Consider the following 70557-nt stretch of genomic DNA (forward strand, 5'->3'; position numbering starts at 1 on the left):
CAGGCAGGCCCGGGCTGGGACCCCAGTAGTTACCCCTGAGTCGGCTCAATCTCCCCACACTCACTTTTTCATCTGTAAGCTGGGGGGGTTGGGAAGATTACATGAGGTGATCCATGCAGAGTACTTAACCTTCTGTGTGGCCCTCAGTGAGAGCTACAGATGATCTCCTCCTAGTTTTGGAAGCTCCATAACTTGCCAAACAGGTCCTGGCAAGGTCTGTTTCAAAGGCTCATGTGGTCAATACCAGAAACCCTCTCAGCAGCTGCCAATCTCTTTCCCCACTGCCCATTTCTGCCACCTCTGGGCCAGACACAAAGCTTGAACACTCCCACTGGGCTTGACCCAGATCAAACCCTCCTTGCTACTTAGGGCAAAGGAGGTCAGGCTGACCAGGCTTTAAATTTTAAATCGTCATTCCACCACTGACCGGCTATGATTCCAGCCAGGCTAACTTCTTTCAACCTGTTTCTTCGTCTGTCAGATGCATACGCAATAACTACCTCACAGGCCAGCTGGTCGCCAAATGAGGAATGCGTGAAAATGTAGCAGTACTTGGCACAAATGGCAGCCAATGGGTTCCTCAACCTCACTGGGCCTGTTTCTTCTAGTGTGAAATGGGGCTAATAGGATTAGAAATGGTTTTACACTATGGTTGTGTAAATGGTTCATTTAATCAACACTGCAGGAGTAAATGGCGATAAAGGCAGAGTGACCTTGACTCTGTCTGGAGGCCTTAACCAGACAGATAACACAGGAGCTGGGGCTATCTCCTGATACTCAAAAGGTCATTAAGAGAAGGGAGAAGGGATGTCATCTGGTGACTCTCACAACACGTATGCACACATACGCAGACACACTCAACCTCTAACATTTGTTATTTTATTTTTTTAAAAAGGTTCCAATACAAGGCCCCAGAGTAGTGCATGCAAATCAATGACCCTTAAACTGTCCATCACTGTCAGATGACCAGCACAATCTACTACCACAGTCTGTGACCTGGTAAAGAGACCAGCTTCTCACTTTGAGTCCCATCACCTAACTATGCCAATGTCCAACCTATCACGTGGCTCATGAAGACTCAGGTACATTTTAGTATATGAACAGCAAAGACACATTGAGCTGCAAGTACAATGAGTAAAAGTCTTTAGTGTGTTAGGGAAAAATAAAAACAAAGCATAAAAAGGAAAAGCCAACTTCATTTGATGCCTGAATCCTTAAAGTCTCTTCCATATATGATCTGTATGTAGGGAGATTTGCCAACGCCCTATCAAGAACTTGCTCATTTTCCAACGAAGGGTACCATCTGCCTGGAGGAGTGCAAGAAAGGTGAAATATTCCCATGAGGTAAGAACGTGAATTTGCGGTTGCAATTCACAGGCCACCTTTTCCCTGACGTTAACCCATTTCTGAAATCCATCTTTGTGCCTGTGTGAATTCTGGGAAATGGTACTGTTGAGGAGACTATAGCCACGGAAGAATTCATGGAAGAGTACAGCCATGGAAGAATTCAGTGACATCAGAGGGTTTTAGTTTGGTTTAGGATATTTGAATTTTTTTTTTTTTTTTCAGTTTTAAAAATGTTTCTTACCTGTCTTTCTCAATGCTCTTAGTTGCTTACACATTGCTACCTGTGATTGATTTCAGGGGAAGGGTATGTTTAGTAAACCAGTCTTAACTGAAACCATCAGCTAATTAAAAGAGAGATATTCTCATAAGAAAATGATGATGAAAAGCAGCATTTAGCTTCTGGAACTACCTGCGTTTTGGTGCAGACAGCTTCCTCCTCTTCAGTCAGAGAGAAATGACAGACTGAGCGAGAGAAGCATGTAGCCATCGATAAAACCCTCCAGAATTCCAGCAGGAAGGGCATGGACACCTATAGCAGGCAACATTTTAGATGCCTGATTGCCAACTTCCCAAAACTACTACAATCAGCGAGGTTGGTACCTGGCTGACGTGAGTATCCCACTCACATTCCTTTGTGAACAGAACCCAAATGCAAAGGGACCATCACAAACCTTCCACCAACTCCCCATTCCCACACCCCTATCCAGGACCTTTTCATTCAGCCCAAAGATCCAACGGGTGCTAACGAACTGTGAATAGTGTCAACACAAATACAGATTATTTTAATACCACAATGTTTTTCAAACATTCCCAAGATCAACCGGGGTCTTCCCAACACGTAACAAAATGAATTGTAGCCCTCACACCAGTAACCAGTGAGAGTCTGACCCAGTCAGTTAAGGGGAATAAAGTGACTAGTGGTCAATTATTGTTCATTAATTAACAAGTGTAACTGCAGGAACTCTACCCCCAGCTGAGCACACTTGGGTATCATGATGTCAGATGTCAGTTAAGGGTTATGTTCCTGTAACCAAAGCACCAAAGCTAAATTAATAATTTCCCTTTTTGTCCTTAATTGATGAGGAGTTCAAGTACTACAGTGGTAGCAGAATGGTTCTGGGTTGTGCCTCTTCCAACACTTTAGTTTCTTAGTGCTAAGCATTGGGAAGAAAGTACCTCACCAGTGCCCCAAGTCAGGACAGGATGAACCAGAAGGGAAGAAGGTTGATCGGCTAGCCTTGGAAATTACGTTTATCTTCTGACTTAGAGCAGCTTCCTGACAACATTCCTGACAATGTTCCACAAAAGCTTCGTGATCACCAATTCCTAAGTGATAGACTGGGCCCTCTGAAAAATTCCAGGTCCATGTAATTTTGCCAAAGCTCTAGAGGTTTCTCCAAGGACGGACAATTGTTCCAGCAGTCATTCAGTTTCAACAGAGCAACATTTGGGTGGAGACTCTTCTCCCAAATATTACTACCTCTATCAACCACAAAGTGAACCACCTCTGTTTTCTAAAAAGCTCATGGTCAGACTCACAGAGCTACCCAGCACTGGGAGTCACTTCCTAAAAGAGACAAACAACTTCAACAGAGGGAAACAGACCCTGGTGAAACCTCATTCCCCGTTACCCCCTCTTACAGAGGTGCTGGGCTCTCCTGGGTGTAAACCAGTGCCTTCCCAGTGATACCTCACCCTTCCATTGCACAGGCAGGATGTACCCAGCAGGGCAGAGGAAGCCCCAAACGAAAGGAACCCACAGCCTAATGGGGACAGACTTCTGCCAGAGCAGAGTAAGGTTTAAAGAAATCCACCTCGTCCGTCCGTCTTGGCTAAAGGAGGGCCCTAGAGAAGGCTGCCCTGTAATACTGCATAATGACCAAAGACTAGGTAGGAGCAAATGGACCAGTAGCCAGCTCTGGACTGGGCCCAACAGAATTGCATTTAGTTTTATCTCAGTAGTGAAAATTTTAAGTCCCCTAAAGGGAAAACACAATTAAAAAAAACAAAAACAAAACAAAAAACAGGAAAAAAACCCAGCAAATGAATGCTGATTCCTCCTGTTCTAGCTCCCATTTTATTACTCAGCTATAGTGAGAAAACCTCCAGATGCACAGCATGAAATAGATTTCCTCCCCTAACCTGTGTGCATCTTAATCTTTACCCTTCCTCCTTCCCATCAACCCCACCAACCCTCTCTCCTGCTCCACTGGCTCCTGCCAGGCCCTGGACACACAGGTGCCCTGCCCACCCGCTGGTCAGTCCGCACCCCCCTTCTGTTTGGCCAGGGTGCGCTTCAGCTCCCGCAGGTTCTCCGTCAGCACCTCCACCTCGTCCAGGCGGCCGCACTGCTTGGCGTCAAAGATGTACGCCTTGATGTTATCGATCTGCTGCAGGAGGAGCTCCTCTTCTATGGGCTCCTCGCCCTCAGGCGCGCCGTCACTGTCCGCCTCGAAGGGGTTGGGACCGGCGGCTTCCTCGAAGGGGTTGCCAGGAACAGGAGGCCTTGCGTGCCTCTGGTGAGGATGCTCGTCTTCCTCCTCGAAAGGGGTGGGTGCTGGGCTGTCTGAGTTAGTGAAGGGATTCCCTTCCACTGCCTCCTCTTCCTCCTCTTCCTCAAAAGGATTGTAATCTTTGAGGACGCGGGATGAAGAGCTGAAAGAAGGCTCTGCAGCAGGAGGGCTGCTAGAGCCCTCTGCAGCCGGGCTGGAGAGGCCCTCCTCCTCAAAGGGGTTTAGGGAGGGGACCCCATGTGACTGCAATAAGGTGCTCTGGGGGAGCAATTCCGGGCTAAGCGCTGGGGGCCCAGACCACACTCGGAGGGGCTCGAGAGCTGAGCTGGGTGAAGGGGTCTTGGGAGCCGCACTGCTCTGAACTGGGGAGGAGCCCAGATCCAAGGCATGAGCAAGGTGGGTGCGAGGCTGTCTGCTGGGCTCCAGCTGAAAAGGCCTGACTTCTTGGAAGTCCAGGGACCGGGTGCGTGTGTGCAGGGATGCTGCCTGGAACTGCTCCCTTTCTCGTTCCCACTCACGTTCACATAGCATCTGCAGCTGCTCCCGCTGCAGGTCCTCCTCCTCAGCCTGCTTCCGGGACAGCTCGATGGCCTTCTCTGTCTGCTGCTGGTCGTACTCGTCCTGCAGCTGCCGCAGGTTCTCCTGCAGTGTGCGCACTTCGTCTGTCCGGCCTGCGGCCTTGGCCTGCCTGATAAACGACGTGATGTTGTGGATCTGCTGCAGGAGGGGGTCCGAGTGCTCGCTCTCCCCTTGGCCTCCTGACAGGGGGAGCCAGCCCTCAGCCTTCCTCAAGGGCACATGGCCCCTGCGAAGGGATGCCACCTCCCCATTGGCACGAGATGGCATGTCCCTCCGCCTTTCCTCAAGCCTTCGCTGGGATTCCAGGGCAGCCTGGGGAGACACCAAAGCCAGAGAAGAAACACAGTTACAAGCCAACAGCAACCACACCGTCAGCTGCCCACTGCCCTCCCTCTAGTCCTGTGCCCGCGAGGCTCCAACTGCCCACCTCAACACTAAAATAACCAACTGCTAAAATCAAGCTATGCTTTTGTTTCAGAGGGAGAGAAGGGGACAAACCCTGATTTTCAACAATGAAATAACGAATAACAGTAAGTTTTTATTTTAAAGTTCTTTTTTTGGGGGGAGGGGAACAGGACTTTATTGGGGAACAGTGTGTATTTCCAGGACTTTTTCCAAGTCGAGTTGTTGTCCTTTCAATCTTAGTTATGGAGGGCGCCGTTCAGCTCCAGGTCCAGTTGCCATTGTTAGTTGCAGGGGGCACAGCCCTCCATCCCTTGGTGGAGAGCCCACGCTCCAACCAACTGAGCCATCCGGGAGCTCAGCGGCAGCTCAGCTCAAGGTGCCATGTTCAATCTTAGTTGCAGGGGGCAGAGTCAAGAAATTGAACCGGCAACCTTGTGGTTGAGAGCCCACTGGCCCATGTGGGAATCGAACTGGCAGCCTTTGGCACTAGGAGCACGGAGCTCCAACCACCTGAGCCACCGGGCCGGCTCAACAGTAAGTTAAAGATAAAATTTTCTCAATCTTAGTTTCACTGACTGTATACTAGTCTTAAACCTCTGAGGCATTTATATTAGAATCTCACACAGTATTAAATACACATATTATTTTCTGTTTAATAATGCATATTCCAAAGCATTCTACAAAGAACTCCCTGGCGTCTGGGTCATCTGCAACCTGTACTAGAGAGAGAGAACTGCCAGTCTCTGTGGAATCCTGGACAGGAGAAAACCAGTAGACCCTCTGAAAGAAAACTAGGACTTGCAGAGAAAACCAAACAATTTTGAGTTCTATAGATGAGGGCGAGGCCAGAACAGAACAGAAGAAAAAGGGAAACTAGAATGAGAGGTTCTGATTTACAACCTTGTAGGAACCCTTGGCATTTGTGGCGGCCTCCGTGCTCAGGAGCGCCGCAGGAGGAAGCCAGATACCAGCGTCCCTACGCTCCACTCACCTGTTTCTCCAGGATCCTCTTCTTCTCCACCTCCTGCTTCAGTGCCTCAAACTGTTCTTTCGTTGGCAGTGACATCAAACCAAGCAACTTTTCCTATAGGGAGTCACAGACAATTTTACACTTAAATCCCTTTAGGAAAAAGTGAACCTTAAGCCATGTGTTGAGAGTCCACTTAAGCTAAGTCACTCCACCCTCGGACAGTCACATTAATGAGCAGTAGCAGGAAAGGCCCTAACCCTTAAATCAGGCCAGAAAGTCACCTTCCAAATGAGCCTGGCTTTTCCTTCTGACATGACCAACACCGGGCAGTCCAGTTCTGCACATTCACAATGAGGCCTTTTCCCTGCCTGCCCCATCCGAGCCCCCTACCACCTTTCCCTGCTTTACGTCTGTCCACAGCACTTTTCAACATACGCTATATGGTTTAGGTGTTTCTTGTTTGTACCCCTCTCTAGCATAGAAGCTTTGTGAGAACAGGGATGTTTGCCTTTTTGCTCATGGCAGGCTACCCACCACCTAGCACACACTGCCTGCTACACATAAGCACTCAGCACATGACTGTGGAATATAGTTGCTCATCAAAAGGAGAAAGGGCTTGATTCTCTGCAATATGGCATTGGAAAACTAACCCAATAGGACTCTATTAGAGCTGTCATGGAGCCCCCGAGGTGGCTAACTGTGACGCTCACAAGGGGCTTTCTAAGGTAGAGACAATTCAGAGCTAACCACCTAACTCTAGTCTGCCCTTGAACAAGGAGCTGTTTCCTCCCAATCAATGGTCTAGGCAGAGTTCCTTAGGAGTAATCCTAAGGAAGAAATGGTACATACACGTATGTCCATCAGGCAATACTCCTAACAGCAAAAAAAGATGGGAATCTATCAAGTGCCCAACGAAAGGGGAATGGTTAAATAAAGGACGGTGTATACGTCAAAGCAGTACTCTGTAGCCATTCAAATGAGAGCTATTTGAGGACTATGCAAAAAAGTACTTATGATATAAAATTCAGTGATAAAAAGAGAAGACATAAATTTGCAAATATACACTAATTATAACTACTTTATATAACAAATGCAAATGGAAAAAAAAGAAGAAAATATACCAGAATGATGCACGACGGTACTGAGGACATAGGATTAAAAGGAGTTTTTACTGTTCTTTGAAATTCATATTTTTCTCTAAATGTGGCACAATGCATTTATAATCTTAAAAAATAGTAAATGTACAAATAAAAACTAAACAAGCCATTCGCTTGGTCTGCCTGCTGAGTGGTAGAAGAGCAGGGGTGGCAATGCGATGTTTCTGCCACACCAGGATGGCGTTACCTGCACAAAAAGTGTCGCTGAGTATCTGATCATCCTCTGCAGCCGCAAAGTGTTTGTATGTGGTGGAGGGTCCTGGTTCAAGCCTAAGGTTAAGATCTTCTTACTGAATTGAAACAAACACATCAATGTAACAAGCACCGAGCACCGACCGCCTCAGAAACAAGGCTGAAAAGTCTCTGAGTTGCCAGGCTTGCATGCTGGGAAGATTTGTGGAGGAGACGGGTTAGAGACTCCACTAAAGTGTCCTTGAAGGCAAAGCCTCTTTCTTACACTTTGGCTGTCCCCAAGGCCTCTAACACAGCACAGGGTGCATGACAAACACTTGGCCATAGAGGGATTGACCACACGTGTAGGGCCAGCTTCATGCATGAGTGACCTGCGCAGCCACACAGAGTCTGGTGCTTAGAAGAGCCCTGGGCTGGGTTTAATATTCTGCTGTCACTGTCTTAAAATCCTTAATAATTTTGAATAAGGGACTTGCATTTTCATCTTGCACCCACAAATTACAAAGCCAGTCCTGCATGTACAGACAGACAAGGATTTCTCATCTCGTCAGTTCTTTCTCTGAGTCGCTGTTCTTCCTACACTGCAAAGGGCTGATTTAACCCCAACAGCCAGTCCACAGTTAAAAAGCAGTTGTCCACTTGAAGAAAGAGTCTGAGTTTCATCCTGGCTTGAGTCTGAGTTTCCACCCTGGCTCCACCACTTTCCCTCGCTATGGTGCATTATTTTCTCACCTATACAATGGGAATGTTAATCCCTACCTCACAGGGTAATTTTGGTAGAATAAATGAGCTATACACTATATGGAAGCATCCAGTGATATCTCCTGGCACACAGCTGGTGTCAGTAAGCTCCTATTCCTTTAATAATAATGAACATTCGAAATCTTTAACCAAAAGTTACTGAGATGAGTGCCGGAGCTGACAGTTTCCTCAACCTCCTCCTCACATGTACCGCTAACAGCAGGACTCTGGGTAAGCCCTGGTTTGCTAGCCCCCCACCAACGCACTCAAACAGCACCTTCTCCAGTCAAGGCAGCAAAGGAGACATCATGGAACAGACCTTACCTTAAAGCATCTATTAGCTCGTACATTTTTTGCACTTCTACTCGAAGGTCATTGGCATGTTCCAGACTGTAGGTTGTTTCTCCAGCACTAAGGAGGAATCACGGAAATGTTTGATTTAAGTTTCATCACACTGACTGGGGAGTATAGTGTAACAGGACTCTAACTAAGGTTTAAGGCCTCACAAAGGGAGACACAACTGGGATTTCCGACTCTTGTATATAATGTAGCGCTCACTCCTTTTCAAAACATAAGTGTTAATCAACTAGAAGCCACTTTTCAGTTTGCAAACACCATAGGGACAGACTCATGCCTGGGTCTCTGAGGCGCAGCTCTTAAGCTCAAGGCCAAAATAAATGCAACTTAATCTGCTTTGGCCTACTTTCCCTAAACAATTTCATTGTATCTAGTAAGATGTATGAAGTAATTTACTAAATGAGTTTTTGTACTACATCAGAGCAGAAAGTCCTTGGCTTTTCTCAAATACTCCCCAGGGACCACAGGAACAACTGGAAAGCTGACCCGGGGTCCGCAGTGGGGCAGCACGGCACCACATCTATTGCCCCATGCTTATGGAGCTCACGAACAACCGCTCCCGACATGAGAAAAGCATGTTGACTCCGGATCAAGAAGGGAGGAGAGGGAGGCACTGCGCCGAGGGTGGAGCAGGGGACATCGGGAAGGCCAGAGGCGGCTTAACGCCAGTCTCAGAGAAACAACAGCAGTTATTGTGTGGTCTTAGAACTGTTCCTTTACAAGTCTGTCATTCCCACCAGACTGCTGAAGTCCAAGTGCAGTGATTGTGGCTTCTCATTTTCATATTCTCAGCAACTAGCACATGGGCCAAGGTTCCTCAGTGTTTACTGAGAAGAGAAACATTTCAGAAGATCTTGCAGCAATTAATCTAGCCTCGGCAATGGCCACTCAACTCCTTTTCTGAGACAGCAGCAATTTAAGTGAAATAAGTACACAGGACTGTTGCATTTACCTATTTTACCATCTATGTAACAGTCCTAGCTGGAAAAATATTGGTGTGTGCTGTAATTTGAGGATTCAGTAAAGTTGTTTCATCTTTCACTGAACAGTTTGCAAAAAGAACATCGGACCAGAATTGAGAAGACTTGTGCTTTGTCTCAAGCTCTCCAAGTCACATGGAAAATAACAAGGTTGGCCCAAATCTGAAATCACTTCCCCTGGTCTCAATCATGTCAACAAATTGCATTTCCCTCAGAGCAACTGTCACATCTGAAGTTACCTTGTTCATTATTTGTTCACTTGCATATGGCCTGTGCCAGACTTGGCCCGTGGGCTCAGGTGTGCCCACCCCTGCTATAAAAGAAATGCCTGCTCTAAGCCCTGACAGCTGTGTCCCCTGAGGTGGCACTGCCCTTGCTCACCTCCAGATGCTGCACTCGGCAGTGATGCCTATTGCCCAAGGCCCTTTCCAAACCTGCTCAATCTGGGGTCACCTGAACATGGCTACAGAGGATAGTAATGTGTGCCACGAAAATACAGACATGACAAAGCTTCTCTGCAGTCAGTCACAGAAGAAAAGCACGGCCAGAGTTAAGATTTTCATTTTCAGCTACTGAAGATTTGAACTAAAATACCTGAAAAGTGTCATTGAATTAGAAAAACAGAAAACAGCTTACTTTAATGATGCTGCCATCTTGATGTATTCAGGAGCTTTTTGGTCAACTTTCTCCATGCAAAGGCGTAATTTCTAAGAAGGAAAAAGAAGGTGAGTGATGCTCTCAAGGTACAGAAGAGCCTGCCCAGAAGTTATGCTGCATCAACAGAAATATATTTTAAATGTGCAGTTTTCTGAAATGTAAAAATGCAGAGAGTAGTTTTTTGTTTTGTTTTTGCTGTTATCAATTTCCTGAGTTACAGACCTACTTTACAAGCAGAAAATTTTGCAGGAAGGAAAGAGAGAACAAAATTTTTGACTGGATGTTTTTGACAGGAGCAAGGCCTTCCAGGACACACGCCAGAGTTTATCAAGGCAAAGAAAAGGAACTAGTTGCTACACTCTTTCTCGGCCAGGTGATGCAAGACACCAGCGTAAGGCATCTGCAGGGCTCACTTCAAAAAAGAAGGAAGCAAAAAGCACAGTTGCTATTTATAAAAATGAGTTATCAGGTCATAGACTCCACATAAAGGACGGACAATGCCTACATCTGCAGCTCAGCACAGGGTTGAATTAACACCATTTCTATAGCCTGAGTTGTTTCACCGTGATTCCAGAAACACAGCCATTATGACCTGCAGAGTGGTTAACAGTCACCATTCAGTGATCAAATATACACTCTTCTACTCAGTTTTGCCTGAGTTGCTTCCTCTGCCAGGGCTCATCTCCTCCTCCCCGTCTCCTACAGCCTCCCTGCCCCACCTCCACCTGGCGAATCCTTCTCAGCTTGCAGGTCTCACCTGGCCATTAGGAGGCCCGGCCAGTCTGACCCTAAATCCCATGTTTTTGTACTACACTATGTTCCTCTCAAAGTAGCGTCTATTAAAGGTGTTCTGGGGTCACTGGTGGTAGAGAGCTGAGGCATGGGAGTGGACTTAAAAGGGAGAAGCCCTGAGCCTATGGGCAGTTATGCAAACTTGTAAAGACCAAAGCTGAAGCTCCCAGGTGAGTGTCACAGGACTCTTCTGGCCCACTGTTCACCACCAGCTCCAGCTGCTGCCCTCACCCCCAGGACCTGTCCACACCATCTGGCAGCCATCCTTTCTCCTCTTATCTCTGGGCCACCAAAGCCTCCAAACTCTGCTTTTAAGAGGGCAAGGAGAAGCGAAGGAACAAGTTTGTGGCAACACACCCAGGATGGCTCTGAGACTCACCCAGGGCACTAGCTAGGAAATCATACCACGGCCCTTTAGCAGAAACTAACAATGATTCAAAGGAACAACTTCCCAAAGCATTCTCCAAAATCTGCAGGCATGTATGTAATGAAGAGCCAAATCTGCCTCTTGAATCAGACCCAGGACCACACACAGTGAGTCACCTCATAGAGTTTCACAATGTCCGGGGTGTGCTCCTTCTCATCCATCTGTTGCTCTCTCTTGAGCAGCGTGTCCTTGCAATGTGTGCAGCAGCGGATCCTGTCGTCATCCTTCTCGTCCAAGACGGAGCTCACGCTGCTCATGCTGCTAATGCTGCCCCGGCGGGAGCCATGCACACTGTTGGGTGACTGGCTGGGGCTGGTGTGGGTGCTCAGGGAATCCTTGCTGGCACTGGTGAGCTTGTCTGGAAAGCACAACACAGGACAGGCAGCAGTGAGCCCACAGCCTCCAATCACCCCACTGGCCTCAACAGGAGGGGAGTCCACGGGTGCTGATGGGGTAAGAGCAGGATCTGCCTATGGGTAAGGAGCACCCACACTTCTGCTTTCCTGGAGTCAGGGTCTGCAGTGGGAAGGACTCCCACTGTCAGCCAGGAAAGAGCCAGAAGCCTAGGACAGTCTGTCTTTGAGGGCGTGAGGCCCACCCCCAATCTGGCCTTACCACCTACTGCCCCCCTCCATTTGCCATGCCTCAGACCCAACCCATGTCCTCCCTAGACTGTGCTGACAGCATTCCCCACTCCCAAACACCTGCCTCCTACCCTTTCCAAAGCTCAGCTTAAATGGCACGTCCTCCAGGAAGCCCTCCCTTATTCCTTAAGGCAAAAATGATCTGCCCTTTCTATCAGCGCTCCCTACCACGTCACCCCTCTTAGAGAACTTTCCACTCTATGTACACCCCAGAGCTGCCAAGGAATCTGTGACTCTTTGAGGGCAGAAACTGTTCATACTTATTCATACTTGTACCCCTACATATGTCACAGGGCCACCCCATAGCAGCTTCCCAGTAAATGTTGGTTAATTAGCCCAAGAGAAGAAAGATCAATAGTGTCCCAAAAACATAGCTTATGAAGTCTCGGACGAGACGGAAAGCTGGTCTCGGGGAGAAAGGGAAAGTATCTGGGTAATGTGTGCCCAGGGGAGTCCGAGCTGGACAGAGGAAGCATCTGCTTCTGCCCCACATTGTCCAGACGCCCCGCGGCCAACAGCACATGCACAGTCAGCGGATCTCTCCAGAGTCGTAAAACCACCCCAAAGGTCCCAGCAGTGACCAAAAGCCCATTAGTTCACCTTTAGCAACTTTTAAGCAGCTGAGATTCAAAGTTCCGGACATCTGGTTCCACCCAACCTTTGCAGCCTCATCCCCTAATTCTCACACACGTCCCCCACATTCCCCCAACTATTCTGTTGGCTCATCCACTAACCTTCCCCAGGACCTTTCCAAATTCCACGCCTTTGGTCCTGCTCTTTACCCAGGATGCCCTCCTGCCCTACCTCTGCATCATCTTGCAAGGCTCTTCTCGAGCATCACCTCCTGATCCTGAGCACCCATGCTTTTCTCTCCCCCGCCGCCACAGCACTCGCTGTCTCTCCTATTATGACATGAGTCTGGTCTATATGATGATGACTGACTTTCATCTCAAAGGAAAGGGTTAGCCTGCAGCTCATTTTTCAAGACCCTCTCCTATAGTCTCCTCTCAAAGCCTCCCGGCCACTTCCAAGCAGAGCTGATGAAGATTTGGTCAGCTCTCCTAGATGCCTGCTGCGCCTTCTCTCATACTTATTTCTTTATAAAGCAATTATTTGTGTGTGAGTCTGTCCCCTGCTAGATGCTAGACCCCTTGGGAGAATGGACGATGCCTTATAGACCAGAGGCGGGCAAACATGACCTGTAATCCAAGTTCAGCCTGTTTTTGTATGGCCCTTGCGCTAAGTATGGTTATTATATTTTTAAAAGGTTGTTTTAAAAAAGAAGAAATGTCACAGAGACCATATGTAGCTCACTAAGCTAAAACACTTACCATCTGATCTTTTACGAAAAAAAAGTTTGCCAACCCGTTACAGACCATTTTATCCCTGGCCCTCTGGCACAGTGCCTAGGCTGTAGAGGGCTTCAGGGACTCAACAGGTAAATGAATGAAGAGCCCATGGCCATTAATTTAAACAAAAAAGTTCAAAAAATCACCCAGTGGTGATTAGTAAACAGACAGTCTCAGGAGGAGATCAGCGTCCAGGGCCCCGCCTCCATGTTACCTACTTGCCAAGGGAAGGCTGATGAGCTCCATACACTTCTTGCACATAATAGACCCGCAGAGGCGGCAGTGGTGACGGCGGTTACGGATGCTAAACTTATTCCCACAGTCTGGGCAAAAAGGGACATCCTGGTCATTGACCCAAGGCACCACGGACTTTTCTATTGCTTTGAGAAGAACAAAACAAAAACCAAACAAACAAAAAAGCAAGCCATTTAAAAAGAGATTTGGTCAGGGAGAAGGATAAATAGAATGAATGTGAGCAAAGTTCTAGAGTTACCTCGGATCTTAGCCGACTCAGTATTCGTTCTGTCAAATGCAGTGAGCTGACAGGGAGATAACAGTGCCAAATGCAATTAGTCAGGTGATGGATACACTTTCCACAAGTAAGAGGCAAGCGGAAATGACCACATTTGCATTTCTCAAGTCTCATCTGTCACCCCAACCCACAAAGTCCCAAAAGCAATTTCACATGGGATAATCTAGAAGGTCCCTCCCTTTGCATGACCTACTTCCAATCTCTTTATTGTCAGTTAGCGCTTCAAGCAATAACCAGGGGTGGGTCAAGATGGGGGCGGGGGAAGGACTGAAAGCGGTGAGGAACTCTTGATTCCCCACAGTGCTCCTGGACGATGCAAGTGGCCACCCATTTCTGCCCTGCAAAGTCCGCATATAGAACTGTACCAGTCGCTGCTATCATGCCCACCACATAATCTAGCTTATACACGACGAGCATTTCTAGGGTCAAAGTCAAACAGAGTGACCATATTATGAAAGACACACTCTCATACTACAGAACGAGAAGGCCCAACTAAGATGTCCCCACACTGCATGCTGGACCCAGCTGAGTTCTCCTCACAGACACCAGCTTCTCTGCCGACACGTGGTGTCACACACCAGGCTCCATTGTGTGATCGTGCCTGGGACACCAGGAGAGGAATCTGAAGGCGGAAAGGCCTTCCAGCAACCAAGTGGGCTTCATAGGGAGGAAAAGGGAAGCTGCAAATGTGACAAGTCTGTCGACCTGGGCCATTCCCTCCAGTAAGGGCGTTTCTCTGCCAGCATCAGATATATACAATATACAGCATACAGCATGCTGCAGAAATGTCATTTCCCCCCCTAGAAACTTTATACTTGTTGAAAAAATGTTTTAAAACAACAAAATTTACCTTCTCTAACCTGATTATTAATTTATTGACTTCAACAACATAGTGGTCAATCCTGGCAGCCCGGTGTTTTTTGAAGTCAGAAAGATGGCTTCTCACAGCACCTAGGAAAGTAGGTGGGGAAATAAATGACTTGTCATTTCTCTATGGAAGCCTCTCCGTCTCGCTGCTTATCCTCAATACATTTCAAAAGCAAGTAAAAATTCTAGGATTTTAGAGTCTTACTAAAAATTTAACAAACTAGGAAAGCATCCAAGTATCTTTTCTTCTCTAACCATACTCTTCACATCTAAATTTTAGTTTCAAGTTCTTAGGGATGACCATAAATATTAACTTCTAAACTCTGCCGTTCTCTTGACCTTTTCATAATTTGTGACTTCTGTCAGTTGTTTAAACAGGCTAGTTAGTCTAAAAATCACCCAGCTAATTTAACGTTGGCAATCATGAAATAAGCTATCCAAGCACTAATAAGAATTCACATGCTTGAAATTTCTCCTTCGTTTCTGGTTGGCTTTCAGGTGTAACTCATAATTACATGTGTATAGTATTATTTTTAAAGTAATTTTCTCCTGACTTTATGAAAATGTTTTTACTCTCCAATATGGTAGCCACTAGCCACATACGGAGACTGAGCACTTGAAATGTGGCTAGTGTGAGGGTGAAGAACTCACTTTTAATTTTAAGTTTAAATGGCCACATATAGTTAGTGGCTATCATATTGAACAGTGCAGTTCTAGGACTTTCCTCATCCAAAAAAAAACATATTCTGTAGTGGCACTCTAAGAATACGGTAAGATGACCCTGGGTAAATAACATTTCACCTTCTTAGAGCCTGTTTCCTCATCTACAAATGGGAATGAACGCCACTACCCATTCTACCTCACAAGGCTATGGTGAAAGGCGAACAGGATAACAAGTATGAAAGTATAATAAAGCACTATGCAGGGATCATTCTTTATCCATTGCAGGGACAGAAAATATTATATTCATCATTGTTATCATTCAACAGTTAAAGGACATGTAAGATTAGTGAGTTCAGCTCTGTGCGGCATGATCTTTTTGGTAATAGGTTTATTGGGATATTATTCACATACATACAATTCACTATTTAAAGCATATAAATTCAATAGTTTTCAGTATACTCAGAGTTGTGCAACCGTCACCAAAATATATTTTAGAATATTTTCATCACCCCCCAAAAGGTGATTATTTTGAAAATAAGTATATGATACTATAATTATGTGTTTCAGAAAATAAAGTTGTACAAACCAGTGCCTCTCACTAGGCAGGTAATATCCTGCGTGAGAGGAGACAGCCCAGTCAATGGAAACGCGTGCCTGGGCTGATGGCACAGACCTGGATTTCTACCTCAGTTCTGCAGTTTCCTGGATGTCTGACCCTGGGCAGGTCCGCAAGGGGTGCAGTGAGGATCAAATGAGAGCACACCTGGAAAGCATTTAATGTGCTACCTAACACAAGGCAGATGCTCGGCTCATTCTCGTCCATTTTCTCCCCCACCACTAGGACATAAGGTCCGCAAGAAACGTAGACCATTCTGGTTTACTGATGCCGCCTCAGCCAACTCTTAAAACATCATCTAGAGGTCTCAACAAACATTTGGTGAGTAAAGAAATTGAATTTCTTACCAAGCTCCTGGGGTTCCCACATGTAAGGATCAACCCCTCCATAACTGAAAGACTCATATCCTTGGGTCCCTGATTCGGCTCGGTCCTCTCCTTCTCGTTTCAGCAGCCTATTCTTTGCTTTCTTAGCCTTCTGGACAAGACCTCAAAAAATGGAACAAACATCACAAATGACTCTATGAAGAACACCCTGTAAAGAGTCAAGGGAAATCGCCAAACCCAAGAGTTGAAGAAATAATTACGCTTTATATAAAAAGGCTCAAGAAATTTTTGGATCCCAAATAAAATGCAATAATAATCATATAACCACTGTATTACAAATACCACAGAGCAATCCATTCGCTTGTCCGTATTACCAGTAAGTTGGTTTATGTGGTCAGTATATAGCTAACTGACTGCTCACTGCCAAATGTAAGAACCCAATTAAATAGAAGTATTAAAATCAAATTCAGTGAGAGGACCACAGTGATAGAAGTGTGTTTTTCTGTATCTTAATTGGGGAGGTAGTTAAATAGGTATATATGTTTTTCAAAACTCACTGAATTGTACACTTAAAAACTTGTATGTAACCTATACCTGAATTAAAATACAGTTTTTTAAAAATAAAATTCTACAGTACTAATTTATTTACTCTAGGGACTCATGAGGAAACACTTCTTATTTACCTCCAGGATGAGATTCAGCCAAACCAACCTCCCTGGGCTGCTGTTCCCATAATGCTTAACTGTACGTAAAGTTCTTCCTTCCCTACACACTTACTGAATGCATGTATGAGAATATTGGCAAAGAGCTTCAAGAAACAGATGTAACACCTACAACATAACACAAAGGGAACTAGACTTGGTAAGAAGAGCAAATGAAGGTTCCCTGAATTGGTTCATTGTATGTACCAGGCACAAAGCAAAGTGCTTTCAAATACATTATACCAGTTCATGCACACTTTACGAAGCAGGTGGTATTCCTACTCACAAATAAGGACGTGACATCAAAGAGAGGGAAAAACTTGCTTCACCCAAGATCACAGAGCTAATAAGCAGCAGGGCTGGAACTGGAAACCTTGTAAGTCTAAAACAAGCGCCCCAGCTCTCCCCACCCAGCACTGATTTGAATACTATGCCTCTGCAAAACAGGGCTTCCACCACCTTTGCTGAGGTGAGAGGACTGTTAATGGAACAACAGTCAACTGGTGGGAGAAAAAGAATTCTCAATCCTGTTGCTCTCATCAGTGTCCTTAAATCTTAGCTGACTGCTATCCCTTCTGCCAGTAGAAAATACCAGATTTAATAAAAAATGATATATGCATAGTTTTTTTTACATTTAATAGATCAATACTTCACGGAGTTCCCATGATTCTGAAGTGCTCTGTCACTTGAATAACACTAAAAACACTCCCACTGCTTTTCAAAAATCTAGGTAAATGCAGATACGGAGGGGCTGGTAGGTAGGAGGTGAAATTGATAAGGTTATATAGACATGTCTTTGTTAGACAGTCAGGCTAATAAGCAAATTCCTTGATTAGCAGTCACTGTGGGATAGCTTTCTCCAACTGGAAAAATAAGGTCCACCAGAACTAAAGGACATCCTCTAAAATACGAGGTCTGACAATTCAGTTTGCGAACTCATCCTAGAAAAAGTGCTACATACCTCATGGGTGAGTATCACTATGGTCACCTTCGAAGTACTCCCCTTGGGAAGCTATGCACCAACGCGAGTGCCTAGTTCACCCTTCAAGGCAATTTTGGAACTCTTTTTCTGGAATGGCCATCAGAGCTATTGTTGTATTACCCTTGATGTCCTGAATGTCATCAAAATGTCTTCCTTCCAATAGTTTATCTTCACGTAAAGAAAGAAGTCTGGGGGCCAGATCAGGTGAGTAGGGAGGGTGTCCCAATACAGTTATTTGTTTACTGGCTAAAAACTCCCTCACAGACAGTGTCGTGTGAGCTGGTGCATTGTCCTGATGCAAGAGCCATGAATTGTTGGTGAAAAGTTCAGGCTGTCTAAATTTTTCACGCAGCCTTTTCAGCACTTCTAAATACTAGGTTAACTGTTTGTCCAGTTGGTACAAATTCATAATGAATAATCCTTCTGATATCAAAAAAGGTTAGCAACATCGTTGCAATAAGTTCGCGAACTTAATTGTGAGACCTTATACATTAGTCTTTCTTAACAACAGTGAAGAGGACAGTATCTGATGTAAATAAAGAGTCTAACAGACAGGAAATTGGAATTAGCAAACACCAATTCATTTCTGCAAACAAGACTAAACTATGTCAAGTTAAACAGGCAATCCATGCCATTTTACCACTGTAAGAAGCATAGAAAAACTGCCTGGCAACCTTCCCAGGGTGGGTGTAGCCCTTTAAGAGGTGCAATTAAGAACAATCCCATATGTTTTTTAAAACACAAAGCAGAAGCAAAAGCAAATTCTCAACCACTTTTTCTTCTACTGACTGTAGATGTGCTAAACTGAAGCTGAACCATGGCTAGGACCCAAACCCACTAACTGCTTTTTAGTAATGTCAAGTTTAAATTTTCTTTTTTAAACTGCCTCCAAAACCTGAAACCATTTCACTTTCACTTTAGGCAAGTGAAATGTTAAAACCAAGGTTCGCTCTTTTGGGTTTAACATTTCACTTGCCTAAACTAGCAATGTCATAAAATTTCTAAGAATCAAAAGACCAAATGGAGAGGTGATCTGCTTTTCAAACGACTTTCTCAAAAATCTTTGATGTCAAACTTTAAAACTTTACTTTCCTGATTCTGAAACACATAATCCACAATTCCTTCCCTACTAAAGAATGCTTAACTCAATTTAGTTCTTCTGAGGTAGAGATGGGGGAAACATGGAGGGAGAAAAATAAGTGAATACTTGCAAGTTTCTTTTACAAGGAACAAAATTTCTACTCTATTTAGTATTCTCTAAATAGATTCCCATGTCTATTATTCCCTAAATAACCTTAAACATTTTTCTCCTAATAAGAGGGTTATCATAGGAATCTGAGGACATTCTACCACCTCTCCACCCACTGGCATCAAAGTCTTAGTGGTATCAGAGTACATGACGCAGTTCAGCTAAGACTGGACACTCATTGAAAATCATGGAGGCCCTTCAATTGTCCAAAGGAACTTAGATAATCAGTTTGTTTGTTTGTTTTCCAGCTGCAGTACATGCTACAATTGGAATACAGGGCCTTACATCATCTGTGATCTCATGTGGAAAGAGCAGCAGTAGTCTCAGAGGTGATAGAAGACATGGGTTCAAGGCTTAGCTCTTGAACTCAATTCCTCTGTGACCTTGGGTAAGTTATGCAACTTCTCTGAGTCTCACTTTTTCTCTGTAAGATGAGCCCAACCACACTACTGCAGGGTGAATCAAATGAAATTGTATGTGAAACAACTCTGAAAACTATAAAGCGCAAAACGCATTTTTGGGGGGAGAGGGCGGAGAGCTCCTAACAGTTATGGTTCTGCTCCAGCCAGAACCCACCTGGTCATCACCGTCTTCAGGATTTTGAAACTGTTTTACTTTGTCATGCTTTTGAAAGAAGTTATAAATGTTAATGCTTTCAGCAACTCTTTTTTTCTGAACTGAAAAATATGACATAGAGTGTGACTATTTGATTACCGGGTGCATATGACTCACGTGTGCAGAGGCCAAAGTACACGTACCGCGTTTCCCAGAAAATAGGACCGGGTCTTACATTAATTTTTGCTCCAAAAGACGCATTAGGGCTTATGTTCAGGGGATGTCATCCTGAAAAATCAGGCTAGGGCTTAGGTCTTATTTTCGGGGAAACACGGTAGGAATAAATGATCAATCATTCCTTTCTCTCCCACCCAACAAAGATTTGTGAATACAGCATCCAGATCTTTTCAGTCTCACTGCCTTCAGAAATGCGACCAGATGTAAGGTTAGCCGAAAGCGAAAAAGTGAGTTCCAGAGCAGTGGCATCATAGTTAGGGGTTAGAATCTGAAGTCCAGGAAATGAACACTGTTTAGTCAAAATTTCTGCAACTCTCCAACACCTGAGCCCTTGAAAGCTCAAATACTAAGTTCTAATTTTTTGGGTTGTTTTTCTTTGCTTTTCAACTATGACCTTCCTTTTCCTGAGCTGCAGAGGACAAGGTCTAGTGGAGAAAAGAAGGATGGCAGGAAGGCATGAATTTGTGACAAGTAAATGAGTCAACAATGTGCCTCTACTTGCATAGCAAAGGAAAAAAATTCCACTCCAAAACGCTCGGAGGCTGGCAATGAGACAATTCAGTCAGCAGAGCACAGTAACTACATTTATTAGGTTCAAAGCCTGTCTCTGCCTCATTGTGTGACTTTAGGCAGGTTATCTAATCTCTCTGTGTCTGATACCCTCATCAGTAAAATGGGGCTCATCGCCGCATAGCTATTGTGAGGATTAAATGAAGTGAATACATGGGAAGACTGTGAACGAAGCCTGGCACGTGGTAAGTACTAGATAAATGTTTGTGGCTATTGTTACCCATTTATGATTGTTAATATCATGTTCCAGAGGCAACATGGAAGCTGATGAAAACCACCCCAGGAGTTCAAGCTCCCACTGACAGAATGGGATAAGCAAACTCCTCGCCTCTTACTTTTAATTTGCCCTTTGACATCATGGTCTTCCCCGGAGTGCTCTTCCTCATAATGGGACTGAAGCTGATAGAAAGACTGTAGGTCCTTCAGGCACAAAGGGCAGAGGAAGCCCTCCCTCACTTCTCCTGGGTCATCCAGAGAGGCCATGGCAGTGTCCCTCTCAACCCGCACGAGGCAGGGGCCTCATGCCAACCTTCAGCTGGATTCCTCCACAAAGGACCAGGGCTCCCGCAGCATTAAGTTAACCAGGCAGCACACAGATGATGTGGAAGTGGTACCATGGCCCTGGGTGAGCTTTCCTCACTGGAGTACGAGAAGCCTTGAGAAAAGAAAGAAGAAGGGGGGGAAAGCCAGTCAGGCAAATTAGCAGCAATTCAGAATTCTCTTTGTTCTTTCCATCATTCACCAAGGATACTTACTGTTTGTTCTGTACATGTTTGAGAACACAAACTGCTTTCTCAAATCCTTAGACCAAAACATAAAACTATCTAAGATAGGGGAACATCACAGGACAATGGCAGCTCAATAAAGTGGGAAGCACAGATGCTTGAAGATACGAAAGGAAAATTCAACTTCAACAGCAAACACAATGCCCAGGCAATTCTCTAACATTCATTCCAAATGATCCGACTTCATAATTTGTAGATCATAGGAGTAATGTCTGAAGTACTTATCAACAAATAGGAGTTTTTCTCGAACTCTCTGTACTTTGATCATTGATTCAACCATATCTATTGAGCTCTTGCACCTGTGTCAAAAATACAACAATAAAAAAGAGATAGTGCCTGCCCTAATAAACAAAACAAAAATCCCTACCTCAGTCTAAGGAGGAGCATTAGAAACCTAGTGGTCAAAAAGAAAAATCTATTTTGTGTTTTATACTTGTAAAGCACTTTCTCTCCAGTGAACTTACTAGATTTTATACACCAGTAAGTGACAGTTGAGCAGGAAGCCAAATGTTCTCACTGCTTTAAAAATCAAAGGATTTCATGCTTAAATAATTCAGGGCTTAGTAAGTTACATTTTCAGTTTTCTTGGGCCATGGCAAAGTCACTTCCAATGTCACCTCAGAAAGACTCCCGGTCATAAGGAGAACCCAGACCACAAAACCACTCCACAGAAGCAGAGAAATTTCTCCCCAAGAGCTTGAGGTCACCAACCACAGTAGAGAGTAAGGGGGACTGTATGACCCTCAACTTTAGACGGAAGTGCCTAGAGGGCCACTGAGGCAGGACCGCCTGCTCCTCAAAGCTGAAGGGGGGCAGTGACCCAGGAAATAAACGAAGTCTGTTTCTTTCCTCTAGCTAAGAAACCCGATGACTATATATAAGCAAATCTCACCGCGTTTCCAGATAGTCACTGAAATAGCAGCTCCAGTTCTCTTCCCACCCAGCGGTTCATCTGACACCCTGACTCTGACAGCCCCCTTCCGTTCTGTGCATTCACCCCTAATACCGCAAATCAAACACGCACACACCCTTCACATCTCCATCCAACCTCACTTCCTCAAGGAAATGCCTCTGACTTGAGGCCTCCTCCCATCTGACGGCCCCTGCACTTCTCCTACACAGCACTGATCTCAATCTATAGTCACACGTGTATAAAGTAACTGAATACATGAGACTGGAAGCGCGGTGAGGGCAGACTCCATGTCTGGTTTTCCACCACCATATCCCCAAGGTCTGGCACAATGTTTGGCACAAACTACAAGAAACACAATGAATGAACTGTAAGATCAGACAACCACATACACACCACAAACCAAAGAAATCTACCACAAACCACCAGGCCAGACCCCACAACCATAACGTATGCAAGCCCACACTGTACACCATGCAAAACATAAAAACAAAACCTACGTATTCTGCACCTATACGTTCAGCCGATGCCGCAGGGACAGCCGCACTCATCACAGCCTCACGACCGCACACAACCCGCCTCCACCTCACGCAACGCGATTAGACACACGTCGCAATACTACACACAACATGAAAGACTCACCCCCGCAGGGCAGACATGACAACTTCACACATCGCACAGACGCCACTCCAAACGTTACAAACAACACAGAAACTCAGACCCCAAACGCCTCAACCTCACACAATCAGAGAACCAAATACAACCACCCGGGAGACGACCACCCACCCACCCCTCAGCCACACAACCACGCACAACTGTACACGCCCCGCGAAACCACACACCCAAACAGAGCCCACTCAACGCAAGCACACACGAGCGAACCGCAAGACCCGCAAGCCACCTCATCCACTACGCATGTCACACCCACCCCAACCTCACCGTCCCACACCCGCTCGGCCGCCCGTCTCGGTGCCTGAAGAGAGCAGCGCCCCGGCCCCTTAGGCCCGGTCCAACCCTCGGTAACCGGCCGGTCTCCCGCGGGCTCGCAGGCCTTTCCAGACCTTGGCACGGGCTCTGGGCCTCCACGGTTCATCACACCGTCGCGGCCGCCATCTCCATCGGTTACTTGGCGCTCGGCAGGCGCTCCTGTGGCAGCACCGAAACCGGAAGACAGGCTGACAGACGCCCGTGGAGCGCCGAATCTTCCAGCGCGCGAAAGGGGCCGCGACGGATTCCAAAAGCGCTGGGCGACCGGCGGCTTCTGCGCAGGCGCTGTAAGAACCAGCAGGGTGAGCTCTGTAATTTTGCAACGTTTTGACGTCCCAGGGACTTACGTATAATGCATTAAAGCCAGCCCCTTGCTCTCCACCACGTGGTACAGGTGGGAAAACTGAAGCTTGTATATGATGTAATTCTTTAGCTTTCGACCAAGGTGTGCAATGAATGAGGCAGCAGGGTTGGGGGTGGGGTCTTTAACACCTCCTACCCTACCCCCAGCTACAGTTCTAAATTAATTTGAGTCAAAGTTCTTGAGAGCTAGAGATAAAAGGAATATTTTGGAGACTTGAAGGATGTGGAAAGATCCGGAATAGAACCACATGAGAGTGGAGACTTGTAATGAGAGGAAGTATCCATTCAGAGGATGGACAGCGTGGTCAAATCTGTGGGAAATCTGACATTTTCAAATGTAAATCAAAACTGCAATGAAGGGGTGGAGGAAGGGGCATTGGAGGAGGGTGGTCAAAAGTTACAAGATAAATAAGTACTAGGGATGTAATAATGTTCAATATGATGACTATAGCTAACACTGCTGTATAATATACAGGAAAGTTGTTAACAGAGTAAATCCTAAGAGTTCTCCTCCTCAGGAGAAAAAAAAAATTTTTTTTTGCTTTATTCTTTTTTCTTTTCTTTTTATTGTCATCTATATGAAAAGATGGATGTTAGCTGAATCTATTGTGATAATCATTTCACAACATGTAAATCAAACCATGCTGTATGTCTTATACAGTGATGTATGTCAACTGTTTTTCAGTAAAACTGGAAGAAAACACAGCGTACAGTATAATTCCCACGTGGACAAAAACCAAACCAAACAACAACCAAAAAACCCACAATGAGGTACCACCTCACACCTGTTAGAATGGCTATTATCAAAAAGACAAAAAGTAACAAGTATTGGCAAGGATGTGGAGAGAAGGGAACTCTTGTACACTGTTGGTGGAAATGTAAATTGATGCAGCCACTATCAAAAACCAGTATGGAGGTTCCTCAAAAAAATAAAATGAGAACTAGCAAATGATCCAGCAATTACACTTCTGGACATTTAGCCGATGAAAATGAAAACACCAAACTCAAAAAGATGTATGCCCCCCCTCCCCCCGCCCCATGTTCATTGCAGTATTATTTATAATGGCCAAGATGGAAACAACCTGAGTGTCCATTGATTGATAAATGGATAAAGATGTTATCTATCTATCTATATCTATATCTATAATTCTGCCATAAAAAAGAATGAAAGTTTGCCATTTGCAACAACATGGATGGACCTAAGGACATTGAAGGCATTCATGCTAAGTGAAATAAGTAGATAGAGAGACAAACACTGTATGATCTCACTTACATGAGTATGTGGAATCTTAAAAAAACAAAACAAAACAAAAACAGCTCATAGATACAAAGAACATATTGGTGGTTGCCAGGGGCAGAGGAAGGTTGGGGGTGGGGGCTGGGGAGTGGCTCCACCTCTAAATTGGAGCACTGATTCTGCAACTAGTGCTGGGCCTCCATCACCTTCTATTTAAGGACGTGGGCTTCCAGCGTGGGGAGCATGGAGATTTTGGAAAGCAAAGCGCTAGTGGAAGGGCAGTGAGGTAGGGAGTCCAGAGACCTTACTGTGTGACTTTCAACTGTTCCCTTTCCCTCTCCTGGCCTCAGTTGTCCCATCTAAACAGATAAAATGGGTTCTAAAGACTTTCAAGCTCTTTTATTTTTTTCAATCTAATAGCCTAAAAAATATGTATTTTTTTTAACTTTACAGGGTTGGTAGGAGTAGACAGTGACTCCCCTTTGTGTATTGGCACAGACAAGAGACTTGCCAACCTGTCAGAAGCAAAGCATCAGTCCCAGCTTTACCTACCCACCGCCAGCTCCTGCCTTGTCTCCGAGTAACCAAAAGAGTGAAAACACCTTCTTGAATGTATGGAGCCAAATAAGTCCCAGAACTGGCCACACTTGTCAGCAGGACTATGTGGAGTCAGGTGATGAACCTTTTATTAAACCATCATGATTTTGCCTGTTATTCTATCATTTACAAAAGCCAATGTCACATTCACCATTTCATTTGCTCAAAAAAGTAGCAATGTGGCCAGCAGCTTGTGAATTTACTCCAGAAATCACGCTGGATCAGCCACTGCTATTCTGTTGATATTTTTAAGAATGATGGTGGCAAAGATCTTCCTGTATGCTTTACAGTTTGTAAAAGTGCTTTCATTATTTAAATCCTTTGGGCAACTCTATTATTAATTCTATTTTAATATTAGTAATAATGACTAATATTCACTGAGTGATTTACACGTGCCAGTCACTGTTCTATGTGCTTTACATGTTTTAACTCATTTAATCCTCATATAACCCTATATGGTGCAAACTAATATTATTCTCATTTTGTAAGTGAGGAATCTGAGGCACAGAGAGATTAAGTAATTTACCCAAGATCACACAGCTGTTAAGTACTGATCCCAGAGTCATCTTGTCTTGAGACTTTCACAACCCCCACTTTTCCTTCCTTTGTGAAGGCCTGATCTCTGAGCTTTTCTGCATCTCTCAGCATTTTCCGGGGACCAACCATGTACCAGGCATAGAGATAGAGGAAGTGAAGAGAATCATGCATGACAGTCTCAGTCTTCAAGGAGGCCTCAGGGAGCTGGCAGGGAACATAATCCAATTAGTTAAAAAAGAAGAAGAAGAAGGAGAATGAGAAGGAGAAAGGAAGAAAAGAGAGAGAAAGAGAAGTGTGCGCATGTGTGCAGAGGTTCTGCCTGATGAAACCCCCTGTGGGAATTCAGGGAAAGTTTCCCAGAGGCAGCAACACATGAACAGAGCCCTCAAGTAGAGACAATCAAGAAGCACTTGCCAGGCCTGGGGAACAGCATATGCAAAAGCATGGTCATGGGAAAGAACATGTGTCCTTTGAGAAACAGAAAAATTCATTCACACCTAGAGTGATGCTATTAAGGCACCACGTCTTCCCAGCACTACAGTGATCCCCATCTAATGGAAGAGTCTCAGACAATGGCTTCTTCACCTTTGCCTTCTGTCCTAGAGTTCTGTCTCCATTTCTGTCTCTCTCTGTCTCTCTCTCTCTTTCTGACCCCTTATTGTTTAAGTTCATCTCAACCAGCACAAGATGTCTTGGCATGACATTAAAATCCCCGTGCAGGAGAGGGAAATCATAATGTCGGTAAGCATATGTCAGGGGAAGGTGTGCAGGACGGCATGTAACTCCCCCAAGATCCAGCTTCCCTCCAGGCTGGCCCAGGCCTCTGCCAACTGCTGCTGTGGTCATGAGCGGGTAGGTTGAGGGGACAGAGGTTGGCACACCCCATCTGCTGGCGCAGGGAAAACAGAGTAATGACCAAAGGACTGACAGGGTCACAGGAGGGCAGGGCCTGGTTTGGAGAATTGGCAAAGGGTGTGCCAGGCTGGGTGGTGACCAGGGGAAGCAGGTGGCAGCTGCTCAGGGTCAGGAAGGAAGCAGAGAACGGACGAAAGAAAAGAGAGAAAGAGAGAAGGAAAGGGAAGAGAGGGAAAGAAGCAAGTAGGGAAAGAGGGAGAAAAGGAGGACAAGAAAACGTTAAGCGGTAGCCAGTCTTAACTGTTATAAGCACCGATTCCAGAGCCAGTCAACTTGGGTCTGTATCCCAGCCCCATAGCTGTGAGGTCCCAGTTGAGTCACTGAAATTCTCTGAGCTTTAGTTTCCTCATCTGTAAAATGGGAGAATAATAGCATCTACCTCCTAGGCTGGAGGATTCAATCAGTTAATACAGTGCTGGAACAGGGCCTGGCACATAGGAGGGACTATGTGAATGTTTGTTAAAGAAAAAGGAAGGGAGGTGTCATTTAAATGCTTTGGCAGTGGTGTCATGCTGAGTCAGACACTGCCATTGGAGATGCGAGGATCCTATCTGGTATCATGGAAATATCTTTGAGAGTCATGGCCCTGCCAGATGGGAAGTCAGAATAGAATCAAATAATAACTACTCGCACATTCATTGAATTTCGTGGGGGAGGTTGGTGGGAAGTAGCAGTCTCAACAGACTTGTCAAGTAGAAAATATGGTATTAACATGTGAACTGCAAGGACACCCAATTTTCAGGTTATGGGATGGCATCTCCTTTGACAAAACAGGGCCACTGCCGGCCTATTGGGGCCTTTGTGAATGGGAAAGAGGCCCCTCTTGCTTCCACGGATGTAGCCCTGTGCCAGAACTCAAGGCCTGTGCCTAGTGAGTGGGTCACAAACTGGATTTCTGCTCCCACTCACCCCCTCGACTGACTGTGCTGTACATACCTCCAAGAGGGTCCCAGGGCCAGGGACGAGAGTAAAGGGCTCAGCATGGTCCTCAGGTTGTGAGAAGAAAATCACACTGGTTGTCTGCAGCTTCAGAACTCATTCCTCTGAGCTAAATCTCTGGAGATATGTACGCCCAGTCAGTTGAGAAGTTAACCCCAATTCAAACACAGATTTGAAATAATCTGTATACATGTGGTATTTTAAGTATTTAAGATATTGAAGAGTTTGATGTGTATAGCATCTAACACCTTAGTCTTGTGACTCCAGTTTAACTCAGAAATTGACTTAGGCCTGTGATTTTTTTTCATTCAACAACCTATGTATTGAGCACCTTGCTACATGCGTGCCTGAGCTAAACCAGACAGCAGCTCTTGACCTCATGAAGCTGATAGTCTAGTGGAGAGACACAGCCACTAAACAATAACTATACCCAAGAAGTATATTTTATAGTACATTAGAAAGTGATAAGTGGATAGAAAAAAGAAAAAAATTGAGTAAAGGGGATGGGAAGTGCCAGGTCGCAGTATTTAATAGGGGGGTCACTGAGAAGGCATCATTTGAACAAAGACCTGAAGGCAGTGAGGAATGAGCCATGTGGATCTCTTGGGGGAAGAACTTCCATGCAGAGGGAACAGCCAGTGCAAAGTCCCTAAGGCAGGGCGTGCCTGGCAGGTTAAAGTAAAAGTCATGAGGTCAACACGCATGCTCATAGCGACATTATTCACAATAGCCAAAATGTAGGAACAACCCAAGTGCCTATTAATGGATGAATGGATAAACAAAATGTGATCTATCCGTATAATAAAATATTATTCGGCCGTAAAAGGGAATGACGTGATATATGCTACAGTATGGTTTGACCTTTTTCATTCTGCTTAGCAAAATAAGCCAGACACAGAAGGACAACTACTGTATGAATCCACTTACATGAAGTATCTAGAAGAGGCAAGTTCATAGGGACAGAAAGTTGAGTAAAGATTACCAGGGTCTGGGGGGAGGGGAGGAGTGGGAGTTGGTGTTGAATAGACGCAGATTTGTGGGGGGCCGAGGGAAGAGTTTTGGGTATAGATAGTGGTGCCGGTTACATTACATTGTGAATGTATTTAATGCCACTGAACTGTACACTTGTGAATGGTTAAAATGGTAAATATTATATTGTGTCCATTTTACTACAATAAAAAAAGGTAATGTGGCTGGAACAGAGGGAGCAAGGGAGGGAGTTATAGGAAGGTCTGAGAGCTCAAGGGGAGAGGGCAGGTCATGGCTATTGTAGGGACTTTGGCCTTTACTCTGAGTTGGCGGGATCCTCAAGGGAGAGTTGGGAGTAGAGAAGGAACCGGATCTGACCTCTGGCTTCTGTGTTGAGAAGAGGTACAGAAGGCAAAAATACTGTGTGCTTGGCATACATAGTAAACCCTTAGTAAGAATCAGTTGAAAGGATGTTTGTTGAATGTCTGGAAGGAAACACAGACTCAGTCGTTGCCTCTGGGGAGTGGAGCTGGCCTTGGAAGGAGATCTCATTGTCACAATGGACTGTTTTCTCTGTGGAGTAGGTACACAGGGTGAGCAGAGGGCTGCGAAAAGCCTACCCAGCCACCAGGGGGCGCCATTTGGTCATGTAAGATCCCAGGTTTTCAAAGCCAACTTGGTTTTCCTGGTTCTTGTTTGATGCCTTCTGAGACTCCCTCCTGCTGTCCAGCAGAGGAAGGTGAGCACCCCAGCTGCCTGGAGTGAGAGTCAGTTCCCCCTACGAAGCCCCTGCACTGATGAGTTGAGCGCCCCCTTCTCTTGCAGGGGCTCAACTGAGAGGCCAATGAGGTCCGGAGCTCAGATGGCATGGCACATGGCCGTGTTCCCACCTGGCCTTGTGCCTTCAACAGAGCTCATGGGTTCTTTTCTCTGGGGGACTCGACTCCCAAACCTGCTTTTCTCACAGCCCTTCCATTGGAGTAAAGGGCTCCTCCATTCAGCCAGGTGCACCAATCAAACACTTTGAGGTCGTCTTTGACCCCTCTCTTTCTCTCACACCTTACTTCTAATCCATCAGCAAGTCTTGTCGGCTTTTGCTTTGAAATGGATCTAAAATATGCCCACTTCTCCTCACCTCGCTGTTACCCCACCATCTCTCACGTGGATGACTGCAGTCGCCCCCTCCCTGCTCTCGCTGCCGCTTCTCTTGCCCCCACCCCACTCTCACAGCCTCTGCCTCCCATGCAGATAGAGGAGTCCTACTGGATCAAAGTCAGGCCACGTCCCTCCTCTGCTCAGCACCCTCCTGTGGCTCCCACCAAAGTCCTCATATTAGCCCACAGGGACCTTCCTGACCTGGCCCGGGTACCCCTCAGACTTATCTCTCACAACCTTCCCAAGGGGCCCTGGTACGCAGGCACAATGGCTTCCTGCTCCTGCTGTCGCAGGCAGAGCATGGTCCACCTCCATCATCTGCTGGTCCCGTGCCCAGAACACTCTTCTCCCAGATTCCTAAATGCCTCTCTCCCTCACCTCCTCAGGCCTCTGCGCAAACATCACCTCATCCTGACCACGCTATCAAAATAGCACATCCCCGGCCAGAGCTGGAACCAGGAGAGGTAAGCGAGGCACCTGGGGTGCAAAATTTAAAGAGGTGCTCACCCTTAGGACTGTGCAAGCACCGGCTCCGTTTTGTACTCTCAGAGCCCCATTTGCCTCACCTTGTTCCTAGCTGTTCACCGGCACCCCACCCCTTTACCTCTGTGCCTGGGCCCTGCATTCATGTTCCTCATTCCTTCTGCACATGTGCACATGTTTGTTGATTGCCTCCCTTCCACTGGGATGCCAGCTGCACGAAGGTGGAAACTTTTCACGTTTGCTGCTGTATCCTCAGCCTCAAATGGTGCTGATACATAATAGGCCCTCAATAAATGTTTTTGAAGGACTCCCTGAAGGAATGTGTGATTTTGGGCAAGCTTCTCAGCCTCCATATAGAATGGGGACGATAATAGTCCATACCTCGCAGAGTTGTAGTGAAGTTTGAGATTGTGCATCTAACACAAGTCACATGGTTTCTGATGTACAGTAGGCAATCAGTCAAGGTCAGCTGTTGTTGTTATCCTTATTAAGCCACGGATATGATATTAAATAAGATAATGCTACTTGCTGTAACAAACCAACCCCAAGATTTTGGTGCCATAACATAACACGTAATGGCTAGGCAGGTGTCCCTGGTCGATGGGTGGAGGGGGAGCTGGAGCCCTCTCTGTGCAGTCATTCATTCCCTTGGCGATTGCAGAACAATAAAGCCACTGTCATCTTCAGCGCACCGCCTCCAAGGTCGTTCAGGAGTTGATGTCCAGCCAGGAAATGGAAGGAAAGAGAATAGAGAGAGTCCGTTTCCTTTCAACCGCCTGAGCCTGGACCTCACTTTCTCACACCTTCATTGGCAAGAAGCCGTCACACAGCCTCTCCCAGAAGCAGGGAGGGCTGGGAACTGTTGTCCCTGGCTGGGCAGCTATATCCCACAACATCTCCACACCACACAGGAGAAGCACATGTCTCCGGTGCACAGCTGGCCGTCTCTGCCTCAGATCGTTTCTCAGACAATGTCGACACTCTGTGCAAAAACACCTCAGGCTGAGCCTCTGCCAGGCTGTCAAGTCCCCAACTTTAGCAGGCTGGTGTAAGAAGGGGCGGATACTTCCACCCCAGGTAGTCACCGTGTGTACCTCAGCCCACGGAGGTGCTCCCCTGCATTGGAAAAGATAGTGGTGGAAATCTCATGGCCTCAGCTTCTCTGCTTTCTCTCTCTCTCTCTCTCTCTCTCTCTCTCTCTCTCTCATCTCTCTGTCTCACTCTCTCACATGTTTGGTAGTTGACTGGTCTAGAATGGCTTTGACTAGGATAAATGAGCTCCTCCATGTGGTCTCTCATCTTCCAGCAGGCCAACCCAGGTTTGTTCACAAAAAGAAAGCAAGCAGAAGCATTCATGATCTTTTGACTCCTAAGGACAACAGTTCCCAGCCCTCCCTGCATCTGGGAGAGGCTGTGTGACGGCTTCTTGCCAATGAAGGTGTAGCCTCCTATCAGCCAAAGCAAGTCACAAGACCAGCGTAAATCCAAGGGTGGAGAACTAGAACCACCACCTCTTTCTAGGAGAAACCACAAAGGGGGAGGTATCAGCTTGCAGGCTTCCGTAACAAAGTACCACAGACTGACTGACTTAAACAATAGAAATTTATTTCCTCACAGTTCTGGAGGCTGAAAATCCAAGATCAAGGTGTCTGCAGGGTTGGTTTCTTCTGAGGCCTCTCTTCTTGGCTTGCAGATGGCCGTCTTCTCCCTGTGTCTTCACATGGTCTTCCCTCTGTGCATATCTATGTCCAAATTTTCTCTTCTCAGAAAGATATAATATTGGGTTAGGGCCCACCCTAATGATCTCATTTTAATTTACTTACCTCTTTAAAGACTCTCTCTCCAAATACAGTCACATTCTGAGGTCCCAGGGCTTAGAATTTCAACATGAATTTTGGGAGAACAAAATTCAGCCTATAGCAGATAGAGACTATGGCCATTTTTGTGCTCAATCTACCACTAAATATCCTGCTACATCCTGAATAAGATGATGACCCTGCAAGATGGGTGTCAGTCACCGATTTGCACATCAGGGAGCTGAGGCTCTGAGAAGGTTAAGTGACTTGTGGAGCCAGCACAGGAAGCCTCAGTCCTTCGAATGAAAGGCTTTCTCACATTCTCACTAAGGGAGTGGCTGGGACAGGGCCCAGGCTGGGCACAGGTCACCTGGAAAACCAGCTGTTCCTCTTGAACAAGCTGATGTGAGGACCAGGGCAGGGGCCAAACACAGGTGCCTTCAGTCCTCTGCCGGCCTCCCTCCACCCTCCTCGTGGTGGGGCAAACACAGAGAACACGCAGGACTCCTTCCCTTGCCCGGAAAACACACTGATTATTTCTTGGAACTGTGAACCCTAAATTCAGGACCCCAAGTGCGCTATCTGTCCTCCCTTGCCCCTCCCGGACAGAAGGGGCACTTCCTCCCTTGTGAGTCCCCAATTATATGTATATGTATATGTATACATATGTTTCCCAGCTCTGTCGTCCCACTAGACTATGAGCTTCTCGAAGGAAGGAGTACTGTCTTAGTCATGTACCAGCCATGTCCTAACTATGAGAACTTGAGCAAGTTATTTAACCTCTCTGTGCATCAGTTTCCTCACCTGTCAAGTGGGAGTAATAAATAAGGACACTTCTCAAAGGACAGTGTGATGATTAAATAAGTTAATATATGCAAAGCGCATAGAACAGTACCTGACACAGGGTCAGCGCTCATTAAATGTGAGCTGTTATTATTTTTGGTATTATCCCCCAGTGCCCTACATAGGTCCTGGCCCAGGATTATTTGCTGAATGAAAACACTGACGAATTACGAATGACCATCAACTTCATGAGCAGAAGACCAACGCACGGGGGTGAGTAAAACATTAGCTGGGAGAAAAATAGGAATATCACCAAGTGCATTAAGCATTTTAATTAGAGTCTCCTCCACGCCCCCCTGTTGTTTGGCCGCTGCCTTCCGCTCCTAATTTGGTTTGGCCTGGATGGCACTTTAAGGATCAGGCATGGTCTTCTGCCTGCGTCCTGAGCCCTTGCGCCACAACTAGTGGCCTCCCACGTGCCCCTCAGCCGCCTGCTTTAAATAGCTTCCTCTTGCTAACAGTTAATATGAAGCCTGAGTGGACCAGAGCTTATATAAACGGCCAACCTCTTCCCCCGTTTAGCTGAGACCCTGAGTCCCACAGCAAATCCCACCAGAGTGGGAGCATGCGGCTCCTCCTGCCAGCAGGGGGCGCCCAACGTTTGTCTAGGGAGAGGCTCAGGGGAGCTCTGGGAGCACTTACCTGTCCCTGGTGGGACTTACGCGGGTCGCATACCCTTAGATTGATGTGGAACGCAGCCTAGACAGGATTTTTAACGCTGCCCATGTGATCCTGATGTTCAGCCAAGATTGAGAATCACAGCCCCAGAGCCTCTGCCTTCCTCTACCAGCCGCTGGTGGGCTCATTCCAGGCGCCAAGCACCAGTCTCCCATTCTCGATTCACCTCTTACAGGCGGCAGCAGCATTTCCAAGCTTCTGAGTTGTCCCTGTACCTCCTGTACAATTTCGCCTTAGCTACAAACTGCCTATTATTTACCTTGAACACAACTCACTTTTAAATATTAACCCTATTCTAGGCACATATGAAATTATAGTTTGGATGTATTTGTTTTCTTTAATATGCATTTAAATAAATGCTAAATTGTTAAAACTGAGATGCAGGTACCATCAGAATCATTCTGTGCAGAGCCAGGGGTACATTCATCACTCGTGGGAGGGAGCAGAGAGGGGCCACCCAAGGGTGGGATCAGGGAATAGAGATTGCCTTCTGGGTTTGCACACAAAGAGGGGCAAAGGATGGTCTCCCAAGCCAAGGACAGCATGTGTATGCTGAACATGCTTTGACTATCTCCAGGGGAATACACAAGGAACTAGTAAACGCAGCTACCTCTAGATCTCACAGATCTTTTTCTCACTTTAAAAAATAAATCATTTTTTAAAAGAAAGAATAGGTTAACAGAAGGAAGTGTCCCAGCTAAAGACGCCAGTGCCAGCACTCTAACTTTGGCTGAGAGTATCCAACCCTGTTCAAGCAGGAGAGGTACAGACCTGGGGTGGGGGCACCCAGTGCTTGGGTCACTGAAGACCCACTGGCCTCAGTGTGAGATGCTCAGGCTTCCTCAGGCCTCAGCCAGGGCAGGCCCAGAAAACAACTTTTCCTCTGAGGTCTGGCCCATCAGGTGCTTTCTGAAGACATGTTGGCTGTCCACCCCATCCCTAGGTGCTGGGGCCTGCAAGAGAGCCAGGCTAAGCACGCCCAGGGCAGGTAGGAGGCCAGGAAGTCGCCAACACTGAGGAGTCAGAGGAGGCACCCTGGGGGCAACTCTGCAGCAAGCTCACATGGTCTGGGGGCCCAGAGGACAGAGCAAGGACCCCCAAGGACATCACAGAGCCGTCCCAGGGCAGCAGGTCTTAGCTCAGAGAGCAAACTCTTTCTTCCTGGCAGAGCTGTGCTGGTTGGTAAGGCTGTTCCTGAAGGAGTGAGGTCTCCATCCCTGGAGGTATGCAAGCATAGACTGAGGAAACATGTCAGGGAGGTTGGGGAGAATTTTACCCAACCCTGACCTTTAAGGATGTTTGAATGCTGAGGTTCTGTGATTCCAACTCCCTGACACAAGCCCTGCCTCCTCCTCCTCCTGTGCTAGTGGGGGAAATGTGAGGGAAGGTGGGAGGTACTCCCTGTCTCCACACCAATCTCCTGGCCTCCCAAAGAAGAACCTAGGTGGGTCAAGAGCACTTCAGTGGAATGATTGGGGAGATCCTCAGTCATTCAGCATCAAAAGTTATGGTTTAGCATTGATGTAGGAACTTGGCCTTGCAAAAGTGCCTTCAGGAACATAGGAGATAGTGGGGACCCTTGCTGCCTCCAAGCCAGTTACTCTCAGGTGACGTGGGGCCTCAGTCAGCACAGTGGGCTCCAACTCAGGCCTCCTGCACAGTTTGGGCCTCCAAAATATAAAAACTGCAATGAATTTTATTCAATTTAAAAAGCGTTTTAAAATGTTACAGTTTTATTACAGGTAATAACATTTATCTGGTACAAATTCAAAAGGTATGCAAGGTCATTTAGCAAAAAGTTCATCCCCGTTTCATTCTTCTCCACAGCAACCATCCATCCTTGGTGTCCTCCAGAAAGTCAGTAAGCATGCAAACAATACACATATCTCTCATGAAATGTGTTTTGAGCACCTACTAAGTGTAGGGGTGGGGGTAGGAGGTTATGATGCACAGGCTGGGGAGTTAGACAGACCTTGGCTCACACTTCAGTTGGTAATTTTTGGCCATGCCTACCTGCTAAGAGCAAATGTTTGCTTCCTGGGGACCAGGCACTGTTCTGTGATCTTTCTGTGTGTTTTCTCATTTCATTCTCACCATGTGAAAGTTGGGGTCCTCTGAGAAGTCGACACCAGTATGGGATTAGACATGACAGAGATTTATTGGGGAAAATACCTGTGAAGGAAAATGGAGAAGGAGCCACAGTAAAGTCAGCAGATTTAGCGAACAAAAACACAGGACACCTAGTTAAATTTGAATGTTAGATAAACAATGAATACTTTTTTAGTATAAGTATGTCCTGTGTAATATGTCCCATGCATACTTATGTTAAAAAATTATTTGCTGTTTACCCGACATTCACATTTAACTGGTATCCTGTACTTTATCTGGAGGCAACTGAGAGAGTCACGAGAGCGTCATGCCGGTCTGAGCCCTGGGCGAAGCAAAGAGAGAAGGCGGGTAGTGTGGCAGGCTGATAATGGCTCCCAAAATGCCGATGACTCAATCCCCAGGACCTGTTCCTGTTACCTTATATGGCAAAAGGGACTTTGCAGTTGTGATTAAGTTGAGGATCTGGAGATGTGAGATTATCCAGGTGGACCCTAAATGTCATTGTAAGGATCCTTATAAAAGGGAGGCAAGAAAGTCAAAGAAGGAAATGAAAGCTGTAAGATGAGGCCCAAGGAGAGTTCTGTCTTACAGGAAAGGGCCTGTTGCTCTCAATCCCTCAGTGGCTGGCTGGGAACAGCCTGTGGGTACCTAGTCTTCATGCTAATGTTTCTTCCTTCAGATCACAGCAGCTGAGCGAGTCAATGACACTACCCATCCTTGGAAACCTCAGAGGCACACTTTGATCACTCCCATACACCACCACCTTATTAGTCTCGTTCTACTACAAAGATACCAATGCACAGAGAGGTTAAGAAACTTGCCATGGTCACACAGCCTTTACGTATTGCTGCTGGGATTTGAACCTAAGTAGTCTGACTCTAGAGTCCCCACAATTTAACCACGATTTTAGGATGCTTCCTTCATGGGCTTTGGAGTAAAAACTGCTTCAAATAGCTTTTGGAATCAAATAGAGTATATTTTAGGAATAGGCTAATTTAAAAAATATTATAGACTAATAATATCCAGTGTTAGAAATTATGTAGGGAAATAAGTACTCTCAAATCTCATGTACTGTAGGGGGGAGTATAAATTGGGTACAGCCTTTAGTAGAGTAATTGGCAGTATTTACAAAAATTTTAACTGCCCATGCCCTTTGTCCTAGTAATTTCACTTCTAGGTGTTCTGTCCCACAAAAACTCTCATGTCTGCACAAAGACAGGAGCAAGACTCCTCATTACAGTATTGTTCGTAATTGGGAAGCACTGAAAATAACAAATGAATTATGATGCATCCATGTAACACTCCTTTAAAAGGAACAGGGGAGAGCTCTCATGGCCAATATGAGGACAGTGCCATGTCATGTTGTAGTATTAGAAAAGTCTTAGGACAATGAGCAGAGTAGAGTGACAATGCATTTATGTAAAACAATACGAAAAAATGTGAGAGATTGTGTGTGCGTGTGAATATATGCAAATGTGCAAATGCAGAGGCAACTACTGTTGGAATTTGTATTTATTTGTGAATACTCAACATGTGTCCTTTCAGTTGACACTCATTAAGGGTTCACTATGTGCCAAGCACCTTGGCATCTTTGCCCTCTGCGTTCCTTCTCAGCACAGAAGCCAGAGGTCAGATCCAGTTCCCTGGTGCTTCCCCTTGTGGCCCTGCATGGAACTGTGAGTAACAAACTATCTTTTCAATGGCAATTATCTCTGCCTCCATCTGTTGGCCTCACCATACCTGAATAATACTAAAAATCTACATTTTAAAAACACTGCCCCACTTCCATATTTGAAACATCACCCCTCAGTGTGTGGGACGTGGAGATCTGAGAGTCCAGATTCCTCCCAGGACGCACCCATCTGGAGATGTACTGTATGAAGGGACACGCCATGTGAGCAGCCCACAAGGACGATCATGAGGCGATGGCCACGTGGTAACACACTCGTCTCATCACCTCGGCTACTCCCTTCCTCATCCTCACTGGCAATGCTCAGGGAGGCAATGCCAACCACCTCCAAACTGTGAACTGTGTCTCCCTCTTCAGAAGGATGCTGAGAGGTTGGAGTCATAAAAGGAGGCTCTAATATTTGCTCTACATATCTGTATGTTACATAAAATTTTAATGATGCTCGATATTACTTGAATACATTTAAGATATTAAAAATGATTATAGGCTTAGGGGGAAAAAAGAGGCTTATTAAGTCAACAACCATGTGTTTTGGCAGCAGGGGGAGGCGAGCGCTGTCTTTCACTGATTTGTCGTTGGTTTTGAAGTTTTGTTTTAATAGAAGCCTCAGACTGGTGCTGGAAAAAGGGCCTCTTACTCAGACCTATTGGCACTTAACTGCCTTTGACGCCGACATCTCGTCCAGTGTGCTCAGCTCCTGACGGCTTTCTCCTCCTCCTCCCCAGCAGTCTTCAGGAGCCTTTCATCAAAGGACAATTACCGGCTCATTTGTCTCTGCCTCAAGCCTTGCCCCCACTGATCATGAATCTCCAGGAGTTAGATAGATGCTTCCTGCAACAGCTGCCCCCTCAGAAAGCAACACTCAAAGGGCTATCCAGGGGGTGAGCCCTCAGTTACACAAGTAATTCACATAGGTTCAAATGCTGCTTCTGTCATATTTGCTGTGTGACCTTAGGCAAATTGCTTAATCTCTCTGAGCCCCAGTTTCCCCATATGAAAAATGGGAATAAATTAGGATCTATCTCATTAGGTTGTTGAGAATTTGAATATATCTGAGACGCTTAACATAATCCTCAGAGTAAATGTTCATTTTCAATTGTCAGATTTTGTTATTATCAATCTTCCTGTTTACTCATTTTCTAAACTAACACTTATTGTGTGCCTATGGTGTGCTTGCCCCTTTGTTAGTTCCCAGAGCTATAAAACAGAGTTTAAATTACTTGTTCTTTTTATGTCATAGGCTGGTTTGAAGCAAAAAAGGGTTGGGGTTAGATACCGAGAAGAACTTCTAGAATGAAAGGTTAGCAGATTCTAGAAGTGGGGGGAGGGAGTTGAGGGACATGACTTTTCTGATGAGAGGAGACCTGGTTCAGAAAACATTTGGACTATTTGGACTACTGAGACCTTCACTGCTTTCTGAACCACACTGGTGGGGTGCTGGGCAAGAGAAGAGGAGAAAAGAAGTATTTTTCCAGACAATATTTGGCATGTTTGAGAGGAGCCACATGAAATTTACAGCATCTTCCTGAAGCGGTAGATGACCGGTAGTTTGATTCTCAAGCCCAGCAGGGCCCAGCCTAGCTGGATTGGGATGGGTAAGAGGTTGATGAGAAATAAATGAAACAGGTGCTGAAATTTCTTCTTTGCCAATAAAAGAAAGTTACAATTTGAAATTGGTTGAGTGTTTCCAGGAAGGGGATGTGATGAGGAAAATTTTCATCTATAACAACTCCTTTAGCTTTAGGCACCCAGGGGAGCCAACCGCTTAGCCCGGGGCCTCTCCCTTCTGCATAGGTGCTGGAGTTGGGACCCTGTGGAAGTTGAGATTGAGGCACTTCAATCGCAGGAATCTCGCGTGGTTCCAGAGGACTGCATTAGACCAACAGTTCTCAAACTTGAGGATCAAAATTCCCCGGAGGGCTTTTTACAGCACAAATCACTGGGTCCCGATCCCAGAGTTTCTGATTCAGCAGGACTGAAGGTGGGTTCCAAGAATTTATATTTCTCCTAGTTTCCAGATGATGCTAGACCACATCTTGAGATGTGCTGCTATGAATGAACCCTAGGATTCTGGGGCCAGGTCCATCCAGCTCTGACAGGTGGGAGCCCAGAGGACTTGCCTGATACAATGAGCGAAGAGGTCATAGAAGACTTCCTGGAGGAACAGGTACCTGAGTTAAGTCTGAAGCTGGGATTTTCCTGGTCAAAAAGAGAGGCAGGAAGAATTCCAGGCAAAGAGGCAGTATTGTGTCGGCCTAGAAGAGAAATAGTTTGGTCTGTACAGTGTGACTGGATAGGGTGGGTAGTGGAACTTTAGCCAGGCAATGGGCAGTATCCATTTCACCAAAGGCCTTGAATGACAGGACAAGGAACGTGGCCTTTGTCCTGAGGGCCTGGGAGTGTTGCTGAAGGATGTCAGCAGGACAGTGACATGATCAGAGCTGACTGTTGAAATGATTTCTCTTCAAGGTACGGGAGTGGGGGTTCAGGTTTGATTATTTATCCCCTCCTACTAATGAGGAAACTGGGGTGCAGAGAGTAGAACAATTTGCCTAACACCGTAGCTTGAAAATGGCAGAACCAGGACCCATCCTGGTTTGCCTGACATCAAGTGTGCACTTCTGCCCACCACCCCACAAGGGTTTGGGGCACAGAGGCGTGCGCGTGCATTACTCCTGGCTCTGCCCTCAGCTCACTGGGGCCTCATGTTCTGATCCACCCTCTCTTGGCTACTAGGAGGACCAACTAGTAAAGTACTACAGAGAGGGCTGAAGAAGCCGAAACTTTACATTACCAACGCTGTCTTTAGATGTGTGATTTCTCTGAACCATTGAGTCTAGACATAAAAGGGCTGCAGGCCCTGCCCACCCTCTGTCACAGCTGCCTCTTCCTTCTGCTGTAATGAGGGGCATTCTCAAAAGAGGCTACCGCAGGCCCACTTGCTGGCTCTGCTCTCAGCAGGTTTGGAGGCGTTTGGAGAGCCCTGGGGTTAAGGGTACCCAGGGCTTTGAGGGAGAGATGATAAAACGAGGACTCACTATGGCAAGATCAGGCAGCAGGCACCCTGGCCTCCCAGAGAATCCAAGTACCTCTGTACTCTCACTGCAGATTTTGCAAAAGCGAGGTGTATGTATTTATGATATCCCCACCCCAGTGGGCTAACCCACACTGCCCCTTTTCCTCCCAAACCAATGGTTCCTGACTCTCCTACATCATAGACCCACCCCTTTGAGAATTTGATGAAAGTTCAAATCCCTTCCCCCAACAATAATTGAATGCAAACTAATAAATAATCCTAAGAGCTGGTATTTATAAACAATGTGTGCCAAGCATTGAGTTAAATGGTTCACATGGCTCATCTCATTTCATTGCTATTGACACCCTAGGTTTTGCTGTCTCCACTTTGCAAGTGGGAGACTGAGACACAGAGAGGTTGTTAGCTGTTGGAGGCCACACTGCTGGTTAGTGCTTGAGCTCAGCCTCTGACCTAGGTCTGTTGAACTCCAAAGCCTGCTTTTAAACCAGCTCACTCTATCACACAAACACATATACACGAGCATAACTTTGGAGGCAATATGAGGACCCGACAAACCCACAAAGGACCTAGAAGCATCCTTCCTGAGTGCTAGGGACATAACTCACCCTTTCCCAAAGATCTCACAATTCAGTAGGGGGCAACATGCTTCCTGATGGTTGATTTTGTGAAGGGAGAGCTGAAAGCATAGAGGAGGGTCATCCAACCCAACCAGAGGTGTTAGGAAGGACATCCCGGAAGACTAATGTTATTGAGTTGCAGGGTTTTAAAGGAGAGACGGGTAAGGGCTTTCCTGTTCCTGGCAGACAGAATAGTGGGGGCCAAAACAGTAGAGTCCAGAAAGAGTGTGACAATATTTGGGGTCAATGCACAGCTAAGAGAAGTGACAGCAAAGGGTGGGAAGCATGAGATCTGGGAGGTAGCAGATGACAAGTCTGAAATATCAGGTTCTATAGCAGTTAGGAGGCTTTGGCCACAAGTAACATAAACCCCAACTAGAAGTGGTTTAAATAGTGAGTCAGTTTTATTATCCCACATAACAAGATGTCCAGAGGTGGGGTGGCTTCAGGATTGGTTAATTCTTTGTGGCTCAATGACATTGTCAAGGAATCAGATGTATCTATCTTTCTGCTCTACCATCCCCAGGCTCATCCCCTTCTATCTCAGGCTTGTGCCCTCATGGTCACAAAATGGCTGCCAGAGTTCCAGATATCAGTTGAGAACATTATGATATTGAAAGAAGAGGGATTATTTTTTCCCATGGTGCTTTTGTTTTATCAATAAGTAAACCTTTCCCCAAAGTCCCCATCTTTCCCCCATTGACATCCCATATTTCACTGAGTGATACAAACACCCCCAAACAGATCACTGGCAAGAGAATGGAATTTTCATGATTGGTTTAGACCCATCAAGATTCACCTCTTCAGAGATGCATGGCTGTTTAATACCTTATCAAAGCCAAGAAGAAATGGGAGAAATGTCTGTTGAGAAAGCAGCTAATGGTGTCTGCCACAGGTCCCGAACATGAAAAGCTTTTATTCTGAAGGAAATGAAAAGTCATCAGGGGCTTTAAAAAAGGGAAACATAGGGAAGGCCATGTTTTTAAAACATCACCCAGCTGGCCAAAAAGAAGGATGTTCAAAAGTCAGGAGAAGAAATGGGGAAACTGCAATAGACCAGGTGAGAGAGGAGAAGAGCTGCCCTAAATTTTAGGCTGGGGCAGTGGGATAAAAAGGAAAGATGCTTGGCATTTCTATTTTTAATTTCTAAGTGTTTGTTTGTTCCCTGACTGATTCATTTCTATATCATCTTGTACTCATTTTATGGGTGCTATATTGTGTCTTATTTCTCTGGGGATACCAATTACAAGGTTTTTTTTTCTTCTTCTTCTTTTTAACATTTTTTTTTGTTTTCAGAATTATCCGTGTTTCCTCTAGGGCTATTTTTTCCCCTCTGTTTCTTTATCTTAGTCTCTTGTTTAGGTTTCAAGATTTCCTGAAATGTTAAGATCATCCTTGATTTTTTATTCAGGAAGAAGAGGAGCTAACCATGTATGATCAATTAGCCATCTTCAACCAAAAAAATCTCCTGAGTTATTTAAAATATAGAATCAACAGAAGTTGCTGGGTTAGAGGGAAGCACAGACATTCAAGCTCTGCAGAGAGAAACATCTAGGCTGTCTTTAAAAATGAGCTCGAGTTATTAACACTGATATTTGACCAGTACCTGACCCTCTCCACAGAGCCCTTTAGGTAGAAGACCTCAAATACACCAAGACCTTGTGAGCCACACAAGGAGAGACAGCCTGTTCTTGTTGACTGTACCTTTTCCTCTGGTGTGACTCATTAGGAAACTGTGTCTACGTAGTGGTAGAATCTCTTAGAAGTCAAGCACTAGGTGTCAGGAAGACAGGAGTCATGAGTTGTCCATGGGTTGCTTGCCTGACATTGGACAAGTAATAGCTTTGAGCCTCAGTTTCCCCATCTTTAAAATGAGATAACTGTAGTATCTCTATTGCCAAGCTGTTTGTGAGAATGAAATGAGACAGTGCATGTGATGTGCCTTGCACAGGCATTGGAGGTGATCAACAAATGTAAGCTATGACTGTTATTATGGTTAATATGAAGGCACTACTCTCCCCATTGAGAATGCAAGTCAGGCTCTCTTGTCTGCCTCTCAGTTCATAGATGGGGTCATGAGAGGAGCAGAAGGGACATGGACAGGCGCCCTCTCCTTCCAGATGTTGCCCTGGGCTTGGGTTTAAGAGGCTCCCATAGGAGCAGGAACTGGTGCTGTGGAGAAAGAGGAAGGCTCTGCTGAGAAGCAATGCCAAGTGAGAGTGAAGAAGGCTGCTGGGAAGGCAAGATCGAAGCAGAATTTAAATCTCAAATCAAAATTGGATTCTGGATTCTGTCACACAATCTATAATGTAGAGGTTAAGAGCCTGGGTTTTGAGATCATACATAACTGGGTTTTAATCTTGGTTTGGCGACTCACTAGCTGTGTGATCCTAACCAAGTGTATTCCCTTCTCTGAACCTCAGTATCCTCATCCGTAAAATGGGAATAACCTCAATACTTACCTGATAAAATCATTGTGGGGATTACATGTGATAGCATATCTAAAGTTCTGAGTTCAGTGGGCAGCACATAGTGAGTGCTCAGTAAATGTAGCTTCAATAATAATAATAACTATAATATTTCCTTTGGTATTAATGGGGATAAGGAGGTTATTAAAGTCTCCCATGATTCTACAAGCCAGACTGGCCTCTGACTTCACTATGGTATTATTATGTCTACTAGTAAGGCTGTGTCCATCACAGCCCTGGCAGGAAACAGCTGCCCACTGCAAAGGATACCTAAAGAGAGCTTAATGAGGAGACTTTTAATCATGGGGAGGACAGAGTTTTAAAAAAGCACATGAAATAGTGCAGCACCCTGAGGGGAGCAACAGTGGGGAGCCGTTACTGCCCTGCAGGCTGAAGAGACAAAGAAGAGGGCCGCATTGCCAGAACCCAGAGAGAGCTGGGGCTATGGGGATGGGCGGCCTCACAGGAGCTGTAGCATAGGAAGAGTGGACCCCAGTATTCCTCTCCTCCTTGTCTCTGATCTCCTAACCACACCAGAGTCTGGGGGAAGAGGAGCAGTCTGTAGAGATTGGCCTACTGGATGCAGACAGGACAGAGAAGAGGTCTGGAGGGCAAACGGGAGAGCCCAAAAGCCAAGAAAGTCAGTATCTGGAGTCCACCAAGCAACAGCCAGAGGTAGAAAAGGGCCCTGCTGGGCCATAAGAAATATCAGTTATTGACAAGAGCAGTTATGATTTTGGAGGAAGAGGTGACAGGAAAACAGGTGACAGCCTTATAGGAACTCTCTTATATATTACTAAAGTTACTACTTGTCTTTATCTTGCTGCTTTTAGGATTCTGTCTTTGTCTTTAACCTTTGCCATTTTAATGATAATGTGTCTAGGTGTGGACCTGTTTGGGTTCATCCTGTTTGGGACTCTGTGCTTCCTGGACTTGTATGTCTATTTCCTTCACCAGGTTAGGAAAGTTTTCTGTCATTATTTCTTCAGATAGGTTCTCAATCTCTTGCTTTCTCTTTTCCCCTTCTGGTACCCCCATGACGCAAATGTTGTTATGCTTGATGTTGTCCCAGAGGTCTCTTCAACTCTCCTCATTGTTTTTCTTTTTTTGATTCTTTTTTCTTTTTGCTGTTCCAATTGGATATTTTCTACTACCTTGTATTCCAAATCACTGATTCGATCCTCTGCTTCATCTTGTCTGCTGGTGATTCCTTCTACTGCATTCTTCATTTCTGTTACTGTATTCTTCACTTCTGTTTTTTAAAAATGGTTCTATGTCCTTTTTTATGCTTGCCATCTCTTTGTTGAAGTTCTCACCAAGTTCCTTGAGCATTCTTATAACCATTTTTTACTCCTGTCTCTGGTAGGTTTCAATTTCATTTACTTCTTTTTCTCAGTTTGTCTCCTGTTCTTTCATTTGGGATGCATTTCTTTTTTTCCTGATTTTGGCTGTCTTTCTGTGTTTGTTTCTATGTATTAGGTAGATCTGCTGTGCCTCCCAGTCTTGGCCTGGTGGCCTTATGTAGCAGGTGTTCTGTGGAGCCCAGTGGCACAGTCTTCTTCCTGCTCTGGGAGCTCCAGGAGTGTCCCTTGTGGGCCATCCTGTTATAGTTGAACCTTGATTGCTACTGGCATGTCATTGGGTGGGATTGACCCTTAGGCTGACTGACTGTGGGGTTTGGCCACGTCCATAGCTTATGGGCTGCTGTGCGGGGGATTTACCTGACTGAGTAGGATTGGCCCCAGTGGGCTCTGGTGACTATTGAGACCATCCTTTGTGTATGTTGCTTGTGGGGCTAATTAGGCGGTGTTCTGATGTGGTCTGATGCCAACCTCCAAGTATGTTGGTGCTGGGGACTCTTGGGAGGGGCTCTGGTGCAGGACCAGGTCACCAACCACATGTGACTGTTCAGGTACTACCTGGTGGGAGCTACAAAGCGATCCACAGTTATTCACTGCCTGTGCTATACTTGGAGGTGTGTGGGAGTGGCCACACTATAAACCAGGGACGTCTGCCACTACTACCAGGCCTGGGGTAGCACTTCAAAAAGCCAGGACACCCCAAGGCTTGCTGCCACCTGCCAGCTCCCTTAAGGTTCAGCCACTGATAGAGCTTGGTGTGGTAGGCAAGTTAGGTGAGGCAGTCTCAGGGAATCATTAGAGTGGGAAGATTTGTGGTCACCAGGTTAATGTAAATTCTGGTTTGGTGCCAGTGCTGAGCCTGGAGTGATTCAGCAAAAGTCTCAGAGCACACCAAAGCCAGTCGCTGCCATAGTCGCTGCCATAGTTTTCCAAGAAACTGTGCAATACAGGTAGGGCTGGCTGCTGGCAGAGAAAGTGCCTTGGGCATTGGGAAAGTTGGGTGGGGCAGGGCCGCAGTGAGTCAGCAGGGTGGAGCAGCAGAGCTCATCAGGCCAATCAGATTCAGATTTGGCCATAATCGTAGAGGAGGGCTCAACACAGGAAAGACTGTGCCTGTCTGCTGGCTGCAAGGGAGAAGGACCCCCAAAGAGGCAATGCCAACTGTCGTCCTGTCTTTCCTCTAAAGCCACACACTTCAGTCTGCCCCTCACCCCCACCCCATATGTCTCTGATGACTCCCAAGTCGCCATCTCTCTGCTGGAACTCAAGGTGAGTGCTGTAAGCGAGCGAGTCTGTGTGAGGGCTGTTTAAGAGGACCTCTGGGTTTCCCACAGCCTTCCGTCCCACCCAGACAGTCGGAATCCCCACTGTTTTTCACAGCCAGATGTATGGGCTCCTTTTCCCGGCACCAGTACTCTGGGCTGGGGAGCCTGGTGTGGGGGGCTGGGGTGGCTCGCTCCTCTGGGAGGAACCTCCACAGCCGAGATATCCCTCCTGATTCTCAACAGCCACACAAAGGTTTGGGGCCCTTTCCATGTCTCTGCCCCCGCCCCCTCCCGACGTGGCTTCTTTTTTATATGTTTAGTCATAAGTCTTATGTTCAGCTAGACTTCAGATGGTTTTCCAGGTTGATTGGCCCTATAATTTAATTGTAATTTTAATGTGTTCACAGAAAGACACAGGCATAGGGTTTATCCACTCCACCATCTTTGATGTCTTATACCACTCTTCTTTATCCAAACGTCTGTTGATGGTCACTTAGGTTGCTTCTATATCTTGGCTATTGTAAATAATGATGCAATGAATATAGGGGTGCATATATATTTTCTAATTAGTGTTTTGGATTTCTTCAAATACCTAGAAGTTGAATTTCTGCATCATAAGATAGTTTTAATTTTAATTTTTTGAGGAAACTCCATATTGTTTTCCATAATGACTGCACCAATTTGCAATCTCACCAACAATGCACGAGGGTTCCCTTTTCTCCACATCCTTCCCAACACTTGTTGTTTGTTGATTTATTAGTGATGGCCATTCTGAAGAAATGTGAGGTGATATCTCATTGTGGTTCTAATTTGCATTTCTCTGATGATGAGTGATGTTGAGCATCTTTTCATATGTCTATTGGCCATGTGTCTGTCCTCTTTGGAGAAATGTCTGTTCAGGTCCTCTGCCTATTTTTTAATTGGGTTGTTGGTTTTTTTGGTGTTGAGTTGCGTGAGTTCTTTATAAATTTTGATATTAATCCCTTATCAGATATATCATCAACAAATATCATCTCCCATTCAGTAGGTTGTCTTTTCATTGTTTTGATGGTTTCCTTTAAAATGAGAATTTTTAAAATGTTTATTTGTTCATTTCAAAATAACGAATTAATCCACAATGTGCTAACAAAAATACAATATTTTATGGACAATATTGTTTCCAAAAAAATTGAGAGAAGAATGGCACTGGTTTATATGTTCACAAATGTTTTAAGTATCTGACTTAATAGGAGACACCTGGATTCTCTTATCTGCTTCTACATTTAATCAACAAATTCGATTTTGGTTAAAGTAGGTAAAGATAATCTGGCCTCACACAGGTATATAGTTAGTAAAGTGAAGACCTTATAGATCCCCTGAAAGGTCTTAGGACCCTAGGGGTCTTCAGAGCAACACTGAGAAGTGCTGTTGTGTACAAAGCATGCGACTCGGAAGCAGACTGTCTGGATGTAAATCTCAGATGTGCGGGCAAATCACCTCACCTCTCTAAGCCTCAGTTTCCTCTTAGAGAAGGTTGACTGACTTGCTTCCTAGAGCAATATTCAGTGCATAGTAAGTGCTCAGGAAACACTGTTGTGATTATTAGCTCTGATTCTGGCACTAGTAGGGGCTCCTTTTACTTCCGAGGCCAGGTATCCCTTCGGAGATAATGTTCAACCTCTCAAGAAGGGCTTGGTGTTCCGTGCTCTCCAGGGCTGCCCTGAGACCCTCTGCTCTTCCCAGGGGAGTTTAGGCTCAGCCCAGTGTTTGCCCTATGCCATTTCTCTGGCTATAGGCCCACAGCAGCTATGCCCATGTGTGCCTGCCAGGATCTGGCACCTCCGCCAGGTGTACCTGCGTCGGTGCCAGGAAGCTCTCCTCCCCAGCAGCTGGCGATTAGGAAGTCATTCTCCATAATGGAAGAGGCCAAATCATCCTGCCAATAATTACCAGGCCGAGATGTGGCCGCGATTCAGGAAAGCTGATCCCCGAAGACTAGAGCCACTTAAATTCTGGCATTGACCACAAGTCCCCTTGGTAACCTGTAACTCTCAGCACAATTTCACCGCTCAGCTAATTGATGTTCTCCAAGGCAGTCAGCTCATACCGGCCAGTTGAAATGGGCGCTAATTGCCAACATCCTTCAGGTAAGAAGCCCCACATGTTCTCACGCCACCCAAGAGGCTCAAGCAGGAACTGAGTCTCTCCGCTAACCAGTCCTCTGATTGCATTTAATTAATCAAAATAAGGTTTGCAGAAAGGATTAATTAAAGAACCTATTAGAAGTCATGATACTGGGATATTTCACAGCAAAGCAGATCAGGCGGCTTCGCTGAATTCGTGAGAGGCAGCTCCTTGAGGAAATGTTCCCCAGCTTTTCAAAGACGCCTGAGCGAGGAACAGCAGGGGTAGAAGAAAGACCACCGGACTTGGAGTCTTACAGAACCAGGGGGAACCTGCTGCTACCATCCATGCAAAAGGTGCAGCCTTGGGCAAGTCGCTTCACCTCCCTGAGCCAGGCATTTTTCACCCATAAAGTGGGGTGCAAGTGGTGGGTGGAAAGTGCCTTCCTTGCACAGGGCCCTGCACATTGTAGGTTCTTGCTGGCACAGTGCAGCGGTGAAAACTGGCACCTGCAGAGGGCTATTTGGTATCCTCTGAAGTGTTTTAAAAGGTAGAATAATTAAGTAGATGCTACACTGGGTTGCAACATAAGCTCTTATCTCTGTGGCCCTCTTTGGGGCCAGCATCTCAAGTTCTAGTCACTGACAGTGCCCTACAACATTCGGGCTTGCCCCACCACCTCCCTCTCGGGCCCAGAAATCAGGCAGACCTGGTTGCAAATCCCAGCTCCACCTTCACTTGTGTGGCCTTCGTATGTTCAAAACTGTTCACTGAGCACTTGCCCTGCACCAGGCACTGTCCTCAGTGGTCCTTGCTTCGGGAATCACCGAGTTTGGTGAGATAGGAGCCATTTATGAAACAGTAAGCCAGGAAGACTGTGGTAGGTGCTGCTGGGCCCTCAGTGCCCCTCGGCTCTCACCTGTGCAGGACACGCAATGATATCCTGAGATTCTTCACCGAAGAGTCTTCTGTGGTCAGGGCACAGGGCAAATCGGAAGCGCCAGGGAGTTAACAATCCCTGATTATTGGGAATCAGAAGAAAATTTCCAGCTTCCTCACCCCATGAAGTAGGACAACTCTGAGGTCTGTTGTACAGTTTCCCAAGTGAAACCTGCTCCCCAGTGCCGGCCCCATTCCCTTCCTTCCCTTCCCCAAATCACTCCCCCACGCCCACACCAGTGCTTCCAGGGATCACCCTACAAGGAAACTACTGGCACTCAAATCCTGCCTCGGGGCATGGTGCTGGGGGAGCCCAGCTTAAGACAGATACAATTACAAAAAGCGACAGCTGCAAGGAAGGAGAGGGCTGTGGTGCCACATCCCACGAGGGGTTGTCTGAAGTGACAACTAAGGAGGAGGAGGAATTACCTAGTGGGGATCATCAGGATTCAGCAGAGCAAATAGAAACCATCTCGGAAATATTAAACAAAAAGGGTTAACACCGCCAACATTCAGCTCTTCACACTGCCGGGGCCTTACAGGTGTGTCAGAATCCATCTACTCTGACGAACATGTCACCTGATAGCTGAGGTCTGTCTTGTGCCAGTTGTTAAATATTTTGAATATCGCCCTTGGAATTAGACACTTACGAAATTGTGGAAGGGCTTGGGGAGCACACCTGCAGAATGACACCACAAAAATGACCTGCCGGGGAAGCTGTTTCTTCTGTTTCTAATTAGGAAGGTGGGAAATGACAGCCAGTCTCATGGGGTGGTCATGGGAGCCAGTGAGAAAGTGTCTGTTAGTGTTGAGCACCCAGAAAGTGCTGCATAAGTGGTCCATAATACCTCTATGAAGGCACCTACCTTTGGGGGGCAGTCTGTGAGCTGAGGGAATCTTGCTAGGGCCCCACTTGCCCTGATGGCAACAATGGGATGTTTAAGAGTTTCCAGGGTGGCCGGTCAGCTCAGTTGGTTAGAGCGTGGTGCTGGTAGCACCAAGGTTGCCAGTTTGATCCCTGCTTGGGCCACTGTGAGCTGCGCCCTCCTTAAAAAAAAAAAAAAAAAGTTTCCAGAAGAGGGCAGCCCAGTGGGGTGGAATGTCAAGGCTAGAGGGAAGGGCAGCTGTAAATGATTCATGTACCTCAGGGCAAGACTCTGTGTTTCTTCCTTATCTAAAAATAAAAATGAGAGAAATCTGAAAATCCATCAAATGCTCAATATTTCAGAGCACTTTGGGAAGTATTAACGGAGATAGTGTGTGTGAATGCATCTTATAAACCCAAGTCTTCCTCCAACCCTGCCCCATCTGAACTGTTAGCTCACTGAGGAGATGACCTGGGGCTCAGACCCACTCCTGCTCCCTCCTTCCTTTACCCAAGAAAGTGACTAAAAACTGTTTGCAGGAAAGCTGAGTAGCCCATCGTTCCACCATATAGATGGTGGTCTGTCTAATTCAGAGTCAAGGCCTGAGGATATGTTGGAGTTTAGTTTAAGTCAGAGGTTGCAAACTGGCAATGAGTGGGCCAAATTCAGTCTCAGACAAGTTATTTAATCATTCTGTACCTTGGTTTCCTCATTAGGAAAATGGGCATAATAATGGTAATAGCTAGAAAGATTATTGTGACAATTAAAAGAATTAATATATGTAAAATGCTTGGGACAATGCCTGACACAGAAGTGCTGAGTACATGTTATTGATGTTGTTATTATTGTTATTATTATTTGATTCACACAATGTTAAAGTTTTTGGATTTAAGTGTCTTCAGATGGCCTCTTCGGTTTGCCCCAGTCCCCACCCATCCCTCTTGTCCTGCACCCAGGCTGCCTCCCTGCCCCGCCCCAGAAGGCCCCTGGTTTGGGTTCCAACCATAGCCTGTTTTTTAGTCTTCATTGTGCCTGCCAGATGACACAAACTGTTGATTCCTGCCACAGACCATTGTTGAATACAAACTTGAGCCAAATCAGCAATCTCATCAAACCAGGCAAACTCAAGGCAGGGTCTTGAGCTGGCCCCTCAGAACCATGGCTACACCTCAGCTAGCTGTGTCTTCCAGCAAGCCTTTCTTCTTCCCCAGGCCTCAGTTGTCCCAGGTGTGAAATGGGCTCCAGAGTCCCTGCCCACCTCCCAAGCTTGTTCTGAGATGGGATTGGTGGAGAAGAATTTTAACCCCCCAGGGTTCCCTGATTCCCTTCTCAGCAGAGCTGAAGAGCTCTAGTCCTGTCCCCAGTTGATGCTGAAAAGAGAAACCCCAGACCAGCTAAGACAGAACTGCCACCACAGAGCTCCAGGAGTATCTAGATGCATGTTTTATTATCATTAGGATGATATCATTGACAAGGGGAAGGGACCTAGCGTGTTATATACAAAGCCACAACTTCCAGAGCAATGTTTACGTATCCCCACACACATTTATCCCACAGACACCACACAGCACAGCACCACAGGGGATCTTCCCCCAAGCAGAACACAGCTGTGGGTCAGGTGCTGCCCACCTACAAAAAAAAAAAAAAAAAAAAAGGACCAAGAGGAGGAGAGGATCCTGGGGTAAAGTTTGCGTGTAGCCAATCCTGATACCTGGGGCAGGGAATGGAAGCTAGATGTAGACATCACGGCTCAGTCCCACCCCACCTTCACTGGTTTCTTGCCCCAGAGGCACTCTGCCCGTCTCTGGGGAATCCTTAGAAGAGACAGAAGGTCATCTTTGCCAGGGCTAAGGAAGGTGGGGGAGCAGGACAGTGAGGTTAGGGAGGGACTCTGGGATTTGCCCCCTTGCCAGCAATGCAAAGTGGAGTAATATGGGGTTTTGAGTCATAGGCTGGCTTTCTCATGTCCCTGAAGGAGGAGGGCAAGGCCAGGGGTTTCAGTGTGTGTATATACGGGGTCTCAGGTTTATGATCAGAGATCTAAGGAAGAGAGAAAGGGGGGGTCAGACAGAGATAGAACATACAGGACTCAAGACATTTTCAGACCCCAAACTCAAATTTATAGGAAACTGGGCTCACTCCTCCAGGGGCTGGGCCTTGGTTTCCCAGGCCGCCCGACGCCCAGGATGCTGCCGCTTCTCCTCAGTCCCCTGGCTCCTGCTCAGGTCATCCAGGAGCCCCAGCAAGAGGCTGGCTTGACCACAGTTACCCTGGAGCCCACATGGGCCTCCCAGGGCCCTCTTGCCTGGGTGCTGGCGTTTTTCAGGCATCATCTCTCCTTCCTCCTCCTCTTCCCAGCTCCTTTGGGTCTTGGGATCCACCAGCCGTCTGCCTGGGTGCTGCCTCTTGGTGAAAGTGTACCCGAGCCAGGAGGCGCGCCGGCCAGGATGCTGCCGCTTCTGCTGGGTCACATCGACTGACCACACAGCTGCATCCTCCCGCCGGCCTGGGTGCTGCCGTTTGTGGGGTCCCACAGCCCCTCCTTCTTCCTCTTCTTCAACTCCCTCTTCTGCCTCCTCCTCCCTTTTGCCTGGATGCTGACGCTTGGAGAGCCAGTCAGGTTGAAAGTTCTGGGACTCTGAGGAAGGAAAGAGGCCAGTGAGGGACCCCATGACCCCTGAGTGCGCATTCCAGCCTTCCTCCCAGTCAAGGCAGAGAGTCCTTGCTGCAGTCACCCAGAGTCATGGCCTTACATCTGCCTTTCAGGACTCAGACACACACACTCACACAGGTAATCAAAGGCATGACTTCTGGTTCCCATCCCAGCTCTGCCACTCCCTAGCTGTGTGACCATAAGCAACTCACTTAACCTCTCTGAGCCTCAGTTTTCTTTCGTGTGAGATGTGAGATACTAACTACCTATCTAAGGGGTTGTTAGGAATAGCAAATAGTTTGATAAGGTGTTGAAGTGCTTAGAACAGTGAGTGTCTGGCTTCTATGCGCCTAGTTAGTAGTAATTAAAATTGTCATACTCAAAGAGACTCTCCCGCACAGAATCTTCCCGACTGAAGGTTTGTTGTATGTGAAATAGTCCCAGGACTGAGAGGGAAGAGTAATCTGATCCTAGGGTTACCTCACGACACTACCAAGGGTGTGGCCAGTGAGAGTTTCTGAACTTGTGAAAGGCAAACGACCGATTGACCAAGTCGCTCCCTCCGCTCTGGGTCTGCGTTTCCCCCAGCCCTCTCCACGGCCTCCTTGCCGGGGCAGCCCGGGACAGCCCGGCCCCTCACCAGATTCGCGATCTCCCTGCTCCCCTCGCAGCTGCTGGAGGTCTTCCCGGAGGAGTGAGAGGCGCTCCGCCTGACGCAGGAGGTCACCCAGGCCCGGGTGCTCGGCTGCCATCACCGCCTCCTGCTGGGCAACGTCGGGCTGTGCGCAACCGCCAGGAACGTCGGTCAGTGTCAGGGTCAAAGCCATGGTGAGCAGCAACCAAGGGGCAGTCATCTCGGAGGTGTCTGGGGTCAGGAGAGAGGGGGGAGGAATAAGCGCGTCACGCCCCCTCCCAGCGCGCTCCGTCTCCCCCTGTCCTGTCCCAGCGGGTCCCGGATGCCAGAGTAATAAACCGTCTAAACACTCTCCGGGGAGCAGGACCACCTGCCACCTTGGGGCGGTGCAGGGGCAGCGGGGGGATCTGCCTCCAGTTCTAGGCGTCCACACCCGTAGAGACGCTTGGAGCGCCTGCCGGCTCCCGGTTCTGCCAGCCGAGCCCGGAGGCGGTGGGAACCCCGTCGCCACACCGCTGCTCCGTGTCGGGCCGAGCCAGGGCAGCGGGCGCTGGAGCCCACGGCCGGACTGCAGCGCCAGCCCGACGGCCAGGACGCTCGTTGCATCGTCGCAGGCTGAGATTCTCCCCAAGGCTCCCAACGCAACGTTCTTATCCCACCAGCCCTTCGCCAACCTTCTAACTACAACGCCAAGATCCTATTTCTAATGCTAAGAGTCTATGGCTAAGCTAGGAATTGAATTCTAACGCTAAGATCCTGATTTCATCGTTAATTCCAACGCGAAAATTCTATTTCTAGTGCTGAGACTGAGATTCTAGGGCTAAATTCGATTCCAATGCGAAAATTCTGTTTCTAACGTCGGGATCGGGATTCTAACTCCCAGCCTCTCCCGCGGACGCCGACCGCCTGTTTGTGCCACAGCCTCCCGGCGCGGACCTGCCGCCGGCAGCCAGGCAGCGGCGGGGGTGCGAATCTTCCATCCGACGTTCAGATGTCAGGTGCAGTGACCCCCGCCAGTGTGCCCGCGCCATAGAAGACCCGGGGTACGAGCGCGATGTCCCACCTTTGCACAGATGCCGTGGCTTCTCCCCGGGGACACCCGAGGTTGGGCGGAGAGGGCCCCCTTTCCCGGACGCCGCCTGCGGGGGTGAGAGGAACAAAGGTGGTTACCTGCCCCGCGCGAGCTCCACGGGACGGTTCCGGGATCCTGGGGCTGTGAGTCCGGAGTTTCAGGGTCTGGAGGCGGTGGGTCAGGAGTCCCGCAGCGCACGCAGGAACCCGGACGCCAGCTGCCCACTGCTCTGCCCCACCGCTGCTTATATGGGAGCCAGGCGGCTGCGCGGGTGAGGTCAGCGGGGAGGGGTCGAGGCCTCCGGGAAGGGACGCTGACGGCAGCGGGCCCCGTGGGTACTCAACTCTGCCTGCCGCCTGCCAGCTCTGCCGGAAATCTGGGGCGGGGGCGGCTGGGCGGGAGGGGAACCGAGCAGACAGAAGCCGCAGGATGGGGTGCTGTTGGGGGCCATTTCTGCACCCAGCTCCGAAGGTCTGTTGTCCAAGAGAACACTCGTGTCGGGGACAAAGAGAGACAGAGAAACACGCAGAATCACACAATTAAAAAAGAGATACCTAGGAGAGAATAGGAGATAAAGACTGAGAGATGCATACAGAGAGAAACAGATACAGAGCAGAGGGATACCCAATAGAGAAGAAGAGGAAGGAGAGAGAGGAAGGAAGGGAAGGGGAGAGGGAGAGAAGGAGAAATTAGGGGCCACGTGGGGTCCAGGCTCTGATCTTGACTGTCACCTCTGGCAAATGCCTCCCACTCTCTGGGCCTCAATTTTCTTCTCTGTACAGTGGGGGAAGAGGACAGTTTTCAGAATGCCAAAACTGATAGCCTGTGAGCCACCACCACTTTACAGACTGTTTTGTGTGACTCCACAGTTTCTTGAAAAAACCCGAATAGCCAACATTTAAAACTCAGGAAAAATGTGGATTTATGGCTTCTTGAAAGTCTCTTGGAAAAGAATGAACCTACATTTTCTCCTGACAACAGCCAGCTGGAGCCAACCCTGGCTGCCCCTCGTCACCGCACTCTCTACCACTCCCTACTGTCTTCCAATGTGTTGCCCCAGTCACCAAGAAGGAACATTGAAGTTTGTGACCCCTGGACCTGTTGGGGTCCACCCCACCCAAGCAAAGGAGGGGAGTGGATGAAGGGAGAAGACACCAAGGAGCTTGTCCCCCAATCACTCCCCAAAGTCACATGACACCTTGGAAGAGAACACTGCCACATCACATCCTGGGTATAGCCTCCATCCTGAAGCATTTAATGGGCCAGGCTCCATTGTCAGTCCTGGGGACACAGAAGTTATAACCATGCCCACTTAGAGGGAACCACATTTTACGGAGAGGGAACAGTATTGATGAAGGCGTCTCCTACCTCTGGACAGTCCCAACATTATTCTGCCTCCACATTCAATATTTCTTCGGCCTAAAACTTTAACTGAGTATCTGTTGTGTGCCCCAGACCATGCTAGTGGTCTGGCAAGGGATTCCAAAAGTGTTTAATTATTACTTCTTCCTATGGCAAGCACCCAACCTTCCTGGCATGTCGACCATCTCATTACATCCTCACATCACCCATCACAATAAACAAAATAGAGACTACTAGTCCCACTTTACACTTCGGGGTGCAGAGGCCTGGGGAGGCAGAAAGACTTGGAAGGTTAGAGGTAGAAGGGAACTTTTAGAACATCAGCTAAAGAGTCCTCTCCTCATTTTCAGATGAAGAAACTGAGGCCTGGAGGATGGCCTGATTGGCTTTCCAACTCTCGGGCATACTTTGTGCCCCCCGGTCAGATGGTTGGCTGGAGTAGATTGCAAATCTGATTCCCCAGCCAGAGTCCAGGATTTGAAGTCTTGCTAAGCATTTCAAATCCTAGCTAAGCATTTCATCAGACAGACACCCCTGTTATCTTTCTCATATTATAGAATGGTGGAGTTGTAAATTCATACAGCCTCTTTGGATGGCAACCTGAAAATTGAACACATATGTACCTTCCACAAGACAATTCGTTTCCCGTAATTCCTCATACAAATACCCATACCTGTGCATGAGGATGTGTACACAGGGTAGTCAGTGCGGTGTGATTTGTAGAAGCCAGAATTGCAAACAGCCTGGATATCTGTCCACCAGGAAGTGTCTGCTTGCTTAATCAACTAGGGCTCATGCAAAACTATGGGGTACTATTCCTGCTTTAGAAGAATGAGGCCATTCCATATGTATAGATGTGGAACAGCTCCAGGATATATTTTTAAGTGAAAAAAGTAGAGCAAAGAACAATGTGTACATCAGTTACATCTGCGGTGGCGTGGGAATGGACTGGTATGCTCTTATGCAGACTTTCTGCTGGGATGCATGAGTACAGAGCAAAAGGGGAACTGAAGGAGCCCAGGCAGGGGAGGACATGCGGGGGTGCTTGCTTGACGCTGTTTGAATTTTTTCTCGGGGCAGCAATACCTATCCACAAACCAAAAACAGCATCAAAAAACAAAACAACAAAGTCTTATGTGAGGCTCAGAAGGTATGATAAGTGTGGATGGATAGGAAAGCTGCCTGGTGGACAGTGAGATGGCTGAAACATTGCCCCCTGGTGGGCCCATTTGGTGCATTTCTATAATCAGTGATTTAATCAGAGTTGTCTATGAGGAAGAGAGTTCCTGGACGGCTGAGGAAAGGCATAGGGAGTTCCCACAAAGCTCAAGGGACCAGAGAGGATGGTATAGGCATCCAAAGAGTCCTCAGCATGCCAACTCTCTTCCTCCCTCCCTCCTTTCTCTCTTCTTCCCTCTCTTCTTTCCTTTCTTCCTTCTGCAAATATTCACTGATTTCCTAGTAGGCACCAGAACCTGTTTTAGGCCTCAGGCACTGTATTTAACCATTGTTTCTGATGCTTTTACTTCTGGGGTCTTGCTGATTCTGGAGAGACTGCCTCTCCCGGGTTTAGCCAATTCCTAGAGACAGTAAAGGACTCACCTAGGAGCACCTTTCATATACAAACAAAATGATCCAGAGTCCACACCCCTGCCATACTCTGGGCTAATATCTCTTTGCCCTAATCACCCAGGGCCAGGTTCCAGACAACTAGGGACAGCCCCTATGTCCCAGAGCCCACTGAGATGATTCAAACCAGCCAACCCTAAACTTTCTGACCCTGCCTGGCTTGGTCCTCCCTGCAGAAACCACATTAAAGACTCTTGTACACCTCCCCTTCCCCCCTCCCATCCCCCACTTCCTGCTCCCTCTAGCCTCCTGACAGACCCTGTTGCTTCCCTATGTGGCCCTACATAGTGTGGCTTTCTCCCTCCTCTTAGGAACTGTAAGTAACAATGGCAGTCATCTCCTGATCCATTGGCCTCACCAAACCTAAATAATAATGAAACCTGCATTTAAAACGGAGCTGAGAGTCCAGTCATTATGTTGCATATATTTTTCTAACTTCTTTTTTCCCCTCTGATAATACAAATGTGCTTGATTCTCAAGACTGTAGTTGCTTATCAGATTAATATAGCTATGCTTTTGAAAATGAATAATGGGATAATTTAATGGCGAGTTTATGCACTGTTTCTAATTCCCAGTGTCTACCTGTGTGTACCCAACAGACACACACACACACACACACCTTCCTACAGGAGATCTATTGACTTCCTGGGGGTTCTGATTCCCCAGACCCAGCCTCCCCTGAGTTCTTTCTCAAAGCCTTTTTACTCTCTGTTCAGAGATCTCCCTAAGATATTTTTGGGTCTTTATCATCAACCCTGAGCTACAGAAGGGCCTGAAGCAGCCCCTCCCAGCTTACCTGTTAATTATTATTTTTTTTTTTTTGACAGATCCAGCCTCAGATTTATCTGTACAAATAGCACAGAAGGCCACCAGCCTCACGCAGACAGATGCTCAGGAGTCACATCAGGGGTGACGTTGGCAGACAGTGGCCTCCACTCTGGAGCCTTCGTGGGTGCCTGGGCACCTTTGGGAGCCAGAGCTTGAGCTGGAGGCGAAGCGGCAGCTTCAGCCATGGCCAGAGCCCTGGTTTGAGCCTTGGCCTTGGCCTTTGGCTGGCAGAGCCTGAGATCTTGGTGGTGCAGGCACAGCACATTTCCCAAGCTTAGGGTGAGCGATGAGGGCAAGTGGACCAAGCTTGAGATCTTGGGCTTGACTTCCTTGGGCTTTCCGGGGCCTGGATGGCCTCAGCTCGTGCTCTCACAGCCATGACGTGGTTGGCCTGCATCGTCTGCAGGCCCTTCTTGTCGTGCCTCTTTGTCCTTCAATCTGGTTGTGGAGGGCGAAACTCAGCTCCAAGTCCAGTTGCCATTTTCAATCTTAGTTGCAGGGGCACAGCCCACCTGCAACCTTGTTGTTAAGAGCTCGTGCTCTAACCAACTGAGCCATCCGGCCGCCCCTGGTCTTGTCTTTTGAGGTGAGAGGGCACAAGAGTAGCCTCCCTCCAACAATGGACACACGTGACAGACTCCAGATATTTACCATAAGGAGGAATAGACAAACTGGGGAGCAGTCTTAAAGGTGCGCAAGGAGAGACCTGGAGGCCAGAGCAATCAGAGAAATCTTCCTGGAGGAAGAGGGGCAGAAACTGGGCCCTAAAGGTGGGGAGAGTCAAGACAAGCAGAATTGGAAGCAGAGGAGCTGAAGCTGATGGAGGACTTGCTTCCTCTCCCTTTCCTAAGCAGAGCTGCCTGGCCCCCTTCCTCTCCTCCCCAGAACGGCATGGTCCGGCCATGGGTAATATCCAGGGACTGTTGGGGCTGCTCACTCCCTGTGAGAGGCCAGGCAGAGTCGGCCCCTGTCTGGGCTCAGGGCCAGGCCAGGCTTCCACACTCACAGTCTAGACTGATAAGCTGAAGCCGTGAGCCCCCTCCAATCCAGACGCTGTGCTCCCTATAAGGTCTTATATTCGTGCTGAGAGGTCAATTGCAAGTCTGTGTGGTCCAGATTGCTTCCAAAGAGCAATTTTCTGCCCAGCTGGAGCTTTCAGAGTGGAACTCGTGCTCAGGGAGGGCAGCGGGGGCTGCGGGGTTGCCGCCACCCCACAGGGCTGGCATGGAGCTGGATGCGCGGGGGTGATTTCTGGATTGCGTTGTGTGATGTATTCAGCTGGCCTGGAGCATGTGCACATACGTGTTTGTGCACGTGTCTGCCTCTGCACATGCAGCTGTGCATGCACATATGCACTGTCCATGTCTGTATGGTGTGCACATATGCACACGTGTACGCCTTGTCTGTACATGTGCACAGGTGTATATGCACATGTGGGTCCGTGTGTGGATGGCGTGCACGGCTGCATGTGTGTTTGTGCCCAGGTATACAGGGCAATGTGTATATGTGTGGCACATGTATCTGTGGCTTATTTGGGGCAGACTCTAGTGGTCATCTTCAGTATGGTGGGTCACTGGTGACCCCATCTAGAGAGGGGACATGGCTCTAGAGCTAATGTACAACCCACGAATAAGATATCCTCACTGCCTCCTTCAAAACTTACCTGTTTACTCTTCCACTCTCTGTTGTCTGCTAGCTAGTCTGGTGAATTAACATGTGTTAATGTAACAAAAGGAATCTCCTGAGGACAGAGTATGTATTCGTCTCCCACAGAACTTAGCCTACAGTGGGTGCTGAGGAAAAGAGCAATGCTGGAAAGGGACAACAGAGAAGGACTGGTATATAGGAACCAACTCCTGGGTACCCTGAATACATTTCCTCACTTAATTCACACAGCCCTATGAAGTCAAAGTTACTCTGCCTATTTTAAAAAGCCAAGCCTCAGAGAGGTGAAGTGATTTGTTCAAAGTCACACAGCCAGGAAACAGAGGAACTTTCTTCAATTTGAACTCAAATATGTGTTATTCCCAAGCTTTGCCCACTCTACCCCCTGGAAGGGAATATACCCAGATGAATATAGCTGATTGTTAGGATGACAACGACTATGGAGAATTTGTTTTTCATTTTGCAATATTCTCTTTGATGTTTTGATGACTCCTCCTCACTAAATTACAGGAACTTTTTTAATAGAAAGTATTTTGAAAGACTAAATACCTGAAGCCACCCTTCAACCCAGTATCTGATGTCTCAAATCCCATAATAGAGAAAGTAAGAATCTAACTTTTGAAATATCATGAAGCTTATCTTTGGACCATCTCCAGAAGATATATGCTCATTCTGCTGAGGACGGAAGTCCTTTGGGTGAGCTGGGGTAGGGGCGGGTGATAGGTGGCTTGCCTGTGAGCCATAGTCCCTGGCGGATCAGACACCTTGTCATCCATCAGGCCCGCCAGAGATAAGAGCCCCACCCCCTGCCATCACCTTTCTTATTACAGAAGAAAAATGAAAACCAACTCCAAATCGCCTGATCCTTTAGATATATTTATCTTGCTGTCAGCCACAAGTAATATCTATCCCAATGTTTCGAGCTAATTAGAGCTTGTCTTCAGATTTCATGGAGTCCGCACCCTGAATATTGCAAGTGGGGGAGTAGGTATTAATCTGCTACTAATGCTGGGCCATGAGTCAGGATGACAACAGGTGGGGGAGGAGGGGCCCAGTGGGTGCTGACAGAGGCCTTCCGTTTGGCCCAACGAGATGCCCACTGTGCTTTCTGAGAGTCCACGAGTTCCTTCTCATTGGCCCATGAGATCCCACTTGTGAGTCTGGAGTGGACACTGTTGTCCTTGGCTGCCTGCATCCACCCTTTGACTTCCAGCCAGCAGAAGGGTCCCTCTTTCCTTCTGGGGAATTGCCTTATCCCCACCCCATGCAGCCTGGATGGGATGCCAGCCATTCTGCCCCAACTCCTAGTGCTAGGGGTCAGCATGTGGCCCAAGCTTGGTCTCACTCTCTCCTGGGACGTAGACTCTTGGGTGGAGAGATTTCAGAGTTGTTGGGGGGACATTTGTGTCAGTAGTGGTGACAGTACTGGGACAAGATGGTTGTAAAGTCCCTGCTGCCTGGACCCTTGCAAGGAAGGCCCTCCTATTGGCCGCGAGTATGTAGTCTCTCTACGAAGCAATAAATCCCCCTTCTCTGCTATGTCAGCTACAGTTGGGTTCTGTTGTTTGCAGTCCTGTGCTGAGATCTCATGATATCCTGGCTGTGATTTCAGAAAAGAGAGACGGAGAGGAAAGGAGTTGGACGACAGAGGACTTGGAAGGATAAGGGGATACAATTGGGTTACGTGGATGTCAAGGACAACAGAAGAACCCCACATAGGAGTCCAGAGGTACCACAAATATTCTCTACAGGATCACAAATCATTTATACAAGAACTTAGAAGAAAGTTTTCTTATTCCCATTTGTATAGGAGGCTATTACTTTTGTCTGGTCAGCCTCCAGTCCCCTTTCTTCTTATAACAGGAACTTGGATTTATAAAGGGGAAACACCCTCCCTTGCCTTTGAACCTGTTGGTTTGTGTGGGGCTGGCACCATCTTGGGACCCACGTGACCAAGGCCTGGCCAGTCAGGGTATGAATCTCCTCAGTTACCAAAATTGGTTCAAGGATAAATGTCTGGCCAAGCCGGGCCAATGAGACTCAACTATAAAACTTTTACTGAAACTATATGGGGAGAGGTTCTTATTATGCTGCGGTTGTGGGATGTAAGCCCAGAACCTCCGGGGGCTATTTTTGGCACCTCATGGGAAGATTCTGCTTGTGAATGTTGTCACCACAAAGTTAGTTGAACCAGGAAGTGGAAAGTAACTGGTGTTTCACGACATTGTTTGAACATATCACTGGATGGAGCTGATAAGTTCCTTTTTTGTTTAAGTCCGTTTGATCTGTCCTTTCTGTCACTTGCAAGCTAATGACTGACGGATGAAACTCAAAGAAGTGAAGGGGTCCCAGGCGTGGATATGGCTCGTCCCATGCCAGGGTGGGGAAGAAGGGCTGCATGACAACAAAGCTCATTTCATTTTAGCCTTTGCCTCCAACTCGAAGGCCTGTGTTCGAGTACCAGCTTGGCCACTAAATCACCGGGGCGGGGGGACTTAGGTACATTAGTTAGCTTCTCTAGGCCTCAGTTTTCCTTCTGTAAAATGAGGGTGATAACAATGCTTAAACACTAACAATAATAAACAATTTCAGCCAACTAATTGTTTACTGCATGTGAATCCTTTATTACATGCTAATACAAAGTGTTTTCCATACATTATTACATTAAATCCTCAAAAAGTTGAGTGATGTAAGTATTATGGTTATTCTCACTTTACAGAAGAGAAAGCTGAGACCCAGAAGGTTGGATAACTTGCCCAAGGTCACCAGGTGGAAGATCAAGTCTTTGACTTTTAACCATAATGCTACACAACCTCTAAGATACTGAAAATGTAGCTGACCAGGAGAGGGCAGGGTATAGGGAGCTTTGTCCTGTCTCCTGGCTCACCAAGCCCCAGCTGCTTTTTGAGCTATTCTGCACCTTAAAAGGGGAGCTCCAATTTTACTTGAGAAGTGTCCCTGTGGGGAAATGACCCAAAGTCTCATGAGTCTCTGAAAGGACAACGTAAGGTCAAGGTCATTCATAAGGTCAGGGTCATAGGAATCAGCCTGGCCCTGTGGACATCTGACCTGGACTTTCAAAAGATGGGTCATTTCCTCTGGTCCATATATGGCCAAAGGCAGGCCAGAAATATTTTAAGAATAATAATACTTTAGGTGATGGAGTGAATGAATGAATGAGTCAAGGAGTAGATAAGTGATTAAATCTATGAATGAATGAGTGAGATAGAAGTGAACATATGTTGTCCTGTGGAGCTCCCAGGGCAGCTGGAATACAAGACAAAAACAATATAAACAACTAGACAACAATTATGTGCCGAGAAACGTAGTACCAATGATGTGTCATGTAGGAGTGTCTCTATGGACTGGAGACGTCTAGCCAAACGTGAAGCAGGGCTGATCAGGACCCTGAAGAATGGGCAACACTAGAGACGCTGGAGAAGAGGGGGTAGGCACGCAGGGGGGACACCATGTGCCGGTGGAAGAGCAGAGTGGCCCAAGTGTAGGAGACTCGCTCCCTCTTGCAGACCCACCTAGCACTCACCATTTCTGATGCCTCCATCAACTCTTAGCCAGGATTCACTTGTGGGCGCAGATCTAGGGCATGGATTCTTGGGGGAGAAATCACAAGGAAAGGCTGCGCTTAACTCTAGCTCACAGCTGGGGCAGAGAGGGGGCCAGAGCCATCTATCACAAGCACTCTGGGTCTGACCATCGCAAATGCCAAAACTGGGCACGTCTCCAGGGCTACTCTGAGGGCCTAAATGGCTGCAGCAAACGGGTTTTCCTTTATTGGTTTTGGAGCCAGAGAACTATTCAGGGCAGTCATGACTTATGCTCAGATAAACAAGGCTTCTGCGAATGGGGGCAGAGTCACAGAAAGGACTCTGGAATCTCACAGACCTGGTTTTTACTCCTAGGCCCACCACTACCTTGATATGTGACTGTGGGCAACGAATGTCACCTCTCTAAATGACAGAGGCAGTAAAACATACCTCACAGGGTACTGCAAAGAAATGTGGAATATGCCTGGCATCATGCTTGTCTAGAACAGAGTAGGTACTTGGTAAATGACAGTTTTTATTTTCTGACTTTCCCCCAGTGGACACTTTTGTCATCAGGAACAAATATAGTTGATTTGTTTAAAAATTTAAAACAGCAAAATTGTGTCTGCTTATGGCCTAGGGGAGAAGGAGTATATTGGTAAGAATTTTGCCAGGAAATAAATGGCATCCTCAAATTGGATAGTTTAAGGATAATTTAATAAAATAACTATTTATCAAAGTATGCACAGAGTGCACAAAGAATAGTGCAGTGCCCAGGGAAGGTAGGAGGAGACCTGTTAAGCCTAAAGGGGTGAAAGGAGATAGCAGTTCCCAGAACCCAGAATAAGAGCAGATTGGATAGAGAGAGTCTTGACAGCAGCTGTAACTTTCAGTGGAGGGACCACACAAGGAAGGAGCCAGGGGATTAAATACTACAACCTCTTTCTTCTCCCACCCTCTGATATCCTCTAAGACTCACCATTGGCTGAACCCAATGGAAAACCAGGGACCAAGCGAGCCATTGATAAAGGTTAGCTTTCCAAACCTAGAGCAGAATGGGGAAAGTGGGAGAGTAGATCTGGAGAGTCAAATAGATAGATCTAGCACTAGCAGTTTCCAAATGCCCTGTTGCTAATAAGCTTGAAGACCCCCGTCCCGTAAACATGCTCTTAAGCCCTACTCTGCCACAATCTAGGCTCAGCCGATTGCAATTATAGCCAATGTCCCACACTGCAGAGAGAGGGATGCAGGGATGACAACATTCTGATGAAGGATAAGCTTGGTCTTTTCAGGGACGCAGCCTGGCGTGGGTATGGGACATTGGGGTGCTGCCTGCTCTGAGGGGACGGGTGTGGCCAGATGACGTGTGACAATACTGGTGATGCACTTCACACTGAAGGTGCCCCATGATTGATGAGCCACTTGAGTCCAATAGGGAAATTAAAAGAAATTAAAAAAAGAAAGTTTAATAAATTCTGGCTAGAGTCATGCCGAGAGAGAAGTCCCTCCCACACCATTACTGGCAGTCATTTTTCAGTTTGTATCCAGAGAAGTCACAAATGGATCCACTGCAGCTGTCAGGATGATGGGGCTTTACAAAGTCCTGACACACTCACTCTGGGCGTGGGACAGCCACCAGGTCACAGCCACCAGGCTGGCCCATGCTGGACAGAAGGCAGGGTCGCCATCCCCCAAGATAGAGAAAATGGGCAAGGAGGCGGGGTGCTGGGAAGGTGGTGGAGAAAATGTCACACATTCAGCACACACAGATGTATACATGTGGAGACTAATATGGGGACTCCGACACACACGGGACACACATAAAGACACCAAAGATATACAAACACACATGGAGACATACAGAGACACAAGAGAGACACAGAGGAACACACAACAAGAATACACATGGTCATACAGAGTCCTAGATACAGAGATAAACACTCAAACACATACACGTGGCTCTGAGGACCAAATGGGACAATGACATCAAATGCCAAGTAAGGGGTTTAACAGGGAGGGGACCCACTCTCTATTGGTTCCCTAAAACCAGAAAGGCAGAGAAGCCCATGAACAACATAATGAACTATATTTTAAACAAAAGAATGTCTAGTGGTTCTAAGCGACTATTCCAGGACAGGCACTTGTTGAGTCACAGCCCATTAAGCGAGGGTCCAGCCCAGAGTGGGACCACACAACTCCCTGACCCCATCCCCCAATTCTGTTTCCAGGCACAGCATTCAGTCTTTTGTGATCAAGCCTCTTAACCCCACCATATCTCATCTCCGCTGTTCCTCTTCCCAATATTTCAGCTCCAGTCCTAGTTTGCCTGCTTCACTAGACGTGCATGCTGTTCCTGCCACCCAGGCTTCAGCCTTGCCACCCCTTCCACTGAGGGCACCTACCTTCTCCCTCTGCCTCCCCAAATCACAGCCCTCCTTTCACCACTTGAGTCCTGCTTATCTAGGAAGCCCTTCCTGACACTGGTCCTGCTCTATAAAGTTATGAGTTTTCCCATCCTTCCTTCATACCTGAGGCTCAGAAAGGTGAAGTGAACTTGCCCCGGATCATACGTCTCAAAAGTGGCGGAGCTGGAATTTGGACCCAGGTCTCTCTGAATCCAAAGCCCAGTCTCTTTCTACTACACTCTCAAAGGCTTGAGAGAGCAGGGGTTACATTTCATGCACATTTAAATGGTTTCCAGTGTTTAATTATTAGAAGCGATGCTGCAATAAACGTCTTCAAGTTTTAGATCCTGTCTTTAGCATGAATTCTCAGGAGTGAAATAAATGGTCAAGGTGTGTCTTAGTCTGTTTGGGCTGCTGTAATAAGATACCACAGACTGGGTAGCTTATAAGCAACAGAAATTTATTTCACACAATTCTGGTGTCTGGAAGTCTGAAATGAGAGTGCCCGTATGGTCAGGGGAGGGCTCTCTCCCAAATTGCAGACTTCTCATCGTGTCTTCACATGGTGGAAAGGAAAGGAGCAAGGGAGCTCTGTGGGGTCTCTTTTATAAGAGCACTAATCCCATTCATGAGACCTCCACCCTCACGACCTAATCGCCTCCCCAAGGCCCCACCTTCTAATATCATCACATTGGCCTTTAGGATTTCAACATAAGAATTTAGGGGGGACACAAACATTCAGACCGTAGCAAGGTGTATGAGTGTTCATTCATCCAACAGATATTTCTCATCACTGCCCCGGCTACGACTCTGGTCCATGCCATCATTACTGTGTACCTGGATATCTGCAGAGACCTCTTAACTGGACACACTACCTCCCCACTTTCTCCTGTGATAACTGAGATTTGGTCCCAATTCCCCACCCCTTCCTGCAGCCACGCCCTTGCTAAGGCTGCATCATGGATGGAATGGATGTCCCTGCCCCTTAAGTTTGGCCTTGGCCGTTGACTTGCTTTAGCCAGTGGAATAGAACAGACGTGGGCCAGTTCCAAGCCTAAGACTCACCATCTTGTGCCTGTGGCATTGCCATGAGAACAAGATTCAACTCACCCATGCTCCTGGGAGAAGGATGAGAGACATGTGGATCAGAGCCACTCCAACTGCACACTTGTGAGAATAAATGGTCATTGTGTTAAGCCACTGAATTTTGGGGTGGTTTGTTATGCAGCATTGTTGTGGCAATAGCTGACAAATATATCCCCTTCTAATCTACCTTCCACACACTGCCAGAGTTATCTTTTTAATCCTTTCTTTTACAATTTGTGCTATAACCTTTACCATTAATCTGCCTACCCACACCAAAGCCTTGCTACTTCATGCCACAGGACCCCAGGAATGAACTGAGAGTGCAGAAGAGGAGGTGGCTGATCTGACCACAGTATGCCCAGATCTCTTCCAAGTTCATTAGGGTTGACCAAGGCCAACGTAGCCCACAAAGAGGAAGTGGAAGAAGTCTGAAACCCTTACTGGAAGGGAAAGAGGATGCGCCAGTCCCTAGCACTTGCCAGATCTCATTTAACCCTCCCAAATATCTCACCGTGGGCTTCACCATCCCCATTGACGCAGGAGAAAACAGAGGCTCAGAGAGGTGAAGTGACTTGCCCAGATTTGTAAGGTGAGAACATGGCAGTATTGGGATTGGAACCCTGGCCAGTCTGTTGCCAAAGTAGTTCCTGTCCTCCGTGCCTTGGCTGGACTGACCCTGGGTTGTCAGATGGGCCCTTTCCCAGTGACCACCCCCTCTGCTTCTGGTTGGCCCACAGATATGGCTAATTACTGGCTGCATGACCTCAGGCAGGTGACATCACCTCTCTGGGCCACTATCTTGTAACCTCTGTGAGGTCAGGGACTTCCTTTTGTTAACTTCTCTGTCCCTTCACTTGAAACAGCCTGGTACTTAATAGGTGCTCACTGAATGAAAGAGTAGGTCTGTTTGCCTGTCTGTTCGTCAGAACCATAGGGTGTCTTCCGCTAAGCACTGGACAAGATGGTGCTTGAATTTGGAGGAGACTTTGATAGCCCTTAAGTGCAGGGAGCCCTGGGAGTCAGAATGGCCTGATTCCAGCCCAACTGCATCCCAGGAAAGGTGACTTATTTGCTCTCAGTTTCTCCTCTATCAAACGGACCTGATTGTAGTGCCTACCACAGGGATTTGGCGGGGGATCAACTGGGGTACATGTGTGAAGCCTCTGGTCATTGCACAATCAGTGCTCACTAAATGGGTCATTGCTATCTGGACTAATGGTAAATATTTAGGCTAACGCACCAGCAGAAGAGGTGACTGGCCAGAAGCTTCAAATGCCCCTGGAGGGGAAGGCCTGTGTCTCCATCCAGGCCTTGCCTGTCACAGGGGGCAGTATGAGCAGCCAAGTGTCCTACTCTGAGTAGATGGGATGGGGGATAGGATGAGAAGGAGATTTCTGGTGGTTTTATTCCGCCCTGATGAAGTACCTGCTGAGCTCGAGCTGTCCTTGGGAAGGAGGGAGGCAGAGGTGGCAGGCACTTACAATGAGCAGAGAGCACATCCAGGCAGGGCCCCCACTGATCATCTGGCTCCCGGCTCCCTCCAGCACCAAGGGAGGAGGGAGGGGGTGTCTGTGTGTCCCCTGGAACTGCACACACGTGTTCAGGTGTCAGCATGACCTGGAGTGGAGGTGGCAAGGAAGACGGCCAGGGTGCTCCCCGACCTGTGCGCAGCCGTGAGGAAAGGCAGGGTTAGCACACAAGGAATGCCGGGTGAGGTCCAGGCACTTCCCAGCCATGATCCCCTTTAATCTTTACAACCATCCTGTAAGGTGGGCATCTTAGCCCTATAGAGATTGAAGGTCCGACTGGGACAGTGACTCGCCCAAGGTCACACAGCTGGCATAAAGCGTATGATTTCCAGTCTAAAAGTCAAAGATGCAAAAATTGTGACTTTCTAGACTGGAACTTCGTTTCTATCCCAAGCTCCCTTTTGGCCAAGAAATGGAAACTTAACTTGGTCATTTCAGGGTCTCCCTGCTCCTACTACTCAGTCTCCATCTGAGCTGTTTTCTATTGTTATATAAGGAATCACCCCAAAACTTATTCGCTTAAAGCACTAGCAATCTGTTGTTCTCTTGGGTGTGCTGGGGCTGACTAACGGTGGTTCTTGCTCAGGGTCTCCTGGGCTGTTGCGGTCACACAGGGGCTGAGGTGGGGGCATCTTGCAGTCTTCCTCGGTCAGTAGCTGGTGCTGGCTGTTGGTTGGGGCCTTAGCTGGGGCTGTGGCCTGGCACACCTGCACACGGGCTCCCTCACAGCATGGTGGCTGGGTTCCAAGAGCAAGTGACCCAAAAGAACCAGGCCAAAGTTGCATCACCTTTTACAATGGCCTTGGAAGTCACATGGCATCCTTGTGCTGTAGTCACATGACACAGTCAAGGGGAGGGAACATAAGCCCCACTTCTCCATGAAAGAAGCGTCAGTATTTCTTTGCAGTATGAACCTGTGGCATGGGACAGCTTGGGGCCATCTTGCAAATCCAATCTGCCATACTATCTCTCCCCTGCGTGGGACTTATTCCCGCATGCTCTACAGTCACTGGTCCACACGGTCTGTGAGCCCTGGGCTCTCACTGCAACATCTTCTTGCTTGTGCCCCTTGGGCTACACCCATGTCTCTTGGATCATTTTGCTGCTTCTCACAGCAAACTGGAGCACCCAGCAACCTCATAAGGCCACGTCAGAACCCACCCCACCCTACCCCACCCCTTTTTCTTCCACTCCCCCACCAGGCTGGAAAGAATGGGACATACATGGGGCCTATAGCAGTGAGAGTCCAGACAGGAAACAGAGGGCTCGGCATATAGCAAGTGCTCAGTACATTTTAGCTTCTGTTCATGGGATCATGATAAATTACTGTGGGAGCACAGGGTAGAGAGAAACTCCTGTTGGAAGTGTGGGAGTAGTTAGGAAAAGCCTAACAGAGGAGGAAACGTAGGTTGGATTTTATCAGCTGGGGAAATGAGAGGAGGGATAGTCAAGGGACAGAGGACTGAAAGTGCAAAAGCTGTGGGGTGTGAGGATGCACAGAGCACACCAGCATGAGCTGGGCTGGGGAGGAGCCCAAGCCTGCAGACAGGCTGGTTTGGAAGGCCCTACATGCCAAGCCATTGCAGGTATGTGAGCACAAAGCAGGGAAGGAAGGCAAGCTGAAAAAGCGGCTCTTTGGGCAGGTCCACTTTGATCCCGTGCCCTGCCACCCCTCCCACCCTCCCAGGGTAGGTGTTCACAGCTCTACGACCTTGGTGAAATGAAGCAGATAGGCACTCTTCCTTCAGGCAGGGCGGGTGGACAACACAGGCTGTTCTCAGTGCCTTCCCAGGTTGGCTGAGTCAACGAGAGGCTTTGCCAAGAGGTAGCGGAGCATGTAATAATTCTCATTGTTTCTGCTAGGAGCACTGTGTTTAATTTAGATCACTTTATTGTTTGGCAAAGGAGGAAACCGCAGCCCTGGGGATTGATATAAAAGGCACGTCTATTCAGTTTCCAACAGAGCCCCACCATCTACGCTCTACAACCCCCCTGCCTGTCACTACCTCCTCCCACTCTCTGTACTGTCTGCAGACTGGGGCTCTTCAGACTCCCTCAGATTCTGACTCAGTAGGTCCAGTGTGGGCCCCAG

The 70557-nt window shown here is 47.2% G+C and overlaps 2 protein-coding genes and 2 long non-coding RNA genes across 8 annotated transcripts; 2 read left to right on the plus strand and 2 right to left on the minus strand.

The window, feature by feature from the left end:
• Positions 1–865: 865 nt before the first annotated feature.
• Positions 866–23354, minus strand: RBSN (rabenosyn, RAB effector). 4 transcript variants are annotated; one of them, XM_019746913.2, is made up of 12 exons: positions 23165–23354; positions 20744–21063; positions 16136–16276; positions 14493–14593; positions 13604–13649; positions 13329–13490; positions 11234–11475; positions 9878–9948; positions 8229–8315; positions 7159–7261; positions 5836–5928; positions 866–4751 (listed from the first exon to the last, which is right to left on the minus strand). In XM_019746913.2, exons 2-12 carry the CDS (start codon positions 20889–20891, stop codon positions 3606–3608), a joined length of 2340 nt encoding a protein of 779 aa, XP_019602472.2. In that variant the 5' UTR covers positions 20892–21063; positions 23165–23354; the 3' UTR covers positions 866–3605. The 4 variants fall into 4 exon arrangements, with proteins under 4 accessions (XP_019602472.2, XP_019602498.2, XP_019602479.2 ...); XM_019746939.2 differs by having other exon boundaries at positions 16136–16265; positions 23165–23351; XM_019746920.2 differs by having other exon boundaries at positions 23043–23350.
• Positions 4678–20909, plus strand: LOC141567221 (uncharacterized). The gene is made up of 5 exons (XR_012489689.1): positions 4678–4969; positions 5240–5378; positions 16014–16109; positions 19295–19434; positions 20659–20909. It is a non-coding gene; the product is annotated as an uncharacterized LOC141567221 (long non-coding RNA).
• LOC109455410 (uncharacterized) lies at positions 23286–35463 on the plus strand. Its single transcript, XR_002138636.2, has 4 exons — positions 23286–23392; positions 25144–25363; positions 33038–33137; positions 35430–35463. It is a non-coding gene; the product is annotated as an uncharacterized LOC109455410 (long non-coding RNA).
• Positions 35464–51477: 16014 nt separating this feature from the next.
• TRH (thyrotropin releasing hormone) lies at positions 51478–54798 on the minus strand. Of its 2 annotated transcripts, none has more exons than XM_019746904.2 (3): positions 54408–54798; positions 53351–53575; positions 51478–52695 (listed from the first exon to the last, which is right to left on the minus strand). In XM_019746904.2, the coding sequence occupies exons 2-3, from the start codon at positions 53562–53564 to the stop codon at positions 52193–52195; spliced, it is 717 nt and encodes a 238-aa protein (XP_019602463.2). In that variant the 5' UTR covers positions 53565–53575; positions 54408–54798; the 3' UTR covers positions 51478–52192. The 2 variants fall into 2 exon arrangements, with proteins under 2 accessions (XP_019602463.2, XP_019602454.2); XM_019746895.2 differs by having other exon boundaries at positions 54515–54795.
• Positions 54799–70557: the final 15759 nt, after the last annotated feature.

This window comes from Rhinolophus sinicus, linkage group LG10, assembly GCF_036562045.2.
Source record: "Rhinolophus sinicus isolate RSC01 linkage group LG10, ASM3656204v1, whole genome shotgun sequence".
Classification (NCBI taxonomy): domain Eukaryota; kingdom Metazoa; phylum Chordata; class Mammalia; order Chiroptera; family Rhinolophidae; genus Rhinolophus; species Rhinolophus sinicus.

Bases quoted from the DNA above. Each gene is read 5' to 3' on its own strand.
- TRH (XM_019746904.2), bottom strand. From the start codon at position 53,564: ATGACTGCCCCTTGGTTGCTGCTCACCATGGCTTTGACCCTGACACTG. The intron at 52,696-53,350 runs GTGAGGGGCCGG...TTCCTTCCTCAG, and splicing joins GCAGGGAGATCGCGAATCTG to AGTCCCAGAACTTTCAACCT.
- RBSN (XM_019746913.2), bottom strand. From the start codon at position 20,891: ATGGCCTCTCTGGATGACCCAGGAGAAGTGAGGGAGGGCTTCCTCTGC. The intron at 16,277-20,743 runs GTAAGAGGCGAG...CCATTTTTTGAG, and splicing joins TGTCAAAGGGCAAATTAAAA to GTCTTGTCCAGAAGGCTAAG. The intron at 8,316-9,877 runs GTAAGCTGTTTT...ATTCCTCCTTAG, and splicing joins AAGATGGCAGCATCATTAAA to TGCTGGAGAAACAACCTACA.